The 72089-nt window shown below is 46.6% G+C and overlaps 1 protein-coding gene and 1 long non-coding RNA gene across 2 annotated transcripts; one reads left to right on the forward strand and one right to left on the reverse strand.

The window, feature by feature from the left end:
• Positions 1-20389: 20389 nt before the first annotated feature.
• Positions 20390-22127, reverse strand: LOC125759959 (proteoglycan 4-like). Its single transcript, XM_049419501.1, has 3 exons — positions 21732-22127; positions 20606-20939; positions 20390-20454 (listed from the first exon to the last, which is right to left on the reverse strand). The coding sequence occupies exons 1-3, from the start codon at positions 22125-22127 to the stop codon at positions 20390-20392; spliced, it is 795 nt and encodes a 264-aa protein (XP_049275458.1).
• Positions 22128-34179: 12052 nt separating this feature from the next.
• Positions 34180-38486, forward strand: LOC125759763 (uncharacterized). The gene is made up of 2 exons (XR_007417398.1): positions 34180-34220; positions 38376-38486. It is a non-coding gene; the product is annotated as an uncharacterized LOC125759763 (long non-coding RNA).
• Positions 38487-72089: the final 33603 nt, after the last annotated feature.

Raw genomic sequence — 72089 nt, forward strand, 5'->3', positions numbered from 1 at the left:
CGCTAAACAACAGTAATGATCTATGGTCGGAAATTGGGAACTGTTTTGTAAAGAAAAAGACCGTTCCAATTAAATGCATTCGCGTGGTTTGCGACTTCACGCCAGTGTTAGACATCCCTCAGTCCACAGTATGCACTTTCAGTTGTAGCCTCCTTTTCTTTCATCTATTTCAGTTGAGTATAATTCATATCTTGAGTGCTAAAGAACGCATTCCCTCCATGCTTCTCTTATGATGATGTGCTGTGCCAGAATTGAGAGGTTGGTATAAAAGCCAAGGTCTCTTCATGAATGGAAATGAATTTCTGGAGAGCGGTCGCCAAGAGGTGTGGTTTTTGTTGGCCCAAATGTGTACGTTGTCAAACCTTATGTGATCAATGCAGAGTTTTAAAAGAATCGATTACGTGAAGATTGGTGGCAGCAGTTCTGGCCACGGACAAAACACGTTTTGTTTGCATTGCATCTGCTTTGTTTTGCATATCCTTCTTTCTCTTGAAGGAGTGCTGGCAGATCTGGTTTCCCTCTTGAATTGAGCGCGCATCCTGCTTCATGACCCTCCGCAAAGAGTCTCGATCCGATATCTTCTACGTAACGAAAATTCTGCTGCAGCGGAATTTTCTTTTTGTGCACCATGAGGCAGTCCGTACAAAATCTCGGCCCTGGCTATAACGCCTACCCATAGCCACCTTCAGAGCATAGGATAGTGATCGCATCAAAGTGAAGCACAATTTGGATGCTTAACTTCTATCTCAGGTGGTGTTTGACTGACTGGCACAGCCGTACTCGTTGCTGTCGTCTGTTCAGGCGGGAGTCCATCGCGCCGCCCTTTGCAGCTGTCCGCCTAACGCATGCTACTCCGTTTACACGAGTGCTTGTAGCGCGGGCCACACGATCCGCACGGTACGGATCCAGAGACCGGGCGGGAGAGCGACGAGCGGTGAAAAATGTATCGTGTAACCAACGCAATCGACACCCCAGCCTTTTCTCGTGCATAGCGACAAAGCCTGGCAAACAATGTGTGGCTGCTGTGCTTAGGTTGCACTGTGGTACGCGCCGTTCACCACTGCCGCCATTTGCGATTTCTGACATTCTTACAATGCATGATCGACTCAGCTACACATATTTCGCGTTTAGCTTCGTTACTTTTATATAAGCGCAATTACTAAAAAAAATTATTCAGAGGAATGAAAATGTTCGTGCTGCCCGTCGACGAGGAATGTAAGTGGTGTCGCAAATGCATTTAATTGGAACGATCTTTTTTTTCTTTACAAAACAGTTCCCACTTTCCAACAATAGATCATTACTGCTGTTTAGCGAAGCTCAGAGAAGAAAAAAGACGTGTTACTGTATTTTCTTGTTACTAGAGATGTCCTTTACGCAGTGGCTACCACGCTCTGGAAACACAATGTTTGACATTTTATGCTTTTGTTGTAATAAAAATGATGCAACATGTTTTTTCATAATATCATTCTGCAGTCCTTTGAGAACATTTTGGGGGACTTTGAACAAAATTGAGATTGGGTTTTTTTTATTATAGATTTTTGAATGGAGGAGCACTTTTCTCTTTTTGGTGTTTCGAGCATGAAAATTTACTACTTTGAAAATTATTAGAGAAATAAAAATGCAGAGGTTCATTATTCACATAAAGGCCTATTCATACTGCAAATATGAACAAGCTAAGATGTTCACAGAAGTAGCCATAGCGTCCCAAATTTGACTGATTTTCAAAAACGCAGCGTTTTTCGTGAATTTTTAAAAATACATAATTTACTCAGAATTCCATGAAATGATAAGAGCTATTTCCTCTTTACTTCTACTTCCGCCAAAAAGAAAGATATTTGTAATATATAGCTTGAGTAGCTGCCAGCATGGTTCCGAAGTTACGAAAACGCATTCTTCGTAAAACGGTCGTCGTCAACCGGCGACACTTGTCGAATTTTCCTGTGTTGAAAAAATTTTTTATTTGAAAACGAACTGCGATTTCGTGCTGTGCAATCATATGTGCACAACATACAAAATTATCAGGAAAATCGGAAACATCAAATATACACCCTTTTTCGATCTTTCGTGGAATCGACCACATCACGAAACTTCACATCAAGGCCGGTGACTAGGACGGGCGGCGGCTGAGCACGCCTGGCATAACGGCCACTCCGATAAGACTCAAAAGCGCAAAATGACCCGCCAACCACAACGGGAGACTTGCAGGTGTCACCCAAGCATAGCGTTCTTGCGTAGCCAGCCTGGCGCCCGCGCTCCACTCACTTCGTGCTACAACGGAACTTTCGAGGAATTCAAAACTAGCGTCGCGGCGCGCACGCGGCCGCCGCGGGGCGCACGGCTTTGTCGGCCCGGAGGCGGGCCCGCCAGGCTGCCATTGGCTGCTTTAATTTTGAATCTTCATCGAACCTAGCGCCAATTCCGCCTACAGTTACTGCACCTTTAGGCGGCCGCTGAAATAGCAAAATATTCAAGATGGTGGCGATGGCGTAATTATTTGGAATAATTGAGAAATTGAGAAATTGCTCAATGGGAGATGAAAACATCTCTGTGGGTGCATCTCATAGTAGTGGCCTCAAAGGAAAGAATAGCAGTTGTGACTTGTGACTCGTCGTCGTCGTCTTCCTCTATGATGGTCTTGGCTACGTCCATAATGAGGTTGAACACACGATAGAACAATTTCTTCATTTTGAGTGCTCCAATGGACAGTAGTGGGGTTCGCCCAATTTCAGTGGCACATATCTCCTATTTATATGGCACAACCCTGCTAGGGGAGAAGCTCTGTGGGTGCGGAACGTCTGCAGATCTTGTTCCCGTTGTGCGGAGGTAGATCATTTAGAGCACATGCTCAGGTGATGCCCCTCGTTACTGGGCACCGATCAAGCCAACCAAGCCTAGCGATCAAGCCAACCAATCAGAAGCCCCAAGAACGGGGACCAGCTTTCGTCCGTCCAGAGAGCCCACGATGCGGCGGCCGAGCTTCGCCTGCCCGTCCCAACGTGGTAGGAGCCCAACGCGCGCTAGTCGCCACTCTCAGGACTACTAATAAAGTTTTGCCAACCAACCCTGCTAGGGGTTTTCTATTGAGTAGGTAATTACTGACTATACAACTGTTCGCCAAATTAACGTTCCTTCATATTGCTTGTTACTCTCATGGTCGATTCGACCGCTACTCCACCTGCAGTTTTCGCTCAGCCTTTGTGGCTACTGTTGTTTCCTTTAATTTGAAAGTAAAGGATTTTCATGATTATCTTAATTTTCTGTTGAGTAGATAAGCTTTGTCTGAGTTAGGGATCGCTTAATTATACACAGCTTCTCTGTATAAAACTTCGCACCCTCTGAGGTGTTCTTTTGTCTCGCAACAATAATCGTCATGTGGCTTCTCGCGTTTCCTTCCGTAAAACGTCACGCCATATCCACGAAGTGAATGATGTTAGGGGAGCTTGCTCGGAGATGATCGGGTAACCCTCTATCGTCATATAAAGATGTGACCACGTTGTTGTATATATACACATTATATACACAATGATTATTAATTTACGAGCGGCGACAAGCGACCGCGCTGCTTAGGCTGCGCGAACCCTCGCCGCTGCCGCCGCCTCTGGAGTAGCGGTAGCGAAGTGCAGTGAGTGCGCTCCCGGCGAAGAGAAAGGAAACGCGCCGAGAGCAAGCGCTGTATACGGGCGCGGCCCTCTAGCGGTCGCCTATCTAACGAGAGCACCGCCGAGTGGGCAGTGGAATGTACGGCGCCACCTGAGCGGCGGCGCGCCATCTGGTGAGCACGCTTGAATCACCGGAAAGAGCACAGCTGCGTCTCTAGCGGGAGCAATGAGAACTAGCGACGGAAGCGCAATGATCGAGGCCCGCGTCTTTCAATTTAGGTACACGTTAAAGGAACCCAGGTGGTCGAAGCGTCCGAAACGTCGCACTATGGCGTTAAAGAGAATCATATCGTGGTTTTGTGACGTAAAACCCTAAGAAGTATTATTATTAGGCCGCGATTCATGCAAGGTCACTTGGCACATAAAATATTCTAGGCGTGACGCCACGCCCCCTGGTAATTTTAGTGCTCAGCTCCTAGGTCGTTCCTGCGTTGAGCTTCGTTGTCTATCGGCGTAACAGATGAAACGAGCGCAGTCAATTCTCTTCCGGCTCGGGCGCCACAAACTACACGACGCCGTTCTCTTTTTTTTTTGCTGTTCCTTTTTTTGCTTTTGCTATAATGCGCAAAAAAAAATTCACAGCATATCCACGTGGTGAATGATGATGAGTGGGGCGAAGCTCCCGAGGAAATCATCGGTAAACCGTGAATCTTCTGTATAACGCCCCATCAATCATCATATAAAAAGTGGGAAACACTGTGTGTTTCCCACTCAAACATCAAACTTTTATTTTTCTTAATTAGATGATGCTTGGCTTGCGTTGTCCCTTGATTATCACGGCTTTATGGTCCGTGAAATGAAGAGATAGCGGTTCCTGTACGGGTTGCAACCGGAAATTTGAAAATACCAGGTGTATACACGCCCCCGGATGGTCGTTGGTTTCATATGATCATAGGACGTGCACGTGAAAGCATATTTGGCTGCCATATGTTGTATTAACCACCCATTGTTCTTTTCGGTAATATCGACATCCAGGTCGCCAACTAACACAAGTGGTTTATTCTTGAACTTGTCATAATTACCCGATGCCGTGTCAATCAATGTCTTGATATTCCCACTCGACAAATTGGGTGCAAGGTGCATGGTCATGATGATGCATCCGTCAAAATCGATGGCAGCATATTCACCGTTGTGGCTCTGTGTCGTTGGTAGTAGTTTCAGATCTTGTGCCTTTTCTGTTTGTTTGACGTATACGGTCACACCACCTGCAGGACGCTCTGCATCATCGATGCACGCGACTGAAACGTATCCTTTGATATACGGTCTTTTGGCGTTCCACGTCTCGGTAAGACAGAGAACGTCCACCGCAGTAAGTATGGGGTCCCGTTCCACATCGTCTACGTGGGCATGCAAACATCGGACATTGAGGAGGACAATGGTAAACTCGTTGGTAGAGTCAGCGTCTTCTTGCAGGGCTCAGAGGTACCGCTGCGTCAACGTCGGTAGTCGATGTTAGTCTAGACGTTGAAATTCGTTCAGCATTGCGCGTTACTTCTCAAATGTTGTCTTCGGGCGTCGTTGAAAACACTAGACGTAGTAAAGAAGAAAGAACGCCACACAGGCGAACACGCACGAGAGTCTCACTCGTGAACGTCGTCTTCTTTTCCTACTACATACCAGAACGCGCGCTTCTCACGAACTAGAGGTGGCTACTACAAACAAACAAACCAACTGAGGATGGACAGACCCACGGCATAAGGAGCTTCGCCCCTAAAAACAAAGAACGTTGTTTTTTTTCCGCAGTTTCCCTCGTAATGACATGCCAACTAGCCCAACAGCCTAATCTTGTATGTGCTCACCAATATGTTAGTCGTAAACTTTCAACATGCTTTCCACATTGGGATGGCCGACACCGCAGCCTGTGACCACTGTGGAAACGCAGAAACAATTAGACATATTTTTTGCGACTGCCCACTGTACAGTGCACAGCGACTATCTCTTTGCAACGCGCTGAACAAGTTGGACGACCGACCTTTGTCGGAGGAAAGAATTCTATGCCATCGACAAGACGCAACCTCACAGAAGAAGGCCATGCAAGCGCTACTGCGCTTCTTGCGATCGACCGGCCTTTTTGAACGATTGTAAGAAGAACTTCTTGCCTGTGTGTGTTGTTTTTTACCTTGTGTGTGTACGTGCGTTTTTTTCCTCCTCTTTTTTCCCCTCTCTCTCCCTCTAGACCCTCTTTCTTGCCCCTATTTCCCCTCCCCAGTGCTGGGTAGCAAACCAGATGCTAATATCTGGTTAACCTCCCGGCCATCCTTTTTACATTCTCTCTCTCTTGCAACATGCAGCTCGCACCAGCCGACCGCTTTTTATAACAGACAAGAAAATTTCTGCCCGATGCAGACAGCTAAGCAAGCTTGTCCTTCCAAACATAGAAATATAGAATTTCGCTGGCGCGCGCCGAACGCTGGAGCGAAGAAATAGAAGACGACACTGGACACAAACCGCTCTTGTGATTTTACGCGCATGCTCCGCGTTACCAAATCTTGCGAACATTTAGCGCTCCGCGGACAGCCGGTCGCGCGCTGGCGTGTTCCCTCTAAGAGCGGACCGTACTGTACATTCATCACGTATATGCTGCGTACAGTTACAGATTATATTTATTTTATATTTTTTTTCAAGGAGACGTGTTTCATGTCTGTTTGAAATTCTTAGCCTCAATAGATGCAATGAAAGCGCGCGTTCAGCTGAGCCCACATTTGAATTACGGCGTATCGTAACCTTCCGTAATATTCGCTCCTACATATTCCTATCCTGTGGAGGTAGACAAAAAAAAAACATGGTCGATTCCTCCGTCATAGGAATCCGTGTAACACGAAAGTGCAACGTGTCTTTACAATGGTAGTTGAATGTTCCTTGTATATTCATAAATGAGAGCTTCCACAATGCTAGCGTTTGGCGGCTATAGTACCGTTTTACATGGACGAAAGTACGCTGATCCTAGTGGCACATCTCCATCCCGACGACTAACGTCATTGATCATGATTAAACTTTTTTGGTAGCTGAAGTAGTTAATATAATCTCAGACATTGCGTATAGTGGATCCCACGCAAAAATGGCATGAAAAACTATCAGTCTCCCTTATGAAACTGTCTCAGTCGACTGGAAGGCGAAAGCTATCTTCTTATTCATATTCTTCTAAGTCGATGTACTGAGCCTCACGCCTCCCCCGCATCCCCTGCCGAAAGGTTTCTTCATTAACGTCGTCTTCAGTGCCTCTAGGATCGGATGCATTGCAAGATTTCTGCAACTCGCCTTCTTTTGTACTACCTCCGAGATCAGCTCACCGTTTAGCAAGCAATGATGTCATGTGATGACATGACTATGTGACGAGATGTTATATTACGTCACAGTGACGGCATGATAAGGTCATAAATTTGGGTGATCTGTGACGTCATGGGGACATCGTCGCTTGATGATGATCTTTTGCAAGACACTTGTTCTTCTGGTTTTTCCTTGTAATCTGTTCGTATTCATTTTACGGAAGTCACATCCGTGACGGAAGTTATGTCAGCGATGTTTGGTGGCCTGCGGGATAAAATACTTTCGCATTAAAAAAAATAGGAAGAGCTTCACGCCACAAAATGAAGCCAGAAAAGCAGTGTCTTTACGATGCGTTACACTCGCGTCATAGCACGCGTTCACTGCAGATGAATCTAGGGCAGCGCACATAGTCGACCAACTGGCTGCGCCTCCAAAGACAGAGAAGGATAATAGGCGAATACGACGTCTCAGACGTCATGTGCTTGGCCGACAGCACTGGCTTTGAAAAGAGTGCGCTTGCAAATGATGGTTGCTCGACGTAATACTCTCTCGGCCCCCTAACTTGTGAGACAACGCCCTTAAATGCGAATGTTTCAAAGTCGTGGCACGTAAAATATAGTAGAAAAAAACTGAACGCACCCGCTGCATCTGTATTTCCTCTTTCTGGCGTCGCGTGAGCTTAAAGAAATTCAGGCAGCTTTCCACGAGAGGTGACAAGCCTGAATGACAACGGCGCTAGGCGGCCTTCCTTCTTTCGCTTTATTTTTGCTTTCTTCCTCGATCTCTTTTTTTTTCACTTTCTTCCCTTTTTCTCTCTTCCTCGCTCTCTCTATCTCTCGCTTCCTCTTTCTATCTCTTGCTCTCTCTTTTTCTTTCTCTTTCCACTCGCTCTCTGCTTTCGCTATCTCTCTTTTTTGTCTGTTTCTTTCTATCTCCTTCTCTCTTTCTTCCCGTTCTTTCTCTCTATTTCTGTCTTTCTCTTTATTTCTATCTCTTTATTTCTCTCTTTCTCTCTCTGTGTGTACTCGTCGTCTCGTTCATCCAAGTACAATGCCGGGCAGCTGGAGAGCGCGCGCCAGGCGCACATTGCGTTACACGCGCAAGAAAGGCAGATGCCATTCATGATGGTGACAGCTTATGCGAACGCGTAACGGCATAGCGAAAAGAATACTAGCTCCGTTGGACAAAACCTTTAAAACAAGACACCGTGTGCTACGCGTTCACTGCGTCTGCGTCGTTCGCGCGAGTAACAGCGCAGTAGGGGCGTAAAGGCGGGCGAGACGCGTACTCCACACTGGTACTGCGCGATGGTCTTGCCATGGAGTTTCCTAAAATTAAATAGAGGGGACTCTGGTGCTGCGATCGCTCAGCCGCCATCGGAATGATAGGTAGTACACGGATTTGCCTAGTCTTCGTGCTTGCGGGCTTCGAACGCACTTGTGGCTTTGTTTGTTGTTGTGTTTTGGTTTTCTTTTGGATAAAAGAATGGACCGTTGGGAACTTTGTGACTGGATTTCAATTGGTGAGCCTAAAAAGGTTAAAGTGGTGAAGTGTAACTGCTGACTCTTGCTCAACTTCGTTTTGCGACAGAGTGGATACAGGCGACGCGGAGCCAAACGGAGTCGAAAGAACGAAGTTTAGACAAATCCGTGTACAATTCCCATGCTGGCTGAAGCGCCATGCGTTGCAGCTCCCATAGACACTAGCGCCAGAGTTCCCTCTAGTAAGTATTGTAGGAAACTCTATGGGTCTTGTGAAGCATACCCGCGGTCTACAAATAAAGGCGGGCGTAAGGGTGACGCGCGAGTCGCGTTCGCTTGTTATCATGGCTGGCGAAAATCTGGCTGTCTGTACTCGCTAGGCTGTAGGTTCTTGCGATGCTTTCGCATTTCGAAAACTTCATTGCATACTGCGTACAAGTAACCGCTTCGCCTCACTGCACCATTCCATGTCCCTATGGTTTAAAATAGCCCCTCACATTCACATTCATTCGTTTCAGGCGCGATTGACGCGCGGTTGAAGGGACGCGCGCGTGTTTTTGACGAACGCCATCGCATAATCGCGCCGCCTCGTCTAGCTACTCGGAGTAGAAAAAATTCCACAGCCTATCCACGGGGTGAATGATGATGAGTGGGGCGATGCTCTCGTACGGCAGGATCTTGGCGGCGGCGGCGCGCAGCTCCACGCCCAGTACATCATCAACGACGTGAGATCGGGCCGGTTTATACTAAAGGGTCGATGAGAGTCATGGCGACTTGCAGCTCACTTTAATTTTACATGTACGCTGTCAATTTTTATTGTTTAATCACGCACAGGAGAAATCTCACCAGGCACTACCTTGGAGGTAAACAATGGCTGCTAATGGGGAATGAGAGACATAAGAAGTCGGCTTTTAGCTAACACTTACACTTCTACTTCTACTAACGTTTCCTACTGGCAAATGCCAATGGCTTCTAATGGGGAATGAGAGACAGAAGAAGTCGGCTTTTTAACGCGCACGCTGCGAATTTTTTATTGTTCAACAACGCACAGGAGAAATCTCCCGCCGGCACCCCCTTGGAGGTCAAGATCTGGTACTAGCGTTAAGACTGGTTACGCACTACGACGGGGACGAACGGGCGCCGCTTTAAGGAACTTCGTCCGGGCCCATCCGGCTTACCCCATCCACACCTCTCGCTGTATTTAGCTTAATAATAAAAAATCACAGCATATCCACGGAGTGAATGATGATGAGTGGGCGAAGCTGCGGAGGTTCATCGGTAAACCGTGAATCTTCCGTGAATTCTGCCCAGTACATCATCACCGACGTGAGATCGGGCGCGTTTATACTAAAGGTTCGATGAGTTATGACGACTTGCAGCGCACTTTAATTTTACATGTACGCTGTGAATTTTCATGGTTTAGAAAACCATTGCTTAGAAAACATCTGGCGTCTTTCGTTAAGCAGCTGGCGTCTTTTCGTTTTGCTTTAGAAACATCTGGCGTTCTTTCGTTTTGCTTTTACAAAACATCTGGCGCCTTTTGTTGGTTTATTTCATCAATCAACGGCGTTTTGAACAAAATTTTTATTGTTTATTCACGCACAGGAGAAATCTCACCAGGCACTACCTTGGAGGTAAAGAATGGCTGCTAATGGGAATGAGAGACAGAAGAAGTCGGCTTTTAGCTAACGCTGCGAATTTTTTATTGTTCAACAACGCCGCTGTTGTTATATCTACCTACATCTGTCTTTAACTGATTCGTTACCTATCAAACGAATATTTTGGTGAATGTATGTCTTTCTCAAAGGAGAAGGTATACAGTTGATTTCATTTTTGGAAATAAGATTCGGTGCCTACTGAAAATTGACGTGAAGCAATGTAATATAACGAAAATAATTTTGCCATCCAGATAAGCAAGTTAAAAAAAAACTTTCAGAATGAACTTGTGCTGTTGTTGTGGCTGAACGTAATGAGCATTGAGCTACAGGACCAATATGAACGGCTCCGTCAGCAATCTGCAGGACACAGGCGTCCGGAGCGGTCTGAACTAATTGTTTTGTTTGTTTGCTCCTTTATTAGTCTTACTTTATCAATTTCTGATAGCAAAGTACATAGTGATCTAAATCCGACAGATACCGTTCTGCCAATGCAGAGTGCTCAAAATCATTCTCCTTTTGTCTAAACACATAACTCCTTTCGTTTTCAGTTAATAGGACACATAGTGTCCGCATTACATTTGCAAAAGATTAGGTTCACGGAATGCTTTCATGTACAGAGTATCCTCATCCCCATTTAACCCACGTAAACACAAAAAAGTTGTTTTGCTGAATAATATTAAATTCTCGGCTTATTAAATCACTTACGCCGCGTACTAGCGATGAATATGCGAAATCTGGCTCGTTATTGTAGACGTTACGTTAAAAAACATCAGAAATGACATTCAGGACTTACTCCCAAAACGAGGAGCGCAAAGCTGCCTGTCCACCAGTATCCCTGCACTCAGTCACCCTCACCTCGTCGACATCATTGCAATTACGCACAGAATGGACACATGAGCAGTCGTTTCAATAATGCAAAGCACAAAGGAAATCTGCAAAGCACACGATACATGGCAAGGCTCCTTCAAGCACTGCGGAGTTCCTGGAGTTCACTTTATGCCTTTCTCATGCGGAGAAGCTGCCTAACAGCCGAGTTTGTTTGTGTTGTGATCACGCTATGGGAAGTCGACGCATGATTAGTGCTACTGTAAACAAAAATTTACCCAGCTGGGAGGTCTTCGAAGATGATGCTCCCGCTTAAGTACGGTGACCTCTCCCCAACTCGAACAGATCGGAATTTACCGGAGTATTACGTTCATTCGCTGCCGTTCTCCTCCCGCGGGCGATGGACGGATGAAACGTGCGCCCATTCCTTGATTATACTCTGGTGCTCGTGCAGCAAATACTCCGGCGCATCGCTCAGCGGCTTTCCAGTGGCTCCTGGAGGAGTGACGTAGGCAGCCACTCCATTGGTAAAAATCTTCCCTGTCGCCCGAACCGTAGCGGCATCTCTCACTGACACTTGCTTTCCCACGGTAGAGGTTGGGTGATCGACACCCCTTCGTATATGTTCTGGGAACGGAATGATGACCAGGCTTTGCTGGATAGGACGGTGCATCTGACAAGGAGAAAGGGAGAGAGGGTGGCCTGCGCGGGGGAAGTAGGCCGCCGAGGAGTGAAGAGAGACGTTCAAGCAGCGATCGTCGAATGGTCCTTCTTTATTTCTCTAACAGTTCTAAATATGTAAATAAACGTTTTGTTACAATTTGGAATCCTAGCGTCATCGATTTATTGAAATCGAACCCTTTCATAACAACCAACATGGCACCGGTCAAGCCACCCGACTCGAAGTGCAGCGAGGATTGTGCGAAGCCTTCGGCCGAGTTTGGAAAAAGGAAATCGTTTCGTGCACCTTGTGGACAGTGCAAGCGACTACAAGCGTCAACGAAGGTTGTCATCGACAGCAGCGAGGGAACCTTAATCGCGTGGTGGTGCCGTGCAGCAAACAACACATTGTGATCTCGCGAGTGGCGAACATGCGGACGGTAGCGGGAGCGGCGCAAAACTACTGAGTGAGTAATTAGAGCAGCTACAGGGGCTAGTTGGTGTTGCATCTTGGAAATTCGCGCTTTTTTATCGTACGAGGACGGACTGAGTACACACACAAACACAGAGCGCAGACTAACAACTGTTTTATTTCAAGGCATTTTCCTCACATATATACCCAAGTGAAAGCATCACAAAAACCCGAAGCAAGATAAAATATTCAAATGGGCATGCGCATGACATATGAGTTAGTTTGTTCCTATGAAGTGGATTTCTTTTGAAGAAAGATTAATGGATGGTGCGCTGATACATTCGTCGGCATGTGCCTGTGTCATCGTGTAAGATTCGGTTATAACTCGTTCCATTTTATCGTGTACCTGCGACAAGATTGTGGTTTTCTCGAAAAGCGGCTCACATTTACACTGCGAAACATGTGTTGCTAGATTTCCCGGATGCGTGATTAGTTGACAGTTATTTCGATGTTCTCTTAATCTTGTATTTAAACACCTTTCCGTCTGTCCGACGTATCTCCTACCGCATGTCAAGGGAATGTTGTAAACTACTTCCTTATTGCATTCCACAAACTTTCTAACGTGGTTTATACCGCAATTGTTACTCTGGCTTCTTCCCTTGCAGCCATTAACCCTTCGACACATTCCTATTAGTTTTTCCGGAGCCGAGAAAACCAGTTCGACATTCTGTGCATTTGCAATCTTTTTTAGCTTGTGTGAGACTGTGTGTATGTATGGCAGAACTATTGGTCTTGCTTTTTCGGTAGCGGATCCCTCACTTTTACCATTCTTTTTTCCGTTAATTGTTTTTAACAGCTTTTCAGCCACCGACGCAATCACACAATCAGGAAATTCACTGCACTTCAGCCTTTCCACCTGTATGTTGACGCTCTGCGCTATTTTATGAGGACAGGATTTCTGCACACTTTGCTTTAGACTAGAAAATGCTACGCCCCTTTTGATTAACTTTGAATGCGCAGAACTGTATCTCATGATGGCCTTAGTTCCTTTTGTTAAGTACATCCAACATGTATGATCACAATTAAGAAAAATCTGAAGGTCTAGAAACTTTAAAGAAGACTCAATTGGCATTTCAAACGTTTCAAACTGTTTGTTGAATACGAAGGTGGTGTGTACGCGCAGCGAAAAGGAATCTGTATCGGCTCATGCTTAGATCCTTTGCTGTGCAATCTTTTTATGGCAAAGGGAGACCGACTTTTAATGCCGTTTTTTAATGAGGTGCACGTGAAAGCTTGCTTTAGATACGTGGATGATTTCCTGCTTTGCCTACCATACAAAAGATCGGATTCAGTTAACGTGGAAAAAATCTTGCAGAAGTTCACAGAAGTGTTTCCGGGACTAGAATTCACGTTTGAAATGCCAATTGAGTCTTCTTTAAAGTTTCTAGACCTTCAGATTTTTCTTAATTGTGATCATACATGTTGGATGTACTTAACAAAAGGAACTAAGGCCATCATGAGATACAGTTCTGCGCATTCAAAGTTAATCAAAAGGGGCGTAGCATTTTCTAGTCTAAAGCAAAGTGTGCAGAAATCCTGTCCTCATAAAATAGCGCAGAGCGTCAACATACAGGTGGAAAGGCTGAAGTGCAGTGAATTTCCTGATTGTGTGATTGCGTCGGTGGCTGAAAAGCTGTTAAAAACAATTAACGGAAAAAAGAATGGTAAAAGTGAGGGATCCGCTACCGAAAAAGCAAGACCAATAGTTCTGCCATACATACACACAGTCTCACACAAGCTAAAAAAGATTGCAAATGCACAGAATGTCGAACTGGTTTTCTCGGCTCCGGAAAAACTAATAGGAATGTGTCGAAGGGTTAATGGCTGCAAGGGAAGAAGCCAGAGTAACAATTGCGGTATAAACCACGTTAGAAAATTTGTGGAATGCAATAAGGAAGTAGTTTACAACATTCCTTTGACATGCGGTAGGAGATACGTCGGACAGACGGAAAGGTGTTTAAATACAAGATTAAGAGAACATCGAAATAACTGTCAACTAATCACGCATCCGGGAAATCTAGCAACACATGTTTCGCAGTGTAAATGTGAGCCGCTTTTCGAGAAAACCACAATCTTGTCGCAGGTACACGATAAAATGGAACGAGTTATAACCGAATCTTACATGATGACACAGGCACATGCCGACGAATGTATCAGCGCACCATCCATTAATCTTTCTTCAAAAGAAATCCACTTCATAGGAACAAACTAACTCATATGTCATGCGCATGCCCATTTGAATATTTTATCTTGCTTCGGGTTTTTGTGATGCTTTCACTTGGGTATATATGTGAGGAAAATGCCTTGAAATAAAACAGTTGTTAGTCTGCGCTCTGTGTTTGTGTGTGTACTCAGTCCGTCCTCGTACGATAAAAAAGCGCGAATTTCCAAGATGCAACACCAACTAGCCCCTGTAGCTGCTCTAATTGCAATTATTTCTGGTTCATCGGGCTTTCGTGTTCCTGACCTCCCCCCTCTTCCTCGTGTGTACTTCTTTGTGGAATGCATCGCAGAAGAAAGGGCAAGAACTCGAACTCTGACATATGCATTGAACAACGGTCTGACATCGCCGGTTATTTCAGCAGTGCTAGGAAGAATGGCACCTACGGAAAAAACAGCTCGGAGGCTGTGCAAGATCCTGCGAGCGGAAAGCTGGAGACAGGTACGTTTCTATCGGCAATGCATTGAAGTAACGTGTGCCAACGTATTGGAAAGAGAAGCTTCAAAAATGATGACACGCCATTTTCACAAGATGGCAGAAACTCTTGGGGAGCAAAAGTGGAAAAAGAACTTTTCGACGTTACCTCGGAAAACCAAGAAAAAACGCGAAGACGGACAAGGCCATATTAATCTTTCGGAGTGTCAACTACCGGTGAAGGTGCAATGCACGATCGACAAGGGACCAAAGTTTGCGGTAAAACCCACTGTTAAACCGGCAAAGTTGATCGGAATCGTACACTCGATTGCTAATCGAGTTCCAGAAGGAAAAAGAGAGGCCACAATCTCGGAAAGCATGGACTGCGTCATGCGGTATTCAAAACCAAAAATCGAGGATGTGCTGTTAAAGAAACAGTCAACTATCTCACACACTCCAACTTGAAGTTGCTGCTAACGGACAAGACCGCAAGGTTCGTGGTGATGAAGAAAGATGAATATAAACAAAAGGCGACAGAAGCAATTATGAAGAATTTTGAAGCTTCTGACTACGACGAAAGAAATCTAAAGCAGGTACAAAATTTGGCTGTAAAAACGTGTGAAAGACTTGGCCTCAACAAGCTACGAACGAAAGTAAAAGGAAGTAGTGAACTCACCTTAAACCCGTTTTTCAACATTAAGATGCATAAAGAAAACCGCCCCTTTCGAATGATCGTCGAGGACAAAGGAACATGGCAACGATGTGTGGCTATGTACCTAAAAACGCATCTGTCTGTTCTGCCAATAGAAGACCCATGCATGCTACGTGGATCCGAGGAAGTGATCGCATTCATCAAGGAAAGTGAGCCAATTATGTGTTTTTCTATTGATGTTAAAGATATGTTTTACAATATACCACAACCGGCAGCAATCCAAGCCGTTGAAGAGTGCATAGAGTCGTTTGGTGAAACAGCTTTCGAAAAACAATGTGGAACCAGTGCGCACGGTTTTATTGAACTTCTAAAACTCTATCTGCAATCACTGTTTGTTGAATACGAAGGTGGTGTGTACGCGCAGCGAAAAGGAATCTGTATCGGCTCATGCTTAGCTCCTTTGCTGTGCAATCTTTTTATGGCAAAGGGAGACCGACTTTTAATGCCGTTTTTAATGAGATGCACGTGAAAGCTTGCTTTAGATACGTGGATGATTTCCTGCTTTGCCTACCATACAAAAGATCGGATTCAGTTAACGTGGAAAAAATCTTGCAGAAGTTCACAGAAGTGTTTCCGGGGCTAGAATTCACGTTTGAAATGCCAATTGAGTCTTCTTTAAAGTTTCTAGACCTTCAGATTTTTCTTAATTGTGATCATACATGTTGGGTATACTTAACAAAAGGAACTAAGGCCATCATGAGATACAGTTCTGCGCATTCAAAGTTAATCAAAGGGGCGTAGCATTTTCTAGTCTAAAGCAAAGTGTGCAGAAATCCTGTCCTCATAAAATAGCGCAGAGCGTCAACATACAGGTGGAAAGGCTGAAGTGCAGTGAATTTCCTGATTGTGTGATTGCGTCGGTGGCTGAAAAGCTGTTAAAAACAATTAACGGAAAAAAGAATGGTAAAAGTGAGGGATCCGCTACCGAAAAAGCAAGACCAATAGTTCTGCCATACATACACACAGTCTCACACAAGCTAAAAAAGATTGCAAATGCACAGAATGTCGAACTGGTTTTCTCGGCTCCGGAAAAACTAATACGAATGTGTCGAAGGGTTAATGGCTGCAAGGGAAGAAGCCAGAGTAACAATTGCGGTATAAACCACGTTAGAAAGTTTGTGGAATGCAATAAGGAAGTAGTTTACAACATTCCTTTGACATGCGGTAGGAGATACGTCGGACAGACGGAAAGGTGTTTAAATACAAGATTAAGAGAACATCGAAATAACTGTCAACTAATCACTCATCCGGGAAATCTAGCAACACATGTTTCGCAGTGTAAATGTGAGCCGCTTTTCGAGAAAACCACAATCTTGTCGCAGGTACACGATAAAATGGAACGAGTTATAACCGAATCTTACATGATGACACAGGCACATGCCGACGAATGTATCAGCGCACCATCCATTAATCTTTCTTCAAAAGAAATCCACTTCATAGGAACAAACTAACTCATATGTCATGCGCATGCCCATTTGAATATTTTATCTTGCTTCGGGTTTTTGTGATGCTTTCACTTGGGTATATATGTGAGGAAAATGCCTTGAAATAAAACAGTTGTTAGTCGGCGCTCTGTGTTTGTGTGTGTACTCAGTCCGTCCTCGTACGATAAAAAAGCGCGAATTTCTAAGATACTGAGTGAGCTCTTTTAGGGGCGAAGCTCCTTATGACGTGGGTCTGTCCATCCGTCGTTTGTTTGTTTGTAGTAGCCACCTGTAGTTCATGAGAAGCGCGCGTTCTGGTATGCAGTAGAATAAGAAGGCGACGTTGACGAGTGAGACTGTCGTGCATGTTGGCCTGGGTGGCGTTCTTTCTACGTCTCGTGTTTTCAACTACGCCCGAAGACAACATTTCAGACGTAACGCGCCATGAGGCTCCCCCTTGGCGCGCTTTCTCTTTCGCTCGGAGTCGCCGGATGGAAGACAAGGCTACAGAGGCCCACGCACGAGATAGCCGTTAACTTTGCAGTGGTCGAACTTCTTGGCAAAAGATTGCCGTTCTCTTATGTTTTCTTTACTTGTTGTTGCCTTCTGTAGTTTCCCATCTACCATGTAAGCCTAGCTGGTTTTATACCAAGCTTGTAGACGATGTGGAACGGGACCCCATACTTACTGCGGTGGACGTTCTCTGTCTTACCGAGACGTGGAACGCCAAAATACCGTACATCAAAGGATACGTTCTAGTCGTGTGCATCGATGATGCAGAGCGTCCTGCAGGTGGTGTGGCCGTATACATCAAACAAACAGAAAAGGCACAAGATCTGAAACTACTACCAACGACACAGAGCCACAACGGTGAACATGCTGCCATCGATATTGATGGATGCATCATCATGACCATGTACCTTGCACCCAAGTTGTCGAGTGGGAATATCAAGTCATTCATTGATACGGCATTGTGTAATTATGACAAGTACAAGAATAGACCATTTGTGTTAGTTGGTGACCTGAATGTCGATATTACCGAAAAGAACAATGAGTGGTTATTACAACATATGGCAGCCAAATATGCTCTCATGTGCACGTCCTTTGATCATATGAAACCAACGACCCTCCGAGGGACGTGTATAGACCTGGCATTTTCAAATTTCTAATTGCAACCCGTACAGGAACCGCTATCCCTTCATTTCACGGACCATAAAACGGTGATAATGAAGGCACAACGCAAGCCAAGCATAATCTAATTAGGAAAAATAAAAGTTTGATGTTTGTAATATACACACAGTGTTTCTCACTCGTTATATGATGATTGATGGGGCGTTACACAGAAGATTCACGGTTTACCGATGATTTCCTCCGGAGCTTCGCCCCACTCATCATCATTCACCACGTGGATATGCTGTGATTTTTTTAGGGGCGAAGCTCCTAAAGGCGGCACCCGTTCGTCCCTCGTAGTCGTAGTAGTGCGTAACCAGTCGTAACGCTAGTACCAGATCTTGACCTCCAAGGTGGTGCCGGTGGGAGATTTTTCCTGTGCGTTGTTGAACAATGAAAAATTTGCAGTGTGCGCGTTAACTAAAAGCCGACTTCTTCTGTCTCTCATTCCCCATTAGCAGCCATTGGCATGTTCCAGTAGGAAATGTTAGTAGAAGTAGAAGTGTAAGCGTTAGCTAAAAGCCGACTTCTTCTGTCTCTCATTCCCATTAGCAGCCATTGTTTACCTCCAAGGTAGTGCCTGGTGAGATTTCTCCTGTGCGTCATTAAACAATAAAAATTTTGTTCAAAACGCCGTTGATTGATGAAATAAACCAACGAAAGACGTTAGATGTTTTCTAAAAGCAAAACGAAAAGACGCCAGCTGCTTAACGAAAGACGCCAGATGTTTTCTAAAGCAATGGTTTTCTAAACAATGAAAATTCACAGCGTAGATGTAAAATTAAAGTGAGCTGCAAGTCGTCATAGCTCATCGAACCTTTAGTGTAAACGCGCCCGATCTCACCTCGGTGATGATGTACTGGGCAGAATTCACGGAAGATTCACGGTTTACCGATGAACCTCCGCAGCTTCGCCCACTCATCATCATTCACTCCGTGGATATGCTGTGATTTTTTTAATTATCTGCGTCATTTTTGTCTATAAAAGCTGAAATTGGGTCATGTTATGCTGATAACAGAACAGGTTACAAAGGCTAAGCTAGCATTAGAGGGTGGCAGTAGAAAATCCAGCGGAAATTTCGAAAATGCGTTGTTTGGACAACGTGTTTTTTTGTTAATATGGATAACTGCGGTAAGTTTAAACACACCACTGTAATATTTGGAGCGCAGAGTGTCTCTAGAGTTATGCATTAATAGAAAACATCATAGTTGTGGGTTGATTCAATAAAGAGGTACTAGGTGTTATGACTAGCCCTAATTGGTAAAAAGATATTTTTGGTCTGGTTAGTATAAATAAAGGGTAATTTTTGTCCGCTTTCGATATCAATAAATGCCAGGTCGATGTCTAACATTAGTGTATATAATCTTGATCTTCCATGTAATCTGAACTAATAAAACATGAAAACTGAAATCACTAATAATTTTTATATATTTAGTGAATGGAGCTAGAGAAAGGTGTTTAGTACAGATTTTTAGGCTCATTTTGCCAAGCTGATTATGCCAAGCGACCAAAAACGAAGTGGCTTTCTACCTCCACCTGCTTGCTCGCGTCCAGGCGAGCGCTCATTGTCGCATTTCCCGTTGCTGATAGCGAAGGAGGCACCATCTCGCTGTCGAAGTGCGCAACTGCTCGTTTCGGTAGGACTGTTGTCGGTAAGTGGAGGCATACATGTGAAATGCAGCAGTACGGCCCGTATGTTTGCGAACGTCACCACTGTGGTACTCCACGTGATATTGCCGTCATCTGATAGTTCATTTCGTCGACGCTCATGCGTTTCTGCCTCATAGCGCGTGGTTATGAAATTTTAATAGAAGATTTTGGCGTCTTTTCAGGCGTTTTCTGATTGCAGCGAGGCATTTGGTGTGTGGCGCAAACATCGCGAAGCTTGTGGGGACTGAATCATTCTTGCGATTCTGGTAATGATATTACGCAAAGCTCCATCGATTTTCTTAAATTAGCGGATTTTTCTGACATTCCAAAGGTGGTTGGAAAATGCCGATGATGATGAATGGCGATGATGATGACGCTACAGATTACCCCCCCCCCCTGCAGAAATGAGCCGGGAATGAAAAACGATGGGGCGTATATACAAGAATTTTGCTATCGCGAGACAAGAGGGTCCGTGAGAAATCCAGGTCGTAAACGTGCAAGGGCCTTCGGGAACCGGTAAGTCTCTGGCGGGCGGCTCTTGGAGAGGCGCAGCGAACGAAGAACCGGGCGAAAGTACGCTGCTGTCGTACCCAGGTGGGTCCCACGACGACTTGATGGGGCCTTTCGGTAGCGCACCAGTTGTCGCGAGTGAGCGCGGCTGAGAGAGGTGCCCGCAGATGCAGTTGAGGGCGGTTGCAGACGTCGTTGCAGTCATCGGCGCAGCGTTGACCACTGGGTCATATGACGGGGAGCGCGTCGACGCAAGTGCGTATCGGTCACATGACGACGCACGAAGGGATGCCTCCGCCACCCATGGATACCCTTGAGGGCGATGGCTTCACTGCGTGGCAGCGTTGAAGGGCGGGTGTCAAGCTTCTGCTGTGTTTGGCGTCGAGCGCGGTGGCTTCCTCTACGTAAAGTCGCGTGCGGTAGACATGTGTGGCGGTTGGGTTTCGCTGCCGTTGCGACCAGTGCGCCTGCGTAGCGGTCACTTGTCGGGTGGATGGTGTCCTGCGTCAAGGGCTCCGCAGGAAACCTGTGGTGAAGCTGAGCAGGCGTGGTCTCTGCTGCAGGTTCGGACGGCGAACCTGTGCTTGTGAAAGTCTCTACGGTGGTCGGCTCACGAGGGCTGGTGCGCAGGTCGGCATGCTGGATGTGTGCCTCTGTGGCTGGCGTGACATATGCGGTCAGCTCTGGTGTACGCTGACCAGGCACGTCCTCCTCAGGCGCATCAGTCATAGTCGCAGCGTCTCGGAAGTTCGGCCATCGGTGGTTAGGGGCTGGGAATTCGGCCGCGAGAGACTGCGAGGGCGAGGTTGGTCGCTGCTGGCAAGATGCGCACAGTGTCGAGGTCGATGGAAAAACGTCCACAGCATATCCACGGGGTGAATGATGATGAGTGGGGCGAAGCTCCGGAGGGAATCATCGGTAAACCGTGAATACTCCGAGTTTTCGCCCAGTATATCAAGTAAACACGTGAGAAACACCCTGTATATATTAAACATCAAACTTGCATTGTACTGTTCGTTTACGTGGTCCCTTCATTACAACGGTCCCCCTAGCGTACGTCGCTGCACTAAATCGAACGATTGCCTTCCACCAATGACACGCGCCATATGTGAATCTTCCGTGAATTCTGCTCAGTACATCATCAACGACGTGAGATCGGGCGCGTTTATACTAAAGGGTCGATGAAAGTCATGGCGACTTGCAGCTCACTTTAATTTTACATGTACACTGTGAATTTTTATTGTTCAATCACGCACAGGAAAAATCTCACACAGGCACTACCTTGGAGGTCAAAATCCAGTGCCTATATATACGGGGTGGTCAGTGAACGGTTGTGCAGCGCGAGCAGTCGGTTGTTTCAATCAAGAAACTCGCTAGCAGGCGCTGCCTGCGTCGGCCTCGCGAGGCGAGAGGGGGGGGGTGTCTAGAGCACGCATCTGCAACGCAGCGAGCGCCTCCGCGCCATCTAGGGATCTTTCTGAGAACTAAAGGCGGCTACGACAGCGCCATCTAGTGAACACTCCAAGAACTAAAGGTGGCTACCTACTACTACAACTACATACATCGGGGACGACCGACCCACGCCTTAAGGAGCTTCGCCCCTAAAACGGGTTCGTCGGACATCATCGCTGGCGATGCCTCCGCAATCGGGGGTCGTATAGCGGGCGGGACGATGTCCGTGTCTAGGGAACACTCCAGGGCGTGTGGCGAGGTAGCCATCGTGGAGCCTGACGTGTCATAAGTGTCGTGGGCCATGGGGGTCGGGGAAGACGTGCAGATGGCCAGCACGTCTGAAGGACCATGGGCCGAGGCTGTCGAAAAAACGGACTTCTCAGTGGACTGGCCGATGGCAGCAGGAGCTTCCTGTACCTCGTCGCGCGGGTGGTCAGGCGCGGGAATCGATGCGCTGGTGGCCGGACGTGAGGTCGGAGGAGTCGTAATCAGTGAAGTGTCGTCGTGGTCGAGTGATGGCTGCGGGCCGGCTGGAACCGCACGCTGGGGCATTGGGGAAACCTGGAGCTCGCGGCTCCCCGGAAGCGGGCGGTACGTTTCACCGTAGCAGGCGAGCACCGCAGCGCAGCAGTCGTCGTAGGGCCGCGGGCTGGAGGACGACGCGGCGATAGATGACACTGCTCCACCGGGAGGGCGTTCAACAGGACAGCGTGCATCAGCGGCTGTGCCTTGATGCCATTCTCCGCGAGAATGGCATCGAGCGGCATAAACCACGCTCGGGGGTAGTCCGGGTGAAACGGCGGAACTGGAGGACAGAGTCGCGGAAGCATAGCAGCGGGCCGCTCGGCGAAGGGCATGTTCTCCGGGTCACCAATGTAGCGAGAGAGGTAGACGTGACGGCGGCCAACGTGGCCGTGTCGTTGTCTCGCCACTTTATTTGTAAGGCGATTGCCGAAGTGGTGCGGCGGCGGCTGAAAGCGTCCAAACCGCCAGGAGCGTGGGCACGTTCTTAACTACCTCGCGCCTCGAGCGCTAGGCATAAGCTGCGCGAGAGGCGCGGCGCGGTGGTTGGAAAATGTCGATAGCATGATGATGACGCTACATGCTAAATGTCGTTTCTTCGAAGTGATTGTGGAGGCTGGTGCCTTAGCAGATCGAAGCGATTTCCTTAGTTGTTGGCTGTACCGAATGGTGGTCGCCTCGGACCCCTCTCGCAAAAGTATTCCTGGCTTGATGAGCCAGGTTTGTTCGGAGACTGGGCTGCCCAGACATTTTTGTTCACATTGCGTTGCTCTTTGGCTGTTTGCATCGAAAATGGGCATTCGAACCTGCCGCCTTGTGGAATGTTTTTTTCGTGTCGGGCAAGATGATGTCTTGTCGAACCCCTCTTCCATCTCTGTTGTTTATGATTCTTCGTTATAATCGTTCGCTGGGTGCATTGACGTGAAGCGCATCACTTTGGTAAGGTGCTCTATCAAAAGTCGTCGTTTGCATTAGCGGGCCCATGAAAGGCATCTTGGATATTGTTCAGGCGATGGCGTTCTCTCGCACCCCTCCGCGTCTTAGCCAACGGTGCGCCTTCCCATGAGCGTTCTCGCGTTTTGTGGTCCGAAGCTGGTGCTCGCGCTGAAAACTTTCAGACTTCGTAAATGACGGGGGAAATGCAACTACCTGTTCTGAAATGTTGTCCGCATGAACATCTCGCTGAGTTAAGCCGATGCCTTTGTTGCCGTCGTACTTTAATATCGCAAACAGAAGGGGGACGATTCCATCATGGAAAGATTGGTAGAGGCTGTTCGTTATGATGTGGTTATGTTATGCTTTAACATGGTTCCCATTGCTTTTCTTCAAAATTTCGATTTAAGGTAGAGCGTGCCTTGCGAAAATAATAGATTAGCTGCTTGCAATGACAATATATATTGAGTTTAGAAGCGTAGTTTTAGAACGGCTCAATTCCTAAGCTTTTTTCTGTCTGTGTGCTGAAAGAGAAGACATCGGCATTATTGTCCCTGATGGTTGGCTCCGAAGGCGGTGATCGAATAGTGGTTCCTTGTTCGTGTGTAAGCGGACAGCTTCGCTGCAATAGATAATATGTAGTATTTCACATAGTTTTCATTCTCTGGTTCATGTCAACATTGTAATTGAAGCTTTCGCATAATGTACCTCGTGCCCCAAATCGTCCCCACTGTATGATTACAACTTTACTGACTTGAGTGGACACTTCAATCATAATTTAAGAGAATCCTAATTTGTAGTCTCTGAGCTCGAACAGTGCAGAGCGCGACGTAAAATATCGGAGGCCTTGTCCAGTCAATGGGGACAGTTTCTGAGAAGCTTAACGAGCTAAGATTGTGACATATTTCGAACCCCCCCCCCCGTCATCGCTTATTTCTCGGTACAAGCGAAAGCAATTAGAAATTAGGTCGAATGGCAGTGTCTGCCGGGAACAAAAAAAAGTGCAGAAGGACGATTTGATTGATCTGGAGCTATCGGCTAGGTGATTCCTCCGTTAGCCAGTTCCCTGTAATAATTACCGTTAAGCAAACAGTTTTGCTAATGTTGAAGACACCATATTGGCTAAATTTTGCCCGTGGGCCACCGCGCATACAGGCCGCGACGGCGGCAGAGTGTGTCTGCATATCAATGTAACTTCATGCTGTTTCTGGCTGTTTATCATCCATGTTTCCATCCACCTACAACTGTCTTTAACTTGTGTTTCTTTTAGGAAATGGATGTTTCAGTTCTTCTAGTCTTTCTTTATAGCTCTAGATATTCACCTGTTTTTATATTTGGAAATGAGATTCGGCGTTCACTGAAAAAAGGAGCGAAGTGATGTAATATAATGGAAAGAAGCGTGCCGTCTAGATAAGTTAGATAAAAGAAATTTTCCTGAAAAGCTGGTGCAGTTGTTGTTGCTCAAACGAATTAATAATCATCATGTAGCGCGAAAACACACAACAGACACACAGAACCACAAAACACAGGCGCTTTAGTCATGCTGTAAGGTTATTACAAATGGCTGCGTCAGCAGTGAGCACCAGCTTTGAATTCGCGGCGGTTGAGCGTAATCGTTTTGCTTGTTTACCGCCTTGTTATTAGGGATGGCCGACCACTCTCCCACAGTGATATCAATCACCAAGCACACATGTTGTCCAGATGCAGCTAACCGTTCTCCCAATACAGACGGTTTAGGAAAAAAAATTGGGGAAAGGCGAAGCGTGTATGGAAGGGTGTTTCAGCACTACTGACGTGAAACCTGTGGAGGGCTGAAGTAGAGCACTGCACGGGCCCAGGCGTACCCGAAATCCAAAGCCCGGCCCGGCCCGCGGGTAAAGTAGTTTTGACTGCGGGCCCGGGCCGGGCTCGGGCCTCTGGGCTTAGTGCCGGGCGCCGGTTTGAGGTGGCAGGCTCGGGTCGGGTGGGGCTTGAACTATGCTCTGATCTTAAGGGGGCACTAACGTGAAGCACTGAACCGGTTTAGGCTCATAAAGTGTGTTCTGAGGACACGAATGTCATTATTTCATCATCATAAGTTTATTTAGAGCAGAGAAAACCTAGGTCAAAGTTCCATTTTTAAATTTCGCGCCGAAATCTATGCGTGGGCCGTCACGGATTTCAAACTGTATTGGTCGTATTTTGGCTTCATTCGCTCAGCTAAATTTTTCTGAATCTTGGTATATTAAGTCTATGGCCCCCTCTCAGGCCAATGTACTTCATTTTTGCCGATGAGGAACTACGTAGGCCCCGGTAGACGCCGTCGGATCCTATGACGTCACGGCGCTTGCTGCGCGAATTTCAAGGTGGCATCGCTACCCGCAATTTCTTGTTGCGCGTTTCTGGATCGCCAAGTCTTGTCGCGGCGAGGGTGGTCATTTTGGAATTTTAAAAGGGCAATTTTCTTATAATACTAAAATCGTTTTACTCTTTTGTGTCACTCAGTGGCGTAGCCAGGGGATGGCACACGAGGCCCGTGCCCCCCTACTCGCTCCCCGAAATCTTTTTGGCTTTGGCATGCAGAGCAGAAAATGGGATTCAACCACATCTGCCTGCCCAGCCCCCACTTCGATCAAGGAGGTGCCGCCACCCGAAAAAATTTCTGCCTAAGCCCCTGGTGGCCCTTTAAGTGTGTTACGCATGCGTTGTGCAACATGTATGTTCCACATTTTATCTCGACAAAAAACGCTTTTTTATCTGGGGCAGGCTATTTATAGCAGTTTTCTCAGGGTCAAATACTGAACTACTCTTGCTTCTTGCATTTGGGCTACCTGATTTATCCGAAACGGGCGAGCTAAAAGTAAATAGACCGGGCTCTTATATAGTTAACATATCAATATTATGTGCTTTATTAACTGCATTCGCTATTATTTTATATCCCAAATGTTATTTTCTAATCGCAGTAATAAATGTAAAATAATAAGTTTACACCCCTAACTTATAATCTCAAGAACGATAAAAGAGCTCCAAAGCGGGGAAACGTTCTTGAAAGTTCCAGCCTTGCACTAAAACGCATGCAAGGACTGCGCGGGGTATCGTTACATAGAATCCCTATAAAGACACATTCTTTTTCCGTCACGGCTACCAGTGGTCATGTGACGCGAGATGGACATGCACAGCCTGCTTTGTGTGCCCACATTGTTAACATGTGAGCTTTCGTTTTGTTACGCTATATCAGGGTTCTCGGACGCAACTCCGCAAATGGGCCGCCTTCACGAAAATTTACTCCCTCCAGGACCCCGATAGTGACGAAGGTAGGAGCGGGGATCAGAGAGGGGGGGGGGGGGATAGATTGTACAAAATGTCAGCTCACGTTGCCATTTGAAAGACGACCTTTCCCATATCTCTTATATAGGTCATTTCTGAAGAGAATTTGGCAGAAGGATTCCATCAACATATCGATACCTATCTCCAAAATGACTAAATTCTTTCACGGTTGTATATCAATACATGGTAACTGCAGGGAGTGCCTCACGAAAAATAATGCTTTAGACCTGTCAAACCTGTGTACCTCAGGAATGTACTTATAAAGAAAATAAAAAAAAAATTACAGGATATCCGCGGGTGAATGATGAAGAGCTTGGGCGAAGCTCCTGAAGCAATCATGGTCTCGGGATCCGCTTCTCGTTGAGCCCGTTTCGCAGCGGCGTCCTTGGCGCGCACCGTCTCTGGATCCGCCTGGCTGCCGCCAAGCGAGCGCCAAGCAAGGGAGCCTCTCGGGATGGAGAGGTTGCCGCCAAGCGAGCGCAGCGCCAGGTGGATCTCGAGGCTGTGCGCGCCCGCGAAGCCACCGCCAAGCGCGCGCGGCGCCAGGCGGCAGCCTCTCGAGCTGGCACCTCGGGATCCTGCCGACGAGCACGAGACGCAGCGGCCTTCCGCACCCGGAGCTCCTCGTCGTCCATGGTCTGCCAAGCAGCACGATCCGGCAAGGGCACTCCTCCACGTACGGCGACGATCAAGGAGAATGAGAGATAACGGGCGCAGCAGCCAAACTGAGACCAGCGGCACCTATAACGCCATCTAGCGTGCATTCACCTAACCGCCATATTGCACACATCTCTCTGGGACAGCGCCATCTAGTATATCGTCACACAACAGCAGTTTGCATGCATCTCTATAGGACAGCCCCATCTATTGAATGATACGGGACACGGGACGGCGGGGGAACGCCGGACGGAGTAATGACCGAACAGGTGATGCCATAAGGAGCTTCGCTTTTAAAAAAATGTATGAAAGCCGATGTGCAGGCCTCGAGCCGTTAGCGAGAGGTCCACTGGCCGCATGCAGCCCGAGGCTCACGTGTTTGAGACCCCTGCGCTAAACAGTGCGAGAGCTACATGATATTGCCGCAAGAGCGTTGGAATGTGCAGGAATAGCATAGGTCCACCGTACCGGGTGATGTCCCCCTTACGTCAAACCATATGCATCCAATGAGTAAGCGTCGAGAAGCTTATTCGCGCCTTTATTACCAAACTGGAACAAACCCCGAAAATAGACCGAAATCGCTTCGTTCACCTCCTGCCTGTCGTACCCGCGTAGCGGAATGGCCACCTTCTACCGGGACAACATCCTTAGGAAGGCATACACCATTATATTATGGAAAAAAAGAGCGCGGTACAAACCGGGCATAACATACACTGCTGAAAAATACAAGAAGTAGTCCTCAAAGAGGAGTTTTAAAGATGATATTGAGGAGTAGCACGCTGTTCGGGAACGAGAGAAATAAAGGGATGAGGTGGACAGCTGCTATGTTCATTCTGCAGAGGTCCACAAATAAATCCTAAATTTGCTCTAGTGGTGGAAGATATACAACGACTGCTGACTCCTTCACAATCCGCAAGGCAGATGCACGCCCCTGCGGCTAGCGCAAGGATTGCAAGAAACTTTAGCGCGGCTGGATATGGGATGCAACAGCGCATGGCGTGCTTCAAGCCGGAATCTCTTGATACTATGATTTTTGGGACAATAACATGTTAAAAAATAACTAAAAACTATGCCACAAAACACTGTACTAGCAGTGGTATGATATATGAAAATGATGCTTTGATAAATAGCTTTTTCTTCGTTTGGGCTGCTTATATACGTATTTTTTACGGTACACGTGGTGCATGCGGTTCGTTATAATTTTTTATCTAGGTAAGCGTATTTACAACGAGGGTAATACATATGGCTTTTTTCGTCTATTTCTCTTGCTCTGGCAAGGCGCTACTATGCTGAAGACAGGTGTTATATACTTATCCAGAAGGGTGCACGATTCACGTCGTCGTTAGAGCGTGCATTAAGTTTCAGTGCAGAGTGAAATAAAAAAAAAGTGAAGAGAGCGTACTGTTCTCTGTCTCCACTGTTTTTATTGCGCTCCCTATCAAAACTGAACCCATGCTGCAAATCACTTTCCTTGCTCCAATATATGCTACAAAACGCTCTTGATGATCCCCATTGCATTTGCAGAAAAAATACCCTCGCTGAACTACATGTTTCCACCGTGAGCCTCTTTTTACAAGAAATTACCGTAGGTTAAGGCATAATTCTTAGCGAAGCATGCACCAACAAAGCGTAGCTATTTGCCACTTAATACACCTCGCTGTCGATTGCATGTACGGGCAACACCGCCTAGATTATTGGCTCGGGCCCCTGTCGGGCCCGATCTGCGGTCGGGCCGGGCCGGGCTGGGTAAGCGAAGTATTTCCTCGGTTTTGGGCCGGGCCCGGGCCTCTCTTTGAGTCACCGGGCCGGGCTCGGGCGAATAAACTTCAACGAGAATCATGGCCCGTGCAGTGCTCTAGTGTGAAGCTAATGCTGCTAATGCTGCTAATGCTAATGGGCAATGAGATACAGAAGAAAGATTAGACACAGAGACCCGCAGTCCGCTTTTAGTTAAAGTGCACGCTGCGAATCTTTATTGTTCAACTACCCACAAGAGATTTCTCCCACCGGCACTACATTACAGGTCGACATCCAGTGCCTATAAATACGGTGTGGCCGGTGAACGGTTGTGCAGCGCGAGTAGTCGCTTTTTCAATCAAGAAACTCGCCAGCAGACGCTACCTCCGTCGCCGTTGTCTCTCGCGGGCGAGGGCGCGTTCTCGTTCCTTGGGACACATTCAGTACAATTGAAAGATCCGCCGAAGTATCTAGCCACCATCGCAGTGCCTGCAGAAGAGGCTCGAGCCAGCTGTTCTGGCCTTCTTTTAGATAAAATAAAAATAAAGAAATGCTTCAGCAACCAGGCTATGTGCTTGTCACTTGTCCCGTTAATTGGGTGGCAATCGCCGGGTACATTCCAAGGACCGACGTGTCGGCCCCCTGAAACGCACCACGAAAGCGCGGATAATTTAGAGTAGGTCAATTTAGTGCGCCAGCGATCGCCGGTTGTGGACCAAAGACCGAGTCAGAGCCCAGAGTTAATAACACAAACAATATATATTCTCAGTTAAGGCAGTACAAGCATCACACAAACATGCACACTCGGCTGGTATCAATTACAACTCACAATATAATTTAGATGGCTTGACACACGGGAACAAGACAAGGGATCGCGCCCTGCAAATGCAATCTCATGCATTACAAACTCTTCAAGAACAGTCTAAGTCCTGAATATTCATCAAACTCATCCAGTCCAGAATTCTTGGAACGTAGCTTGAATGCTTCTCTTTAGGAAACGCTCAAGAAAACTCCAGCGCTGATCGTCGTTGTTCCCTTCCGTCGTCGTCCCGAATGTTTTTCTGCCAGGAAATACTCACGCAACACTTCACTGCTCACCCGGCGTCATCACTCGATTCCTCCAGATCGACGTCTGACTGACTGCACTACATTATACAACATGTCTTCCTTGGCCGACGGAACCACACTCAACATAATTTCACCATCTCCGGACCGACTACCTTCCGTCGTCGGTGCACGCTTATACTCGTATCTCCTCCCTCCCGGGTTCGAGAAGCGTCGTGTGGGTTCTCCGATGTGCAGCACAGCCAAAGCTAGGGAAAGAGCCAGAATATTCTCGCCGGTTCCACTCGCGGTGTCGTCGCTCCGCGTTGCAGCATCATCTGTCCCTTCTAGATGTGTCCGGACTTTGCCAGGCGTTTCATCAGAGACTGCCGGGTGGGGTGAGGAGGCACGTTCGCGGCGTTTTCTTAATACTTTTTTTTTGCGTTGCGTGCGCTTGTTCAGCGAACGACTGGCGTCGTGATTTACCGCGGTCGTCCAAAGCGGCCGCGCGCGCGCCTGGTTAACGCGCTCGTTTGTGACAGTGCTCCTCTTGAATGGTCTTATGGCACAAATTCAAAGCACTAAAAAACAGGGACAAACGAAAAAGAGTGGACACGGCGAGCGCTAACTTGAAACTGAAATTTATTACAAGAAAGGAAAAAGGTAAACCCTATTAGATGGCACACATGCGTGCACACTTGCGCAGACTGCTCAGAAAAGTCCAAGAAAAACACAACAAATTCACTTTGTTAAGACGCCAAATTTCAGCAGTAGATTATACTCGCATTCCAACAGACTCAGTGAAGGCTGGCTGACACACGCATCGCCTTTCTCTTTAATATTGCCCACGAAATGCCTGCCACGGATTCTAGTGTTTTTCTTGGGGCTCTAGCTTGTACAATCAAGGTAGCGCCCCCAAAATGAGAACGATAATGGAAGAATATTCCCGCGGTTGTTGACCGTCGAGGCAATTAAACACCCCGTTTTAGAGGTCATATTGTGATTAACAATTGCGTCGAGATTATGGCTGATCTAGCACAACGCTCCAAGTACTGACCAGCTGACCCTGCGATAACACTCTTAGTCGAACACAAAGAAAAATTCTAATTTCTCGCAACGAACAAATTGAATCCAGCGTTGACGTTTATGCTTCTCCAAGGAAGCTTTCGAGAAGCGGTAAATCTTCAATCCAGGTGAATTATTCTAAAAGTTTTCAAAGCACAAGAATTCAAGCTGCTGCATCACGAGAGCGGTGATTGATCGCGGAAGCGCGTTCGGTTAGCAAAAAGTGACCAAGAACGCAAGCAAGCAGCCGCGAAGATCGCCGCTGGCCGGTGTGCCCGAAGCTGCAATCACCCCAGCGACGCGTGCGCCGCCGCTAGGGGCGCTCTCGTCAACGGAAAGTTATAAGCGCAGTATGCCCATATTTCTGTCGATCTCTTTCTTACTCTTTCTTTTCCTGTCTCTTTCCCTTTGTCCTTTTCTTTCCAATTTGCTCTTTTTTGTGTCTCTTTTTTGTGTCTGTTTCTTTCTATCTCCTTCCCTCTGTCTTCCCGTTCTTTCTCTCTAGTTCTATCTTCCTCTTTATTTCTATCTCTTTCTCTCTTTCTCTCTCTATCTGTTTCTCTCTCTATCTCTCTCTTTGTCTATCTCTTTCTCTATCTCTCTCTTTCTCTCTCTCTGTGTGCTCGTCTTCTCGTTCATCCAAGGACAATGCGGGGCAGCTGGAGAGCGCGCGCCAGGCGCACATTGCGTTACACGCGCAAGAAAGGCAGATGACATTCATGATGATGATAGCTTATGCGAACGGCATACCGAAAACAATACCAGCTCCGCTGAAAAAAGCTTTAAAACAAGTCACCGCGTGCTACGCGCCCACTGCGTCTGCGCCGTTTGCGCGAGTAGCAGCGCAGTAGGGGCGTGAAGACGGGTGAGAGCGTACTCCACACCGGTACTATGCTAGCCACCACACCGGTACTGCGCGATGGTCTTGCCAAGCATAGCAGGTCTACAAATAGAGGCGGGTGGGCGGGGGACGTGCGAGTCGCGTTAGTTTGTAATCGTGGCTGGGGCAAGTGTGGCTGCCTGTGCTCGCTAGGCTGTGGGCTATTGCGATGCTTTCGCATTTCGAAAACTCCATTGCATGCTGCGCACAAGTAACCGCTTCGCCTCACAGGTCCATTGCATGTCGCAATTGTTTAAAATAGCCTTTCACATTTACATTCATTCGTAGGAGAGAGAGAGAAAAAAACTTTTATTTTCGAAATCCAAGTCTGGGTCTGAGCTCTAGGGTGAGGCTTTACTTACCTCCCCTGAGATGGTTGGTATATGGGTAAAGAGAGCTGCCCACAAGGAGGTGGTTTCGCCCAGATTCGCAACCCAGGACTCCCATGTAAGTATGATGAAGTGGAGTGAATGGCGTTGTGGCGTAGTGGCCCTTGGGCAGTGCCAGTATGTGTGGGATAGAGTCGGTATGGAACCGCACACTTGGTAATGAGGTGTATTTGGGGCATGTTGTATTTGATACAGTGCGAAGTCATTCGGTAGAGAGTGCGTTTGTGCTTGCCTCAAGAGCGCGGTTTCTTTTCTCGAAAAAGCGTCGGGCGGTCTAGGAAGCTCTCTTCGGGCTATTCGGAGGGATTTTAGGAGGGCCTTTCGTTCCTTATGGCGTTCTGCGCGGTCCACTGTCGGCAGATAAATGTCAGGCCAACCTTGCGAGGTATGTGAACACCAGGGTATTGAGGCCTCAGCGTGCGTCCGGGAGTTGCCCAATGAAGAAGAGTGACCTGGCGTCCTTTCCAGGTGTACTAATATAGCGGGAATATGATGCCCCTAAGTAGTGAGCTCAGCCAGTACGTTTGGAGGGAGTTGGTTCTCGAGGAAAGCCCGTAGGGCTGCCCGTGAGTATGTCCAGACCATGATTTCTTGAGAGGCGTGCTCATGCTGTGTGATGGCTTGCGGTATGGCCAGTATTTCTGCTATTGCCGCGGAAGGAACGTCGTGATGGTGTTTTACAATTATTTGACGACATGGTTCCATTGTTGCTGTGACTGCTTTTGCCAGCTCTAAAGCTGGCATCGGCGTGGTATGAGGTCGTATCACTTTGAAGCTGTCGGCGGCAGCGCGATTGGCGTCTTTCAACATCTCGTTCAATGTACATGTGTTTTAGTATTGGTCTAACGTCGATGTATGGATGTACGTTCCATGGGGGAGCTGGCGGTGGCATAGGAGGCAGATTGGCGGTATTGTGTGCCCCAAGTTCAAGTAAGCGACGGCCCTGGTCAGGGGCTGTCTAACCTTCTTCAAGCATTACTAGTCTTTCGCTCAAGTTGCTGTATATTACTGTCGCATCCACGAAGGCATTTGGTGCATAGCTCGGTACCCCAAGGGTTACGCGCGTGATGCCTCGAAGGAGGTTGTTGAGTTTGCGGAGTTGGGTCGCGGTGAGGTGCTTGTATGGAAAGCCGTGCATAATCTTGGTGTATGCTAAGGCTTCTGTGATGCGCCGGAGCTCAGCTCCTTTGAAACCATTATTCTTGTTCGCTATTCGTTTGAGCATATGCGTGATCTGACTGATCTGTTGAGTTCGTTGCATCCATATGTCTGATCTGCCATCCTGCTGCCAATAAAATCCCAAAATACGTATGTGTTGTTTTCTTGGTATCGTTTGTCCATGCACGTGAAGCTGCATGAGGTGCCGTCTTTCTTCTTCTACTCTGGTATGGTCATTCAGGACGACTATGTATTCGCATTTTCCAGGGGAGCACTGAAGTCCAAGACTAGCGAGGTACTGCGCAACGGTGTTTATTCCTTACTGTAATGTGTGTTCCTGCTCGCAAGCGTTACTTGTCGTGCACCAAAGCGTGATATCATCCGCATAGATGATATGCCTAAGCCCTGGAATTGAGTTTAGTTCGGTTTGAAGATCTTTCAGTGCAACATTAGTGTTGGAGAAAGTATGGCCCCTTGGGGCGTTCCTCGTCTTAGCGCATGATTCGTCGTAGTGAAATTATTCTTAGCTATTTTATATTGTCGGTCGCTGAGAAAGCAGCGGATGTAGTCTGCGAAGCACCAGCCTGGTTGAGTGTCATACACCTTCTCCAATAGAGCCGCGTGTTTGGTGTTGACGAATGCTTTATGTTTATCAAGGCCAACAAGGGGACGTGTTTGAACTCTGCTACTCCTTTCGTAGAAGGTTTTAAGGTGGAACCGCATGGCGCGACTTCAGGCGCGATTGACGCGCGCTTGGAAGGACGTGCGCGTTTTTTTTTGGTCGAACGCCATCTAAATATTGCGCCGTTGGGTCCCCCATGGAGCAGAGTTTTGGGTGAAGACGACTGTTTGGTTTCTTTTGATGCCGCCAGACGACGCTGACCTCCATGCATCTCGGCGAAACTTTTAGGGGCGAAGCTCCTTAAAGCGGCACCCGTTCGTCCCTCGTAGTGCGTAACCAGTCGTAACGCTAGTACCAGATCTTGACCTCCAAGGTGGTGCCGGTGGGACATTTCTCCTGTGCGTTGTTGAACAATAAAAAATTCGCAGCGTGGCCGTTAACTAAAAGCCGAATTCTTCTGTCTCTCATTCCCCATTAGCAGCCATTGGCATGTTCCAGTAGGAAACGTTAGTAGAAGTAGATGTGTAAGTGTTAGCTAAAAGCCGACTTCTTCTGTCTCTCATTCCCATTACCAGCCATTGTTTACCTCCAAGGTAGTGCCTGGTGAGATTTCTCCTGTGCCTGATTAGACAATAAAAAATTTGTTCAAAACGCCGTTGATTGATGAAATAAACCAACGAAAGACGCCAGATGTTTTCTAAAAGCAAAACGAAAAGACGCCAGATGTTTTCTAAAGCAACGGTTTTCTAAACAATGAATATTCACAGCGTACATGCAAAATAAAGTGAGCTGCAAGCCGTCATAACTCTCATCGAACCTTTAGTATAATCGCGCCCGATCTCACGTCGGTGATGATGTACTGGGCAGAATTCACGGACGATTCACGGTTTACCGATGAACCTCCGCAGCTTCGCCCACTCATCATCATTCACTCCGTGGATATCCTGTGATTTCTTTTTTGAAGCTGGCGTGCGCATCTGACGAAAATCTAAGAACCCGACAAACGCGGTGCGAACACACCCCTGCTGTCTACCCCTGCTTTCTTTCCATGCTGGTGCGCTTGCGACCACGGCAACGCCGGCGTTCTCTGCGCGTCGCGTCTTTCGCTTGCGAAGAACGCGCCATGCGGTTCCGCCTTGAAGCCTCCCCCGTATTTTCTTCCCGTTCTCCGTCTTCGATCGCGCTGTTGTTATATTCACTTACCTCTGTCTTTAACTGATGCATGGTATATCATGGTGAATGTATATCTTTCTTTGAGGAGGAGGTATTTGATATATTTCATTATTGGAAATAAGATTCGGCGCCTACTGAATATTGACGGGAAGCAATGTAATATAACTCGGACAATTTTGCCATCCAGATAAGCAAGCTAAAAAGACTTTCAGAATTAACTTGTGCTGTTTTTGTGGCTGAACGTAATGAGCATTGAGCTATAGGGCTGACATGAACGACTTCGTCAGCAATGCGCCTGATACAGGTGTCCGGAACAGTCCGAAATAATTTTGTTAGTTTGCTCCTTTGTTAGGCTTACTTTACCATTTTCTTATAGCATAGTACATAGTGATCTAAATCCGACAGACACCGTTCTGCCAATGGAGAGTGCTCAAAATCATTCTCCTTTTGTCTAAACTGTAGTGGGAAAGAGAGACAGCATCGAGTAGGAGTGGAAGAAGACCAAGACGAAGAGCCGATCGAGAGCGCGCGTTGCAGTGTTTGACACCGCTGAACGCAGGCCTTTGGTTTTGTTAATAAACCCCCTTATAATTCTGCGTTTCTGCGGCGGCAGAAACGTGCCACATGTCCTGCATAGCCGCAAGAATAGCAGATAGGGCGGTTGTCTGCGGTGCGCCACGGGTCAGGACACGTAGCGACGGGTCGGCCGAACGGAACTGGTGATGACTGAACAGGCACCGGCGAGGGAGAATAAGTTGGCTGACGGGGCGCTCTGGCTGCGACGACCTGTGCGTACGTCAAGGGCGCAGCCTCCAGAGGTGGTAAACGAGGGAAAGGCAAAGCGTCAGTTACCTCTTCTTGGATAGCTTGTCGTATAGCTGGGGCCAGATGATGTGTCTGTGCTGGTTCGGGCGTGCTTGATAAAATGGAGAGCTGCCGAGCGACCTCCTCACGCACAAACTGTTTTATCTGAGCCAACATGGAATTCTGGTCTCTGAGAGTCAAAGCTGCGATCGAGTCACGATGTTCCAGAGAGCGTCGTGTCTGGGCGCGTTGCTTGCGCAACTCGTCGAAACTCTGGCACAAACTGACCAGTTCGGCTACGGTTTGTGGGTCCTTGGCTAACAACATCTGGAATGCGTCATCGGCTATTCCCTTGAGAATCTGCTTGATCTTGTCTGCTTTGAGCATCGATGGGTTCACACGCTTGCACAAGTCGACAACGTCCTCAATGTAGCTGGTGAAGTTCTCTCCTGCCTGTTGAGCGCGCTCACGAAGTCGCTGTTACGCGCGGAGCTTTCGTACAGCGGGGCGGTCGAAGACTTCTGAAAAGGCCGTCTTGAACGAAGCCCAGCTGGTAATATCAGCTTCGTGATTCCGCAACCAGAGACTAGCGACGCCGGCCAAGTAAAAGCTAATATAAGTCAGCTTAGCCGCATCGTCCCGCTTGTTCGCTGCGCTCACCTTGTGGTATGTAGCCAACCACTCCTCAACGTCTTGGTCGTCAGTGCCGCTGAAGATCGGCGGGTGACGCAGTGGCAACACGCCGGGACATGCAGTGGCTGGAATCTGGGAGGTACCTTGGTTGGTGGATTCTTCCGGCATTGCTGACGCTGGAGGTAAGGTGCGGCTTCGTAGATCCAGCTTCGAAGGGTGCCCAGCACCTCCACCAAATTATAAGGGGGTTTATTAACAAAACCAAAGGCCTGCGTTCAGCGGTGTCAAACACTGCAACGCGCGCTCTCGATCGGCTCTTCGTCTTGGTCTTCTTCCACTCCTACTCGATGCTGTCTCGCGGTCTCTCTTTCCCACTACAACACAAATAACTCCGTTCGTTTTCAGTTAATAGAACACATAGTACTCTTAATAGTGTCCGCATTAGAGTGCATTTGCAAAAGATTAGATTCATATCCTCATCCCTATTCAACAAACGTAAACACGAAAAAGTTGTTTTGCTGAATAATAATAAATTCTCGGCCTATTTAATAACTTATGCCGCGTACTACCGACGATTATGCGAAATATGGCTCGTAATTGTAGACGTTACGTTAAAAAAGATCAGCGATGACATTCCGGGTTTACTCCTACAACGAGAAGCGCAAAGCTGCCTGTCTACCAGTATCCCCGCACTCAGTCATTCTCACCGTCGACATCATTGCAATTATGTTCAGAAGGGACACATGGGTAGTCGTGTCAATAATGGAAAGCACAAAGGAAATCTGGAAAGCACACGATACATGACAAGGCTCCTTCAAGCAATACGGAGTTCCTGGTGTTCACGGCATGCCTTTCTCATGCGGAGAAGCTGCCTAGCAGCTGAGTTCGTTTGTGTTGTGATCACGCTATGGGAAGTCGACGCATGATTAGTGCTACTGTAAACAAAAGTTTACCCAGCTGGGAGGTCTTGGGAGATGATGCTCCCGCTTAAGTACGGTGACCTCTCCCCAACTCGAACAGATCGGAATTTACCGGAGTATATACGCTCATTCGCTGCCGTTCTCCTCCCGTGGGCTATGGACGGAGGAAATGGGCGCCCATTCCCTGATTATACTCCGGTGCTCATGGAGCAAGTACTCCGGCGCATCGCTCAGCGGCTTTCCATTGGCTCCTGGAGGAATGACGTGGGCAGCCACTCCATTTGTAAAGATCTTCATACCGCCCGAACCATCGCGGCATCTCTCACCGACACTTGCTTTCCCATGGTAGAGGTTGGGTGATCGACAACCCTACGTATATATCTGGGAACGGAATGATGACCAGGCTTTGCTGGATAGGACGGTGCAGCTCACAAGGGGAGAGGGAGAGAGGGTGGCCTGCGCGGGGGAAGTCGGCCGCCGAGGAGTGAAGAGAGACGTTCAAGCAGCGATCGACGAAAGATCCTTCTTTATTTCTCTAACAGTTCTAAATATGTAAATAAACGTTTTGTTACAATTTGGAAACCTAGCGTCTTCGATTTATTGAAATCTAACCCTTTTATAACAACCAATATGGCACAGCTCAAGCCACCCGACTCGAAGTGCAGCGAGGATTGTGCGAAGCCTTCGGCCACGTTTGGAAAAAAAATCGTTTCGTGCACCTTGTGGACATTGCAAGCGACTACAAGCGTCAACGAATTTTGTCATCAACAGCAGCGAATACCGGGAACATTAATCACGTGGTGGTGCCGTGCAGCAAACAACACGTTGTGATCTCGCGAGTGGCGTACAAGCGCATAGTCGCGGGTGCGGCCCAAAACTACTGAGTGAGCTCTTTTAGGGGCGAAGCTCCTTAAGGCGGCACCCGTTCGTCCCTCGTAGTCGTCGTCATCGTAGTAGTCCGTAACATGTCTTACGCTTTGACCTCCAAGGTGGTGCCGGTGGGAGATTTCTCCTGTGCGTTGTTGAACAATAAAAAATTCGCAGCGTGCGCGTTAACTAAAAGCCGAATTCTTCTGTCTCTCATTCCCCATTAGCAGCCATTGGCATGTTCCAGTAGCAAACGTTAGTAGAAGTAGAAGTGTAAGTGTTAGCTAAAAGCCGACTTCTTCTGTCTCTCATTCCCATTAGCAGCCATTGTTTACCTCCAAGGTAGTGCCTGGTGAGATTTCTCCTGTGCGTGATTAAACAATAAAAATTTTGTTCAAAACGCCGTTGATTGATGAAATAAACCAACGAAAGACGCCAGATGTTTTGTAAAAGCAGAACGAAAGAACGCCAGATGTTTTTCTTAAAGTGTAGTAGTAGTAGTTGTATGTAGCCACCTCGCCCTATCGTCAACGGGCGAGGTGGACCGGCAACGGCGCGAGGACCCTGCCGTACGAGAGTTAAATCACACTAAAAGACATACTTTGCGGGCGATACACTCTAGTGAGCTTTCAACTTTTCGTCTTAATGTACATGGTAAAGAAATTATTTCTACGAAAAACGCAAGGCACACCTTGAGCAATATATTTGGTTTTGGGACGCTAAATGGAACCATGAGGCGATGCGAAGCCGGAGCACTTGCACGATCGCGTTCCGTTGGCTTTCGTTGGGCATGCTACCGACCTCGCGTCGTGGAACGCGCGTTCTGTCTTCCCTCTAGCCTCGCCTTTAATTCGCACAGGGCGAGCGGGGAATGCGGTCGCTCTTGGCGCTCTTTCGCTCGGGAGCGGACTTCTTCCTTGCATTTCACCGATCACAAGTGATAATGAAGGGACCACGTAAACCAACAGTACAATAAAAGTTGGATGTTTAATATATACACGATGTTTCACACTCTTTATATTATGTACCGGGCGCATTTCACGGAAGAGTTTCACGGTTTACAGATGATTCCCTCCGTAGCTTCGCCCCACTCATCATCATTCACCCCGTGGATATGCTGTGATTTTTTAGGGGCGAAGCTCCTTAAGGCGGCACCCGTTCGTCCCTCGTAGTCGTAGTCGTAGTGCGTAACCAGTCTTACGCTTTGACCTCCAAGGTGGTGCCGGTGGGAGATTTTTCTTGTGCGTTGTTGAACAATAAAAAATTCGCAGCGTGCGCGTTAACTAAAAGCCGAATTCTTCTGTCTCAATCCGCATTAGCAGCCATTGGCATGTTCTAGTAGAAAACGTTAGTAGAAGTAGAAGTGTAAGTGTTAGTTAAAGCCGACTTCTTCTGTCTCTCATTCCCAATAGCAGCCATTGTTTACCTCCAAGGTAGTGCCTGGTAAGATTTCTCCTGTGCGTGATTAAACAATAAAAATTTTGTTCAAAACGACGTTGATTGATGAAATAAACCAACGAAAGACGCCAGATGTTTTGTAAAAGCAAAACGAAAGAACGCCAGATGTTTCTAAAGCAAAACGAAAAGACGCCAGCTGCTTAACGAAAGACGCCAGATGTTTTCTAAAGCAATGGTTTTCTAAACAATGAAAATTCACAGCGTACATGTAAAATTAAAGTGAGCTGCAAGTCGTCATAACTCATCGAACGTTTAGTATAAACGCGCCCGATCTCACGTCGGTGATGATGTACTGGGCAGAATTCACAGAAGATTCACGGTTTACCGATGAACCTCCGCAGCTTCGCCCACTCATCATAATTCACTCCGTGGATATGCTGTGATTTTTTTTTAATTATTTGCGTCATTTTTGTCGATAAGTGCTAAAATTGGGTAAGGTTATGCTGATAGCTAAACAGATTACCAAGACTAGGCTAGCATTAGAGGCTGACAGTAGAAAATTGAGCCGAAATTTCGAAAATGCGTTGTTTGGACAACGTGTTTTTTTTTAATATGGATAACTGCGGTAAGTTTAAACACACCACAGTAACTCTAAAAATATACATTAATTGAAAACACCATAGTTGTGGGTTGATTCAATAAAGAGTTATTAACAGGAATGTGCGAATATCAAATTTTTCGAATACGAATCGAATACGAATATCCACCTTCGAATATCGAATCGAATATCGAATATCAAAGGAAAAATGCTTCCACAGTAACGATATTTTATTTAACATGTAGCTATTTGAAGAAAAAGAACTAGGGGTGTACGAATATGAAATTTTTCGAATACGAATCGAATACGAATATCCACCTTTGAATATCGAATCGAATATCGAATATCAAAGGAAAAATACATCCACAGTAACGATATTTTATTTACCATGTAGCTATTTGAAGAAAAAAAACATTAACAGCCTGACTGGCAACACAACACAACATACAATGCTATCTCCAGAACACAATGTCCAGGCTAGCACAATGCACATCACAACACAAGCAAATGTGACGGCACAATGAAAGTAATGACTACATGTTATCATCAAGAAATATGAGTTGATCCACATGATCAGGCAGCAGGCGCTCCCTTGTAACAGAGACACCCCCCCCCCCTCTGCCACTGAAAAGGCACGCTCGCTTGGAACAGAAGTGGCTGGTATAGGAAGTTACATGGAGCCAAGCTTTGCCAGACTGGGGTACCTGAAGGTGCCTACAGTCCGCCACCAGTCACGTGGGACACTGTCCTTCTTCAGAAGTGGTCACGCACTGTGAACGAGTGGAAGTGCGGCACGTTACGGCCGCATAATATTGAAAATGTACGGTTACATGATCGCCAACAGCGCTGCATGTCGGAGATGCACAAGAAATAAATGATACGAATTGGGGCGCTCGTCGCAGGCAGATATCGTGCCTCCGTGTACTTACGATGTTTATCGCTCCTCTCGGCAACGTTTTTAGCGATACGAACGCAGCAGAAATGTGGAAGACGAGTTATTTTATGCATGATAATCGAATCGCATATTCGAATTTTTCGGAATACACGATTTTCGAATCGAATATGAATATATCAAATGTGATATTCGACGAATATTCGAAACTTTCGAATATTCGCACACCTATAGTTATTAAAGGCCAACTCCGGCGATTTATGGCCATGTCAAAGTAATGGTGTTTGTATGTTCCTGAGACGCTCCTGTTACGGGCCCGATAGCAAAAATACTCGGCTAATTGGAGAATAATTTTAAGTAAGCAAAAAAGCGCTACACCGAAAGCGAAACCCAACCAAGTGTACTGTCTACGTATGACGTAGACGTTGTTACGAACGAACCGGAAGTCGTGCAAGGCATGCCGGTCACGCCGGCGCGGAGTACTGTGACAGCCGGGACGACCAGCGAAGCACCGGCCAAACCAACGCTGTCTGTCGCCTTGTGCACAGCAGACGCTCGCTGTAGCGGCCGAAGCGCCGAAGTTAGCGGTGCCCTCGGCTCCGTCACTTCCGCCGCGTTCCCAATACTGACGTCACAGACGCAATGTTGCCAATAATTGTGGGAAGCCAGGAGGGCGTTTGCAGACAATCTTTAAAATTCATTTGCAAACAATCTGCGCATGTATCAAGCCTGTAATTTGGCATAAATGACGGAAACGTGCAAAGGAACGTACACAGCGAATTTCATTGAGATCCATCGTTCTCGAAAAATCGCCGGAGTTGTCCTTTAAGTGTTATAAGTAAACATAATTGGTAAAAAGACATTTTTGGTCTGGTTAGTAAGTTTTGTCCGCTTTCCATATTAATAAACGCAAGGTCGATGTCTATTATAAGTGTAAATAATCTTGATCTTTCATGTAAACTGAACTAATAGAACATGAAAACTGAAATCAGTATTAATTTTTTATATATTTAGCGAATGGAGCTAGAGAAAGGTGTTTGGTACAGATTTTTAGGCTCAATTTGGCGAAAAAATTATTTTACATTGTAAGTGGTCTCCGAGATGTCAATATAGAAAGGTAATGGGCACCTCGGAGAATGTGGTCCGTCCATAACAAGAAAGGGAGAGAGGGATGACGAGACCAGTTTGTGGGTGACGGGGAACGCAAAAGGAATTCACGGGTTGCTTGGCACTAAAACGGGTTGTGGGACGTTTGACGTTTCCTTGGAAAGAGGTTATTGTCTGTCGACCCCCCTTCCATGTTTGGGATTATTGTAGTAGTAATGGTTCGAGGTTAAAAAAAACGCTTATTTCTGCGATGCATTAAAGAGCATGGCTCAGCGTCGTTGGGGCGAGGGGAAGGAAATGGTACATAAAGGAAAATGAAGGAGAAAGAGTGGGCACCTTCTTGAGAAATTAGCCGTCTTTTCGGTGTTGCTGAGGGGGGAGGGTACGATTGCGCTGCGGCTTTTATTTTTCTCTTTTCCGCCCTGCTGCCAAGGCCGTGTATGTAGTTTTTTTTTGGGGGGGGGGGGAGTTTATCTCCCCGACCAGACAGTTAAAACTGTCAAGACGTTCACATTCAAGTAGAGTGTCTTTGTGAATAAAACATTTCTCTCTATCTCTCTCTGACGAACAGTGCCAACACCTCCTAGACAGCTTTCAAGCCTGCGCGTCACGTGATGTGACGTCGACGACGTCACATCGCGCCGGCCTACATCGGCTGCGAGAGCTTGCCGCGCGCGCGCTCCTCACGCGAACTACTGCCTCTGACCGCTCAGAAGAGATCGCCAGGTCAACATGATTTATCAGGGTAACGAGAAATAATGAATATCATGAATGGAATAACATATATTTATTTATCGCAAGCAGGCGCCGTCTGCATAAATATCACAGTGTACACTGTTCTCGGCCCAGATAGACGGCGGCCAGCAAAAGATATTTCACTTCATACTGAAGATGTGCCAAAAGTACAGAATACAGATGTTGCCATAAAAAGTGCGCAGCATAAACGGGTGAATGAATGGCAGAGAAAACAAGTTATTGCACTTATTAGAGGCAGACATAGTACATCATATCACAGATAACTATCTGTTCTTTTGTCAAAGCAGGCACAGTTCGCATCTCAATAAAATGAAAGAAAACAAAATATAACACATTGTTGCACCAAAAACATTCCCAAACTTTGGAACATGAAGAGCATAATCCCATTTAAATTGTAGGTTAGAGGAAAATATTGCATTCATTTATTACAGTAGTAGTAACACACAAGACATCATATTGTAAATTCAAGCACTTGTCAAAACGTCGCAATACATAAAACACACTGGTGACTGAAGTGTGAACCATAGCACGATAAATAAGTCACACAAAGAAAACTAATTGTACTGCTGCTACAGGTGCAAGCATGTCCTAGAAAACAAAAGTCACACAAAAATCCCAAAACACAAATCACATTGCACACCAATATATCTCTACAGAAAGCGCACAAGAAAAGCATACATAGCTGTGAGCCACAGCAGGCACTGAGACAGCTCAGTGAGCAAATGAGCACAACACGTTGACATGCCAAGAACACTTAAAAAGAGATTTTAAAGCTATGTAGTGTCATTTAAATACAAAACAAACCGAAAACAAGGCTCGTTGCACAACAGACAGAAGTATGACAAGGAAATCAAGTCGGGACTGTGAAATAAAATGACCTCAGTGCAGTTTCACACGAATAAATGTGGAGAGCGCTTCACCTGGAAAAATCACTTTTCCAGAAAGATTTGGGCCTTTCTGTTTTTTGCCTTCTGTTCCTTCCCAATGCGTAAGAGATCGTTCCTCTGCTTGCACAAGTTGTTAAGCATGATGTTTGCTGCGCAGTTTGCTACTAGCGTGACGAGGAAATCATAGGTGTGTCCATTTTCACACGTATTTATGTCCTCAAGCCTCGGCAGACATTGCAGTGTCAATTGCCGAACGACATTCTTTTGGTTCGGGCCATGGAGAAACTGGGTGAAGTTACTTTGCGCCATAAGCTTTCTAACTACAACCTCCGTGTACATAACTATTGTAATCGCAAGGGCAGATGGAAATTTGAGGCCACCTCGATCAAGTTGTGTGATTAAAGAATGGGTGTCCTCTTCTGTTTCGGCCTCATTTCTAGTAATGACCAAGTGCCCTTGGCAGCTTTTGCACTTGAGAACTTTCATCGCCGCGTGTGCGCAATACCCACCAACATAACCAATCACTGGCATTTGAGCTCTGAGCTCATCGAGGTCAGCATCGCTGACGTGAACAGTAAAAGAGCTGCCCGCATCACTGGCACGGTCTATTTCTTCAATGCCTCTGAGGTCATCGCTGCTCATCCTTGGAAGGGCATTTTGGAGGCGAATCCTGCCCTCTGTTTCGCAAAGCTGACGAACAGATATGTGGTACTGCCCGCCAGCCATCTGCCTGTATTGTCCGAAACGACTCTCAAGGAGATCCGTTTGGACTTTGCCTGGTAGGATGTACTTGAAGTGAAGCTCACTAATGCAGTACTTTACCAATGCCAAAAGGGATTGAGCAGAGAGCCGCAGGGCACTCAATGTCTCCTGGGTAAGTACTCCAGTGTCGTGCCTATAAAATTCCCACACGTCGAGCCATGTGATAAAAGCACTGAGAAAGCTTGCCTTTGGGTCATCTGTCTGGTTTGACATGGGCTCTTCATAAACATTACGGTGATGGAATCCTTTACTAGGTGTCTTTACATTGACAATACTCCACCAGCGAAGAATGATTTTGATGAAGTCTGCTGTCGCTGCCGCATGTTGAAAATCGACTTCGCCAGTGCGAGCAGTCAGGGCTTCGGCTACGTGTGGATTCAAAACCTGCAGCACCAGTTTCACATCCTGCCGTTCCAAGTTGCTCAGATTAAGAGCTTTTGATGTCAAGCCATACCCAGACTTTAGAAGAAGAGATGACTCCTCTTTATCCAAATCTCTCAAATGCTTAAATGAGGCCGTCATTTTGCATTCGGGACGAACATCATTGTTCGAAAGCTCAAAGCGTGGGTAGAAAAAGCAAGTTCCATAATTTTTTTTGGTTGAGCCAGTTATTCCTTACGCATTTAAACAGATGCACAGCATCTACCACGTAAAATAATGGTCGAGCTGGGTCTGCCGGATGCGGGTAAACATGGCTAAGCTTTGCTTTTGACAGAAACATCTTCATTGCCTTCCTGTTGAGTGAGTTATTGTCGCAGACAACGGCTATGACCCTGTATCCAATCTCTTCTAAGCGCAAGATCACCTTTTTCAGCATGGCATGAAGGTCATCACCCTGTAAGGTTTTAACCGGAAGAATGTGCGTCACCTCCTTGAACGAGCTCAGTAGACTTTGTATCATAAATACATGCACCGAGGTGGCTACTTCATTCGAATTGACTGCTGCACCACATATGTTCCCACCCTTGTAATCTCAACAAGGCTTGATATGAATCTCGTCAAGCATCAGCGTCACAGTGTGTTCATGTGGCTGCAGGTGTTTGAATCTCTGGGAAACATACTGAAGGAAAGTGGCATCAGATGAATCGATTTTTGGGCACATTTGAATAGACGAGCACACATTTCTAATAGTGCTTGGATGCGGCAAGGTTAGTACACTCGTTCTTCTTAGAAACTTGTACGCATGTGGTGATATTGTATGCAAGATGCATGCAAACACCATTACCTGTGCGCTGTAGTGAATACGCTTTGCAGAAAGCAGTAGCAGCTGCTCCTTCATGAACTTTACCACCTCTTTCTTGTCTTCAGTAATGCTACCTTCCAATTTGTCGAGAAGGGATTGTATTTCAAGCGACAGGTGGCGACAACTGCAGCGCTCCTCAGACAGCATGCAAAGGTTGTTCAAAATTTCCAACAAGGAACTTACTTTTTGAACTGAGTCAGGTACAACAGTGCTACCAAGGTTCTTGATTTGTGATCCTTGATAGCAGGCAATGACTTCGAGGTTTTCAAACACTGTCAATGACGCATTCAACCAAGGTTCACGAAAGTCGATGATGTTCAAAAACATCGAGCACTCTTCTTTATGAATCACAGTCCACTTTGGCGACATTGAGACTACTTGCAGGCGAGCCTTTAGTTCTTCGAGGGACAAAAAATGGTCTCTTTCCTGTTCCGCTTCGTATGACGCCAGTGATTCTTCAACAGCATGGGCGAGTTGGGAAGCTTCTTTTCGGCTGCTCTTGGCATCAGGTGTTTCTCTCGTGTTGTGGTCTGATACTGAAATGTAGGACGGGCAGCCGGGAAATATCGTTGGCACAGATCCAGGACGTAACCGCGGTACTGGCAGTGCGACTTCGATAACTCTTCCTGTCCTTGGATCCGTGTACGATGTCGTCCGCTCGATGCATGAAGCGTCGAAATGATCCGCGCACACCTGCACAAACGAACAAACGTTTCATGAACATCTGAGAAGACACTTTTTAAAAGAACTAAGTGCGCTCCCACGGACGACCCCCAGGCGACTATGTGTGAACAAAGAGTCGCCGGCCATCCTTGCTACGAACGTGATCTTGTGGCCGATTCTCATCGACTCTGTGTCAGCGCTTAGCAAGGAACAGCGGCTACACGGTCCCATATTTCATATCACATTGCTTCTACCTGTACAATCAACGAGGATCTGGGACAAGAGATCACAAATCCTTACCTTAGTGCACGACGTGGGCACGAAATCCTTCCTAGGAATGGCGCGTAGCCGCTTGTTGAGAGCGTCGCCGTCTTTAGGGAAGGAAAACACTTGTATCTTCTTTCCCGTCCTGTAGTTTCCGGTACATTCCGGCACAGAACACTTATTAGGCATTGTCGTATCACTAGAACATCACGCACGGAAAAGAAATTGCCGCAAAACAACAGCGGCAAACGACAAACGTGACATGAACCGACCCACGCTGCGCTCGCTGCCGCTGCGGCTTCCCCGAGTGTCGGCCGGGCGGGAATGACGTCAGATCGCTGGGCGCAGGCCTGAAAAGCTGTCTAGGAGGTGTTGACAGTGCTCGAAGACGGGACACAGTTTGGACCTGGACAATGCAACCACTCTGGCCCGTGAACAAAACAGGGAAAAACGAAATTCCCCGAATCCTGGTGCACATATCGTGACGCCTCGGCGTGCAACACCATCCGTGGCCTTCTGCCGGACGTTTGCAAGGACCTACGTTTCGAGTAGACTAGTCGAGATTCCCTCATTTCTGTCAGTATGTACTGAAGATGCAATTGTCATAGGTGGCGTAATGTTTGCACCTTTTATTGTTAATTTGTGTTGTTAAGTGGGAGTACTTTTGTTTACTTTGTGCTCGAGGCTGTACCTTTGAAAGCTATACATGCTCATGCAATAACTATTTTAAAAATGTCCGTTACGAAAAGTGTCATGACAGAGCGCGGGCAGCAAATTAAGAAAGAAAGCTGCAACGCCGACTTGCCCCGAAGCCTGCTTTGCAAAGCAGAATACAGGTACGCTTTTCTTATGGAGCGTCCGGAATCATACAAACTGGAAGCGCCTAATATGCGGGAAGTTGGACGATAAGCACATATTGAAATGCAACTGTACTAATCAGTAATAATACTTTCTAAAATTAGTAAGTTAATCGGGAGAGGCATTCTTGTTACTTTCATGGAGAGTACCGAAATTCACTCATTTTATTGAAAAACAAATTGTTTGGAAGATTGAGCAGAAGTAGAGGTATTGAATTAGAAATGTATGGAAAAGTTTGGCGCGTTTTGCACTTTGTTTGCGGGGCGGAGGTATGTTATTATCACAGAGCGGCTGGCTGATATCATAGTACATGGGATGTGCTTCTTGATGTTGACTTCTTTGTGATATTGTGTTCTTTGTGTTGTCTGTTTAATTAGTGCTGCTCTGTCAAACTTTGTCCTTAATTTTAGTATTGACTATGCTGTAAGAACCTGGGTGTTCTCATGGACTGGCACTCTGTATGGTAATAAATGAGTATCTGGGGCTTAAGGGTCCTCAGTTTTCGTGTTTGTGGTATGATTTACAGTTCTCATGTACTACATTTTTGCAAAATTATGCAGGACGAAATCAGCTGAATCCTCGCGTCGTCAATGGATCTGATGGATGGTCCGTCGTGGATGGTTTCCGGCGACTGCGCTTCCTTCGTTTCTTGTGCATTCTTTTGCGGAATTCTGGGCTTCATTTCGACACGCTGCCCTTAAAACTTGAGTGCTGTTGATTTCACGTGGTCCAACTTCTGCTTTGTTTTTTGGTGGCTTTTTTCATCTTTGTTTCTTCCATTGCTTTCCCAAATGCTGGATCATGAAGCGAAAACTGCAGCTTTTTGTGAGTAAATGAAATAATAAGAGTTGAAGTGTTCTCTTGAATTTCATCTGCTAGAGCTCTGTGGAAAAAAAAGTACACAGTGACTCTGCAGTGTTTTGAACAGAACTCCTTCGTGCAACCAACGCGTGACATGATCAGCATAGAGTAAAGTAACTGTAACAGCGGAGCAAACAGAAAAATATTCCCGATGCATCTCACTGAAATTCCATCCGGATGGAGTAAGGAACTTCGTGAAATACTCCGGAGGTTCCACAAAAAAACTCTGGATAAGAGGAGTGAAAGAACAGCGAAAAATAGTCCGAAGATGCCACGCAAGAACTCCGGTCAGCCGGAGCGAAAGAGCAGCAAAAAAAAAATACTCCGGAGGTGCCGCGCAATAACTCCGCCCAGCCGGAGTGAAAGAGCAGCAAAAGTACTCCGGAGGCGCCAAGCAATAACTCCGGCCAGCCGGAGTAAATGCTTTACTCCAGAAGTCCGGAGTACAAAAAACTCCTAATGAAAGGGTCGTTAGAGGGCAAGCATTTTACTCCCACTTGGGAGTAATTTTTTTATAGTTCACGAAGAAAGGCGTGAACATGAAGGTGGAGTGTACTTAATTTTATTTCTGTCAATCAATTCGTGTAGCCCATTGCTCAATCGTTCAGTGCTATGAAACGTTGGTCTATCGAAACGAAGGTACCACGGCTTCGCCGCCAAACAATGTAGCCGGTGTCAGAGAGCCTCGCTGGCAAAACTTCATGCTGCACTCATGTCTTAAACGTGGTAAGCGAATGCTCTGCAACACTTTCCATGCTTCGAACATGGATCGCTTACCGATGGACACGCGCCGTGGTGGTTTAATGGGTATCTGCTGACCGATAGTCCGATAAAATCCCGGCCGCGTCGGTCGCATTTCAGTGGAAACGGAATGCTAGAGGCACGGGTGCTTAGAATTAATTGGCTACCCAAGTGGTCGAATTTCTGGAGCCCTCCATTACGGCCTCTTTCAAAATCCCTTCGTAGTTTTGGGACTAAAACTCCCACAGTGTAGAGCTGTGCGCAGCCGCTCTAAGAGGAATGACGCCGCCGCCGCCGCGCTATAATTGCGGCGCGCCGCCGTTTGTCTTTTCTTGGAATATGAACGGGAAATGTGGACATAAAATACAACACATCCTTGGGGAGCTCTTCTCGATGTACCCATGTAATGGACGGTTCACTTCAGCCGCCGCTGATTGACGGGAGCTCGACGAGCAGCGCGCCCTCTGTTTTTTTTTCAGTTCCTTTTTTATCATTTTGAGGTCACGAAGCTTTCACAACTGCCGACACAAATGAGAGGAACAGAATGAGTTTCAACCTTGCGCTTCACCTATGGAGAAAAAAAAATTAGGAGGGAACGCGCCTAGCGCCCACAAGCCAACCTCCTATGAAGCCGCTATGTCCTCGGGAAAGACAAGAAAGACATGACAGCACCCGCCCCGTCATGTATTTCTGTGTGCTTGTGTTTAAAGTTTAGCGCTGAATTCTTTCCACAAGGAAAATATGCGTCACCAACTAGCCCCACAACGTGTTTTGTTAAAGGGGTACTGGCACAAAATTTCACCGCCGAGATAGGCTGCGGCATCAATTCCCGTGAACATGCGTATATGATCTGCGAAATATCAACAGTGAATACGGCTTGGAAGGTATTTTGAATGCATTTTGAAGTCTGCGTGAGCGATCGACACCCTCAGGCTAGTGATACCCTCAAAGGTGACCCTTCATGACCTCCTACTTCCCTCACGTGACCACGCTGTAACACGTCATGATGACGTCATAGCCCCCATTTTTCTTGCCGCGTTCGCGAACCGCGCGGAAGTGTTACAGTCCTGTGTGCTGACGTGATCGAGCGCTGCACCCACTAGGTGGTGATAGTTGCAACCGGAAGCTTGTCGTTTTTGAAACCAAAACTGACACTGGTCGGTAATGAGGAGCCGATAATTAATTATCTGTGGCGCGCTGCAGCAAACGATGTGCCGAGGTATGACTGACAGCCCCCAGTAACACACTGCAGCAAAAAAACGCGAGGCCAAACTTTTTGTGTCAGTACCCGTTTAACTGAACCCCTCGGGTTCATGTCAGAATTTCCATCACGTTCCTTTTTCGTTTCCTTTTTGTGGTGGACACATGCGGAAAAAATGACGAGCGCGCACGCCTAGCGCCCACAAGCCAACCTTCTCCGAAGCCGCTAACTCCTTGTGCTCCATGCTCTGGTCACAATTCCTAGCATGCTCTTATTTCATTCTTTACGGCTGAGCTACAGTGAACTCTTCTAATTCACTGTAGCTGGGAAGTTATTCTCGATGTGTCCCCTTAGTGGACTGTCCATTTCCGCAGCCGCTGACTGACTGGAGTTCGGCGAGAAGCGCGCCCCCTGTTTCGTCTTCCTCTTTCGTAAGGTCATTTTGACGTCACAAAGCTTTTGACAGCTGTTGACACAAAGGAAAGGGACGGAACTGTCCACCGCGGTGGAGCTGTGGTTATGGTGCTCGGCTGCTGAGCAGAAGGTCGCGCGTTCTATCACGACCGTTGCGGTCGCATTTCGACGGAAGCGAAATGCTAGAGGTCCGGGTACTTTGCGATGTCAGTGCGCGCTAAGGAATGCCAGATGATCCAAATTTCTGGAGCTCTCCTCTACGCGTCTCTCATAGTCATATCGTAATTCTGGAACGTGAAACCCCAGATATTATTATTCAAGGACGTAATCCGCTTCAACGCAGCGAACGCAGCCCCCAGAGATCCGCTTTTGGCCGCACATCTCGGAGGCCGTCCATTAACTTTAATCGCACTAGCCATCAAATTAGGTTTAATGCGGCCGTCCGTCTAACGCACCTGTGAAGGTCGGTACGCATTCAGTGCATCGTTCTCAAACACCTGGGACACATTCATATGCAAGTTCAGACTTGACAATTTCCTCTTTCTGTAGATTTCGTCCACTTTATTGTTACGGTTGGAAGGTACTGGCGGGGGTGGTGCGTCGACGTGGTCAAGAGCGAAGTGACATCACGGCTGAGCGCTTTTTCGAGTATCTGAATGCTCTCTGGGGAAATGGACTGTGGATGTCTCCTTTAGATGGACACACCGAGAATAGCTCTCCGGAAATTGCATCTTTCTCTCCGTCATAATATTATAATAATATCTGGGATTTAACGTCCCAAAACCACAATATAATTGCTAGAAACGCCGTAGTGGAGGGCTCCGGAAATTTCAACCACCTGGGGTTCTTTAACGTGCGCCTAAATGCATGTACACGGGCCTCAAAAATTTTCGCCTCCATCAAAAATGCAGCCGCCGCGGCCGGGATTCGATCCCGCGACCTTCAGGTCAGCAGTTGAGCGCCATAACCACCAGACCACCATGGCGGCCTTTCTCTTCTTCAGAAGTCTCACGAGCATTGCCTGACCTCAACTCCGCGGCGTCCCCCAGCCATAAAGGCGACAACGCAATTCGCTGTATAGCATATTCGTGGAGCCATGGACCTAGTACATTCGGCATAGATAAATAAAATTGATTAGTAATGTATATCATTGCGTGAGTACACTTTTAAATGCGAAGTATCTCTTGCTCGGGGGTATGTAACACGGCGTGGTGATCCGCACGCAGCGTTGTGGTCCGCACTCACACTACGCATGCGCGACTCTTCTCCTTCCCTCTCTCGAAGAGCTGCGCGTTTTCTCTCCACTTCTCTGCCAGTACCTGCTTGCGCTCTCCTGCGTTCTCGCTTCTGCTGTCACGGCGGATACGCTACTCTCCTCCTCTTGTCTCCTCTCCTTCAAATGGCAGAGTGCTGCGCGCGTTCAGTCGAGCGCTTGCCTCGGTTGGCTCCTCTGAAATGCGGGCTCGACATGCCGAAATTCTCTCCTGCGCAGCGCCGCGATGAGGGCCAGCGCACGCGCGTGCCCTCCCCCTCTTTCTGCTCTCCCACGCTGGCTCTCGCTCGCGCGCCTGTCGACGTTCCCCGCACACCCTGTGACAAATAACGGCCAGGCTAGAGGCAAGACACGACGCGCGTAGATTCGCGTTCCACGACGCGAGGTTGGTAGCATGCCCAGCGAACGCCAACGGAACGCGATCGTGCAAGTGCTCCGGCTTCGCATCGCCTCATGGTCCACTTTAGCGGGAGATGGTGTATTTTTTTTTTACTTTTGTTTTTACAAGGGTGAATGGATAAAAAAGTCACAGTTTCATCGCAAGGGCGAAGCAATGAATGCGATAGCAACAAATTGTAGTGTTACTCGAAGTGAGGCTGGCAGCTAACTGTTTTGTGTCCGATCTCGCGTAACTACAAAACGCTGGTGTAAGAGAACACGGCCGCTCCAGGGTGCGATGCTCTCCGCATAGTCACTTCGCGCTCAGAGCGCAGCACGCAGAAACGTATACGACCCGCCGGCGCTGTGATGGCTTTCGAGATAGCGCGCGTGCTAGCGATCGCGACCGCGCCCTTAGATTCAAAGTTCAATGTTGCTCCTCTCGCGACACAATCCCCCCCCCCCCTCTCGTCTTCGCGTCGTTTAAGGCTCGTTAAGGGACTACACACGCGCTAGCCGCACACCCACTCCGCACGTGGCGGGACAGTTGCCGCCCGCAACGAAGGGCGAAAAAGCGGAACGACGCCAAATTGTCGCACACGCGGTACCCGCATGAGCGGCTCTGGGGCGCATTCTGGTTGGACGACGTGACGAGGGTTGAGGCTGGTCACCGTTCCGCGAAGTTACAGTTTGCGAGATCGGCAACCATTAGCAACAGCAGACGACGCTGTCATTTTCTTGAACATGGGGGTTTAAGTCGCTACGTTTATGACGAAAACGATGGATTTGCATTCTCAGGTCGTGTTTTTCGGCCGCATGCGGTGCGTCGCCGCTGTGATCTGTGTTCGAGGGATTCTACGCGCACCAATTTTTTGTTGTTGTTATCATTGTTGTTACCGCATACACCTCGTATCGCTCGGTTGCATTCGGCGCGACGGCGATATTTTATTTATGCTGTCGACAGCCTGCAGGAATGTGGGCGCAAACGCGTACAAACACATTTGTATAACAATGAAGAAAAGGCCTACAGCGGCAGCGGCATTGCACTCTCTGATGCGGCGATGTTATCTACAAACAGCCAAAGAAGTTCCGGCCTTGCAAGTTCAATTGTTGTAGATATATAGGTTGTATGGTAGTACATAGATTGACTGCTCAGTGCTGTTTATGATTGAGCGCGGGTGTGTATGATAGCGCGCGGTTTGCTGACGTACTTTTTACTTTGCTGTTTACCAATTCCTGTTTGATCTTTAAAATGTCAGTGAGCTCTATACATGAAAATTTATTGTATTTTAAGTTTCAGCAAAGACGAAAATGTTTGTTGGCTGTTGTAATGCGATTCATTGCAACATGCATTCAAAGCTATGTGAGTAGTCGATAGTGCCTTATGAGAGATGCTAGGTTATGAGATATTTTCAAAATCATGCAAATATGAAGCATATATAATGTTTGTTTAGATTGGTCACAAGGCACCGGCTGAAAACACAAAATTTCTGCTTTTCTTGTTGGTGTTAAAAATGCCACCACAAACAGCTGTTGTATATACTCATCTGACGGTTTCACTTTTTCTTTGGTACAACCCAGTCATTGCTGCATTCATGTTGCTAACCTCATCTTCTTGTCACTCTGACGATATATGGATCATGACATACCCCGACTGTCTAAGCCTCAGTGAGGAGAATACATGGTAGCACTGAGGGCACATAGTCAGGATTTTATTTGGGAGGGAAGGGTCAGCAAACATGCTGGACCTCTCCACTCACTTGGATGTCTTATGGATAATGCCTGACAAATTGTAGCTGTTCCAGCTCCCTCACTCCCCCCCCCCCCCCCCCTTGAGCTCATGGCAGGAGAAAATCTTATGTTTGGCTGTGTTCACAACGCCGAATGGTTGGCATGTTTGGATAAAATGCCCTTTTTGGACCCCAATCCATGAAATTTCTTCATTAAAGAATTTTTGTGCTGCAGCTATGGTAGCAGTTCTTTTTAAATATTATTCTATATCTCGGTCTCTTCTGGGAAGCCTTCAGAGGTACCCTTAAATCAATGCATTTCCCTGTGTCGAACTATTATTCTGCTGGCTGGCATGGACTAGTGCCAAATGCAGTAAAATAGGGGCTTCATCTAAATATAAGACCTCCATGATCTGTTGTGATGTGCACAATGCCTCCTTCTAAAGCACATTTCTAGCTAGCAATGTATTTGGGGCATAATCGTTTCAGTAAATTCAAATCATTTATCACTCTTGAAATTTATGAATTCTAGAGGTTTCTGCAAAAGAACCTTGCTGCAAATGTGATTGAGCTGAAATCTGTAGGCTTTTGGAAGCATCAAAACGTGTTCATTCCTCACTGGTCAGAAGGAACACTTCTGTTCACTTTAACTCCAGCTACATAAATGAGAACAACCACAACATAGTGCAATACTCTGGGCAAGACCATGTTATTGGCCCAAGGCATGGCATTGGCTTTAACTAGGCGGCACGCATGACAATTTGTGATGTCTTCTTCTTTGGCTGCCAAGTTAATCAGCAATTTATATTAGAGTATGTTTTTCAATATCTGCCATGTTATCCTGATTTAGGAGTGGTGTGAAACTGCCTGCGGAATTTCGGCACTTTGTTTTCCAGTACGTATGTTGTATGTTTTTCCATTGCTTATGTGGATGTAATGTGTGCCTTCACACTTTACGTTCACACCCTCATGATGCCGAATAACAACATTCAAGTGAATACCGAAATGCATGTGGGTTGCAGCAGCGTTGTACGCCTTGCCCTATTAAGCACAAGCTGTGTGCATATAGCTTCTTCCCAATGACAGCTGCCTGAACTTGTTATGGCATGTGGAGTTGAGATGGGGCATTGGCATGCCAATGTTTTTATCATACATGAGGTACAAAATCAAACATCAGCCATACTTTACTATCCCATTGAACCAATTCTTTCCTTCAGCTGTGGTAGTTGTAATGTGAGAAATATAAATACAGTGGGTACGTCAATAATGGTTTTCCATATGGCTCCTGTAATAGTGAAGCATCATCAGCGAAAGTGGCCCATAAGTCCTGCTAGCACCCCACAAAAATGATTATTTGATAATCACATTACTTTCTTGATAAGTGAAATACTCTATCCCTTGGTGTTCTTATTTTACTATCAAATACGACTTCGGCAAAACCACCTTATTTCTTCTTGTTATAGTGGTAATGTACAGTGCAACATATAATTCATGCATGTATTGAGGACCGAGGTTTACAAGTGCACAGAGGGCAGTAATGACTACAAAACAAGGCCTAGGTGGCTGACCATCTGCCACCACATTTCATTTAAGGAATGTATCGTACAGCAATAAAGTGGTGAAAAGGTCAACACAGGCTAGAAAAATATGGAAAATGCATACAATGACGTACACAGCTGGCCAGTTAATGCATTTTATTTCAAACAAAACCGAGATAATCAACTGAATAAACTTTCCAATGGGTTCAATCTTGTCATGCATGAAAGGGTTTGCCTTCTAGTATAGCTGCTTAAATGGATGATGAAATGAAAGCTCATATGGTGCAACAGACTAGCTGCGATGGAACATTTAGCCACACGTGCTGTCATACTAATTGCAACATATTTTGCCCTTACAACTCACTCTGACTCAGACTCACCAAACCTTTTCTGCACCGTATTCACTCGGACTCAGACTCACTTATTTTTCCCAACCGAACTCATTCGAACTCAGATTAACAAAAACTTTACTGACCCGGATTCACTGAGACTCATGTCTCGATACGAGTCTGAGTGAGTCGACTCATGAGTTTGCCGACCTGTGGTGTCCGCACAACTTTTTCATCCTCTAATGAAAGACGATAATGCTGGCATTGTAGAAGGTTGTTTATTAGCAACATGCACAGGACATAGCATAGGGTAAACAAGGAAACATTCAGGCCGTTCTTGGGTTTTAATACAGGCCCACAGGTAGTTCCTGGGTACTGCTTTAAAAAATTAACAATACGTTTCGTGCAAATGTGATACTGTGACCATGTTCAACAGCTAGCTAGTCACAAGTAGAATGAGAATAGCCCTATCAGCACTATAAAAAACAATTTAAGAAGTGTGTTGTTGTAAAGGCAGAGCAGCCGAGCCAGTGTGTTGAACATGAATTGATTATGCATTCACACATACTATACAAATCCACACATCATCGGTAATACTTTGTTCCGTCTCATAATGTTTACCCTCGTACATGTACAGCCAAAGAGTAGGTTTTAATCACCTCCGAAATTATTCAGTTTGGATTGGTGTGATCACGCACACATACACTCACAGACGTACATACATAGTGATTATACCGCCCTACCACCCCCTCATTTCCTGAAAATAACATACCAGCTACATCCCTGGCACAAGGTTTTCATTAACGTAGCCTGACAAATCAGCCATTGTAACTTATTGCACGGAAAGCAACCTTGAATGGGTCTTAATTCTTCATTCAGGATGGCAATGTGAACATCATACACGTGCTGTAATGTATGAGTACGTATGAGTCAACATGTAAGCTGCTTTCTTCACAACCTATTAGCCTGTGCATTGTTTATAGCAGCACCAGGGTGTCGCACCAAACCCCAACCAAAAACTGTACCCAAACTAATCTTGAGCGAGACCGAACCCAAATCAGTCTTCTCGGGAACATGCCTGAACTCAAATGAAAAAACATCTGTTATCAGTTTAGAGCAATGTGTTTAAATGTAGGACATCAAACCGAACCAGTACCAGAACTGAACACATAACCGAAATTATGTTCTTGCAAAAGTGTCTGCAACCACATCGTAATTTGCAATACCAGTTACTGGTTCGCATCAAAGTGGTTCAATATAGGTGTAAGCAACAGCATATGTTTTTGTTGTCCAGTGATTCAACTTGAAGCGGCAGGCAAATCAATTGCGGTGTGTTTCGTACACCGAGTGAGCAGAATGAAGAAAGAACCGAGTCTTTACTAGAGACAGAAGGTGCCTTGGTCGCGTGACAATATAGACTGCCGGCTGACAATCCCTCGGACACGCAGTGAGCGCTCCACTGCTGTAGCAGAACGATGCTACTTGGTGCACAAATAAAGACATGCCCACCATCGGAAAGTGTTGACCCACAGGTCGGTCGAAATAGAGCACGGAGCGAATACGGCAGCACTCATACTTCGGTCTCCCAAGGTGTCCAGGGCTGAGTGACTTGAATGCGTCATTTAATTGACAGTGCATCAAAGCATAGTGATTGAGCCAGCCCTAAAGAAACTAAAGTCTTGCAGGGAGCAACAAAATGTGGTACTGTGGGGTAGCAAGCCTGCTCTGCAACTGTTATGAAGGGATTGGTATTGGAGAAGTGAACACAAGGATCTCTGCACATTTTGAAAGAACTTCATAGTATGGGACGTACTGAAGTAGGACTCAATAACATGTTTCAATGGATTTCGTTGCCTGGGGGTATAGCGCGCAATAAGGTGGCTGACAGGCTTGCTTGGAATGCCTTAGAACTTAAGGCAACAAAGAAAGCTTCCAAAAATCCCCGTCTTCTAAGAGACTGTCATGAAGTGTTTCTATTTTTTATGGCTGACACATCACCAGCCATGTATGATAAAAGGGCTAAGCGGGGCAAAGGCCTTCCTGCTACAACACATCAGAGTGGGGTCAGCGTGTGCATCAGCATGGCTGCACGAGATCAGACTTGCCACTACACCATTGTGTCTAATTTACAAGATCTATGGGGATATGAAACATTATTTGTTGAAATGCAATGAACCTAAAGATTGAAATGTTTGCTTGATGCAACATAGTGCTTAGGATTGCCACATGACTGAACGAATGTAACTTCTCTAGCTGCTACTGCTGTAGGCAAAACTGCAGTCTCAGTGTAACACATGAGACAGTCTCTGCCAATTATTCATCTGTTCTCAGAGTTGTTCAAGGCAGTGGGTCGTATAAATTCACATCGAAGTGGTAAAATGGGCAAGCCAAGCAAAGTAGAGGCTGAAGTGTACCGCCAGAGTATTGAGTAGAGCCTTCCACCGATGGCAGGCGGTCTAAGCATCAGTATACTTGCACACCATTGTTTAATTTCCACAGCAGAAGTATCGTCCATGAAGGGAGTTGTAGGTTCTGAGAATGGCAGTGTTAGTGCTTTCTGGGGTAGTTAGAGAAAGCAGCACATATTTACATGGACACGTAGTACAGAGGTGATTGTCTCAAATATAAAAACAAGAAGCTTAATGAGGGAGAGCTGTTGAGGAGGGATAAGCTAGTGGACAAGTCGGAAAAGCGCTATGTTCACAAACCCAAGAATCCTTGCGACAACATGCCTGCAAGGTTATTTCGGGACAACACACAGGCCAATGAAACTTCAGAGCGTCTTTATGGAATTCGGCTAGGAGTATTCGGCAACAGCACGAAGGACACCCTCCTAGCAGATGATGTCCTCGTATTGTCAGCTTGCCTGCAGCAAAATGCGACGTCTTTATGCTGGCCAGCAGAGGTGAAGCACGTGATAACCGCACGAAGTCGAACATGGTGTGTTCGAAAATGTCAAGAAAAGGACTACAATGTCATCAATGTAGCACAACCAAGTATTTGCACTTGTAGCCATGAAGGATTTCACTAATAATCCATTCAAAAAAATAACCGGGGTGTTGCACAACGCAAACAGTGTGACGCCAAACTTATGCAGTCCAATCAGGAGTGACGACAGCAATCTGCGGACAACCAGTGTCGACCATCAAAACTTCCCAATAACCATAACAGAAATCTGAAGATGATAAACACAGGTGATGCGCGTAATTCTTTTGTCCCGTGTGCACTACGTGTCTTCACAGCAAAAAAAAAACGGACCTGAAGGTCTTGCGAAGGGACGTGTGCAGTGGTCATGGTGGCTGGCAAGGCATGTGTCGGCATCGCAGCTCAGTCACGATACAGGCTGTTGAGGAGGCCAAGTAGCAATGGAGTGCATGTAAGTAGCCCAGCGATAAGTGGCTGTTCATGCTTCATCTCATTAAATCCTGATTGACAAACTGCTATTCTAAGAATTGCAAAAAAAAGCATTGCAAGAGAAGACCTTGAAATTGACAAGCCAATATCAAAAAAGTGTGTAGCATGTATTTCCTTCAAAGCGATTATGTTGAAGGCTACCATATACTACAACTGTTGTGGTGCCATGCTGACAGTCTTCGAAGATTACGCTTCTTGCCTGGCGCCTATCTCAACAGAAGCCTCGCAAGGCAGCAACAGCTAGGAACCCACCATTGCGTTCTCAACCTAATAAACGAAAAGCCAAAGGAGGAGAGTCATTGTGTGACATTTCAAGCACACAAGGAGACTACACTAATGAGTGCACTAGAAGTGTTTCCACACATGCCACAAGCAGTCAGTGAGTCGGCAATGAGTGAGTTGTTGTTTCATTGTTAGCAAGACTGCATGCTCAAACTTCCTGCTACCTCTCACACTGCACAACATTGTTCAGCAAGTAGCAATGAAAAAAATGTGACCACCTTCAGTAAGGACAATAATTATGGCTTGATGCAGAATATCGTTGGGGGTTCCCACAAAGAAAAAATCACACCATCTCCCGCTAAGGGGACCATGAGGCAATGCGAAGCAGTGTTGCGGCATGTAGAGCCTGCGTTTCAGAGGTGGAGTGGTGAGGGGGAAAGGGGAGAGGGGGGAATGGAGAGGGGGAGGGGAGAGGTGGTGTGGACAGGGGGATGGGAGAGGGGGGAAGGTGGATGGGGAGATAGGGGAAAGGGGGAGGGGAGATGGGAGGGGAGAGGGGGAAATGGGAGGAAAGATGGGAGGGGAGAGGAGGAGTGGATAAGGGGAAAGGACAGGGGATGGGAAAGGGAAGAGGGAGAGGGAAAGGAAGGGGAGAGGGGAGTGGAGAGGGGAAGTGGGAAAGGCTTGCGCATGCGCAGTAACGATGGTTACGCCGCACACCACCACCAACCACCACCACCACCGGATTCAACTCCGCTATAAGATGCTTCACATCTAAAAGAAGGCAGCTCTCCGCTTGCATTAGATTCTAAGCCATGAAATGAGCGCTGAAGCTACCCTGAAGATATAATAGACTGCATCATTTGGCACTTAGCATTGCCCATGCTGCTGATCGTTATCAGTTTTGAGCAGCAAGCAAAACAACATCACTAGAAGCTGATGAGGCTGCGATAAAACTCGAGCGGTCATAAGACCAAAAGGCAAACACGTTTATTGAATTAAAAGACAGACGGAACAACAGTGCATCCTGAATCTAGTATTATGTGCTGATATTCAAGATGTAAAAACAGCACAACAGACAAGGACTGATGAATATAACAGACACAAACAGCGCTCTTTTTACATTCATTATGTCATACCAACACACCCAAGTTTCCCCTCTACTCATCTTTAATTTGGGACGACCACACAGACAATATTTTGCTCGTATTAATTCACACATGTAGAAAAAGATGGAGTAATAAACACATGCAGGCAAGCACTGCAAAAGAAGAAGTTGTTGGAGCAATGAAAGGCAGTCGGTCCGGTTCCTTCGTGGATCGTTGGTTTTCTTTACATTTTGGAGCCGAAAATCCTCGCGCGGACACATTTCTCTGATCGCACGGCTCGAAGAGACCTTCTACACGTCTGTGTCGCGCTTCGAGCGCCAAGGACCGACCACGGATCGTTTGTGATCGGCGTTGACCCCAGAGCTCGACATCTGATAGGTTAGATTGCCTCAAGACCAAGCGCTCAGCTCGACGAGCACAGAATGTGGAGCTTCTACAGGAAGCACGGTCTCTACTGACGGATCCTGCTGCGGACGAGGCCAAGCTGACAAGTATTTATGACCATCTATCGGGTACCAACAGCGAGCTCTCGAAGCTTACTGATGCACTCGAAGAGCACCACGCCGACGATGAGCTCGAAGCAGACTATCTAACTGTGTCAGAGTACGACGACCAAACCATCAGCATGCTTTCAGAGGTTCGCTGCAATATCACTGTTTTTGGGATGCGCGGAGAGTACAGCGACGGCTGCTCCCCAGAATGCAAAACCGACAGCTCCTGATGCTCTGACCAGAATTGGCCCAAAGCTGGTGAACCTTGACTTGCCAACATTTAGAGGCGATATTCACGAGTGGTCAGCTTTCTGGGAGCAGTTTGAGCAGACTGTTCAACGCCTTATCGCCGACGATGTTTTTCTACCTACAACATTACCTTGCGGGTGAAGCAGCAGCAGCGATTTCTGAGTTACCCACTTCCAAAGCCTGTAACACAGACGCCGTGGATCTACTCAAACAATAGTTTGGAGATTGGAGAAGAATAGTACAAAACCAGCGCTTCGCAATCTCTCTCATGTCTCAGAGAAAAACAGCAAAGTGTACCTGCAGACCTTTTGCGCCTTTGTCATAAAAATGACAGATCACGATACGTCCGAGGGATACCCGATGGAGGCAGTCAGCAATCTTTCGTCACGGAAGATCTCGTGGTGAAACTAAATTTGCGGGTACTGGGAGAGACACGGGTTGCATTCAACACGTTTGGCAGCGCATCACCAACTTCTGCGGAAAAACGAAAGGTTGTTGATGTTCCCCTGCGCAGCCAGTACTTACCGACATCCACATCGTTCAGGCAATCGTCGTCCCAGTTATATGTCACGACATTCCTGCGCTTACAGCTGCCACTTCATGCAGAAGTTGCATCTCGAAGGCAAAATTATTGCTGACGAAAAGAATTTTCTTAATCAGCTTGTTGATTGGAGCTGACCACCTTTGGAAAATTGCTGCTGGAGATGTAATAAGGAGCACAGAAATTCCAGAATTGTCGCAATCAACACGCCGTGTGGATGGTCACTGCAAGGACCCAGTCATCCAGGTGACTGCAGCGCTAACCTCGTGGTCTGTGTTCTGCGAGTCGAAACGATCAGCGACAATCACACAATCGCACATATTCCCCAGTCATTTCAGCAACTTGAAGCAGCGGGCATCACAGATTCTGGCGAATCACCCTTACACAAGTTCACTGCACGCTTCCAAGAAACTGTTAGCAAGAAAAACAACAGATACACTGTGGCGTTGCCATGGAAGGAAGATGAGAAACCGCTAATTAGAAGCAACTGGGAAACTGTGTTCTCACGTCTACAAAGACTAACACGGAGGTTATCTATGAAGGAAGGATTGTTGCAGCGATATGACAGTCATCCGGCAATATCTGGAGTTAGGTCACGCTGAAGCAGTGCCTCAGGATATTCCTATGGATCAAGATCGAGTGATTTCCACACCATTGAGAGACTCAACGACAGCATCGAGATTTCCAGGACATTCAGAACGTCTTGAAGAGCTGTGAATTTGGTGCGCCTTGTTGGGATGGTCGGAAGAGACTCTTGCGATCACTCAAGTGTGCACGCTGTTGTTGTTCGAGACAGGGTAGAAACATGGCGCCAGGCCACGACCACTGTGGGAGCCGAGCCGGCCCGTAGCCGGAGCTGCAACGTGACACCGAAGTGAACCCCCTGTGGTGAGCACGGATGTGCGCATAGGCGTATCTACCGGGATGCAAGGGGGGCGCTAGCCCCTCCGCTGAGAAATGTTGGGGGGGCGGAGCCACCCCCACTTTCGACAGTGGTTATTGTCGGCTGTAGACTGGGAAACTAACTAGTCAGGCAAAATGTTATTTGAACGCAGCAATAACGTAATTTTGTAATAAAATTTGTCCTACGATTCTGCTGTGACGACAGTCCTCCGTGTTTCATGACCACGCACTGTAGGCTGCCTGAGGTGCGGACTGTCTATTCCACGCTTGTGCGTCTTGCACTCGCGCATTGCATAGGAGGCTATCGCTCAGCAGGGGTTCTACAACATTAGAGTAAGCTGTCATGATTTTATTAACACGAAAGTGTTTTATGCCGGGGTCCACCACGGCTCCACTGACGTATTTCCCTCACGGATTTGACGTTGTAAAATATAAAGGCTAACAGTGGGCAAAGAAAAAACACCAGAAGAAAATGTTGCGTCACCGGGAATCAAACTTACGATCCCTCGCTCCGCAGCGCGCAGCGCGAAACGATTCGGCCACGGACGGCAAATTCTTCGCAATGCAAACGGCGAGCTATTTATATACACCATTTGCCGGTGGCTCTACTCAGAGATCTGTGTTACAGCGTGTTTTTGTTATCACTAGCGAGATGGCGCGAAGGGCTCGAAGAGCGCGCTTGAAAGGTCGTCGCCGTTGCGACGAGCGCCCGCATCTACAGCGCGTGGGCGCTTGTGCGTGCGCTTATCTCGTGACCGCGGTGGTTTGTACGTCTCGCGTTGAGAGCACGAAGCTCACTTGGCTCACTGCAGCGGCCGCTTTTGCGAAAGGAGCGTCGTGCTCATGCAGATATAAGTTACAAATGTGACAGTTCGCTCTCATCCTGTGTATGTTCGTTCCGTGCGTCCTTTCTGCTTGAGCTGCTCGCCGTTTCGAGTTTCGAGTTTCGAGCTGCTTGCCGTTCTTCGCGTGACATTACAACTTGTTGCTGTAGCATTCATTGCTTCGCCCTTGGGGCGAAAGAATGCGCAACAAACGCTCAACTACGTCTGTGAAGATACGTTTCACTTTCGTGTTATACCGATTCCGATGACAGAAGAATCAGTCATGTTTTTTTTTGTTCTGCCTGGCCAAAAATTTAAGTAATCCGCGACGCAAATATGGGCAGGAACCAGTAAACGTTTTATAGCCCGAGCAAACGCTCTCCTTTTTCAGGAAATTCATTTTCTATCTTTGAAAACGAATAGCATCGCCACTGCTTCATATTCAAGCTGCTGTGAGTTGATGAGTGTGCAGAAGTGTCCAGTATTTTAGTTGTGCCTAGCGTCAGGACAGCTAAAATAGATTCCCACTTTAGTCTCCGATTAGCCTGCTTCACTTGGCTTTTGAAATGGTAGCCTGCAGTGATCGTGGTGGCTTGTAACAAGGCAGCGGACTCGAGCCCATTGAGAAGCTTAGCTTTCAAGTTTCCCCCGTTACTTGATCTGCCTCACCGGGGAGATAATCAGCGTCCACGGTTTTCTGGACTATAAGAAGGCTGCCTACCTGCAAAGGATTGTGTATTTTGAATTGTGTTTATTCACAACAAGGTTGCGAGGATGTCTCGTCCTAATAATGTTTATTTCTCTCTCTACCTATTTGTCAGCAACGATGAGTTCACAGAGAGTTGTATACGTGCATAAACAGCTCAACATCATTATTCTACAACTGAAATATATATTGTACATGTATGGATCCATCTTGCCTGCTGCCATAGGTAGCCGCTGCCAATGTGATTGGCGGGCAGCCTTCTTAAATTGCGTTCAAAAAGCGACACTGTCTGGCTATTCCAAAAAAAGAGTCATTGTTCAGCACAGCAATATGCTGGTCATTGTGCACACTTCATTTTAACACCGCGAGTTTTGCAGACTTGTGACGTCGCGGAACACGGAGGCGATTTTATGGCACATTGAAAATATTTGACGAATAGCGAAGAACAAATGACAAACAATACGCCGTATTGAAAATAGTTCATTATTAATATATTTTACGCAGTCATGCGTACGTGGTAATTACGCGGTGGATCACTTACGCGTCATTTGTTGCGTCGTTTTACGAGCAGGTGCTGTGTCCATGACCCATAAAATTTCTAGCAATCATTAACAGCTAACGACCTATACGGAAGGAAACAATGCGGGCTAGTTTAACGTTATAATCGCTCACAGTTTTTCAAGGAAAATTTGAGCTTGCACAGTTTACGTAGGCTATTTACTTGGCGGAACCGGAGGGGAGGAGTACAGGGCCACTTCACCGCTTTTTCGTCCACCCCCCCAAGCTGGGAAAAGTAGGAGGGCAAGGAACGACACCTATTATATAAATTCGTAGTCATTTATAATCTTACTACTATACATAACCAGCTCAATGTGGTTTGCTTAAGTATTAATCGACTGAATTTGGTCTTCTTAAGAAAGACTTTATATTAGAGGGCTCTAAGAGGGAAAAAATGGCACTCGGCTTATCCTGAAGACTTCTGCGAAGTACCTTGCTTTTTCAGCCACATGTTTTGTTTAATAAGTGAGAATTGAAGGTACTAGAGTCATAACGCGTTCTTCATACTCATCGTATCTACAACGCCATACTAAGTCTGGGAAGTTTGCTGATGCAATGCTCAGATGTCAGGGTAAATGTGGGTGTACTTTTTAAACTTCACGGTAATATTTCCAAAATGTTATTAACCACTGCCTTAAGGTCGCGATATAGGGCGGCTCAGCCTGCACAACCTGTTTGTGCAGATTCTTCCTTAATTTAAAACAAACAGTTTTGAAAAGCAAGTCAACTGATCTGCTCTATGAATATAAAAAATCACCTCAAATCAGATATGTTGTGAAATCGCATATATATATATATATATAATATACGGCGGACAGAGTGAGCGACGCCAGCCCCCCCACTCGCGAACGAGTTGGTACGCCACTGGATGTGCGACTGTGCACGGACCCCAGGGGGAAGGCAGAAGAGGGACGGCTGTGCAACTGAAGAGACGCCGTATTCTTGTCTCTCCAGGAGTTTTCTTTACTTTATCTAAATAAATGTTGTTCTGTTAAAGTAACCGTTCTTCTTGCCAGTCTTTCCCCAACGTCTCCCGAATCATTGTTTTACATCTAACACAAGTCATATATACGCAAGGTGCTGGGAAAGTCAAACTCGAAAGTGAACAAACTGAAATTGTACTGTTGGCAGAAGATGATTTTTTTTAATTCAAGACCACTGACCTGCACGTACACAAACACTAAACGTTCATCTCTGGCTTCTCCACAGCGAACCAACGACTACGAAACTCGAAGTGCTCAGGCTATTCGACGTGACAGCAAGAAGCTGCGATACTGTCAAAAGCTGGTAGATCACCAGTGGATCCGGTGAAAGAAGGAGCACCTATTACGGGCACTTCACCTTTGCCCAGCATATCTTAGTAGCAGTCTGGTCAAGGCGATTTGGTGATCAAAGAGCTTGGCATTTTGACAGGTGGTCCTTAGGGCGAATCAGACATTTACCCTGGTCAAGATGGCATAATTCGAGCCCGCCGAGTGAAAGCCCAAGAAAGCAAGTTTTTAAGAATACGTGCACACAAATTCTATAAGCTCGAGGTATGCAGCGCTACTGGGGGCGGGATTATGTAGAAAAAGATGAAGTAATGAATGCGTGCAGGTGAGCACTGCAAAAGAAGGAGAAGTTGGAACAATGAACGGCTATCGGTCTGGTTCCTTCGTGGATCGATAGTTTCCTTTACAAGACATCAACTCAATGGGAAGGTTCTCCTTGCCTGGGTCAAAGAATTCGTAGCAGCAGTGAAGTCGAGTGGATTTATAGTAGTGCATATAGTGACCAACAAGTACTTTGCAAACAAAACAGCATTTCAGCTGCAAAGTTGTTGATTGTCCACAACTGTGAGTCAGCCATGGGACGACAGAGTCAATTTTTTTAGTTTTGACCCTTGACACATTCTAAGGTCCAGAAGGACAAAACAGCAGATGTTACTAGAAATTTTGATGCTGAAGCAGGTCTATCTGTCGAATCTCCAGTAGATGAATTTCCTTCGAGCCACACAAGTATTCTCACCACAAGTGATTGCAGCATCTGCAAGCTAGCTCCCATAGCAACTCAGCCGCATGCACCTTCGAGGAAGCAGTCTCTACAACTGGCTTTATTAAGAAAATAAAACCGTTAAACATTTACGATAACTTGGAGCGGGTGTGACTGCTAGATACCTATTTCACAACAGCAAGGTTGCTCAGGCTGGAAAATGAGCTGTTTCATGAAGAACATCCAAGAGTGTTTGCTTATATCATGAGAGGATGGCTTCTTGGACGAAGCATTTCATGTTTTATTACGCACTATCATATTTATGGTGCAGATGACACATTACCTCCTAAGCAGGGGTGTCGGTTTGTCTTGACAAGAAAATTCAATAACAATTCAAGTGATGCCGTCTTCGGGGGACTGAGCTCCATGTGTAAAGGCAATGATGCACCTCATGCCAGTGGTGTAACGGCCCATGACCACACTGTCAAGAAAAGCAGAGCTTTGATGCAGTTCCACACATCAGATGTCAAGAATGCCGAATAGCAAAGTGGATGTACTTAGGAGGTACTTGATGAACTGAATTTCTCAAAGGAACAGCAATGCAATGTCTCACCATCACGAACATACTATGACTTGCAGCGCATTAGCGATTATCTCTTGAAGCTCATCAGCAAGTATGGGTGTGTTGCCTGGCTGCTTTCAACTACCATAAAAAATAACGTTTCGTTGGAACTTGTGAAATACTAAGACAGGAGTGGCCTTCAGTACCTGAAACCTAGAATTCTGGCTTCGTGCACTCCTAAACAATTTTGTAAGTTTTTCACGCCATAGTGTTGAGATGCACGTGATGCAGAAAATGCAATGTCGGTGTCAGCAGTGCTATCCATTGGCGAAAAAAATCTCAATGGATGCAAAGAATAAATATGAGGGGTTGAATAGCTATCGAACCCAAGCGTTCTGTGTGGCAGTAAAGTATTTCACAACAGAGCCACGCCAATGCTTGAAACTGCTTTGGAAAAAGAGCCAACAAAATTGTCATCTTGGGTGAGGAGTCAGAATGACAGATGTAATAATGCGTGGTAGAAGCATAGAACTGTTGCAGGCATCACACTGTCAACTTTGTAACCAGTGGGTAGTTTAGATGTGCTAGACCATTACAAAGCGCACAGCTATAATTTATCATCATCAACAACAGCCACAGCATCAAAAAATGCGGCTATGTAGGAGTGCGTTTTGCTTTACAGACACGTAGTAAGTACTCCACAGCTGTAATTGCAGTTGACACCCTAGGAGAGTTAAAACGGCTTATATTCCACAACGTGCACAGACGTTTTATCCTTCACAGCATGGTTCAAGTGTCCACTGAAAAATGAAGCGTGGCAAGCCAATGAGAAGGCAATGTGCCTTCTCATGCTATCGTACTGCACACTAAAAGTTGAAGTCTAAGCATTATCCAAGTGTTTTGCAGCAAGGCTGTATGTAAGTCAGCCACCCGCAACTTTACGAACACTTGCATACTGAACAGAAAATTATCAAATGGCCTTACATTCAAATTTTAAATAAAGCGGCTGTGGCTTCCCAGACTGAGTGCAAACGGCAGCTAACGCGCCAGGCAAATTGGTTGACATGACTGCAACTCTGAGAGTAATAACAAATGTGGGCTTATTCTAACATCGCGAACAGTTACCTAGTCAACAGAAAGCCTTAATAGAACTTTTTGTTGGGCTAGTTGGTACATGCTTACTGAAAAACCAAAAAGACGCGACTTTTTTTCCTTGATGGTACGCGTCTTTTTGGTTTTTCAGTAAACAGAAAGCCCCTAGCAGGTATGTGCCACAGAAATCGGGCAAACCGCACTACTCTCTACTGGTCCACTAAACATACTAAAAATAAACAGAAAAAAGCAAATAAATACACTAGCAAACAAATAACCGCGTACATAAATGAACATATATAAATAACCTGCACAGTGCACTTCTTGCTGACACGAAATGAAGTGGAATTGCATTAAAGGAGCATATGCTGAATTTAAAAGATAGAATAAATGTATAAATGAACAAATGTGGAAGCATGGGCACAAGAGAGAAGTCAAGAGATTGGACAGTTATCTCTCACGCAGACTACCACACGCACCTGATTGACATGTATCGCCTCTTGCCTGTGAACGCTTAGATAAGTATTTGTGTCTACGTTCTTTATGGCTGCTGTACAATTTTTCAGTTGGTAGCGGTGTTTGTGGTGCCCTGACTACTCTCTTCTCTTTATGTTTGCATGCCAGTCTTTTTAAATGGCCGCAAAACCGCCTCTCGATTACAAAATCGAGCGCGTTATTCTCACGTGGCGTCGCCTGTTTGGCGCACTTCCTGGCGCCACAGCAGTGATTCAGGTGACATCATTAAGGTACGCACTCTCGATTGTTCCGTTTACAAGAAATATCAGTTGTGAATTGTCTCCCACACTGCTTTACCATGCAGTCGCCCACGCTTCCTTTGTTGTGTCGAGTGGCTATATGTCGTGTGCAATCAACTGATATCCCTCCATTTCGCGCGTTTCGAACTGCGCTTGTGGAGATAACAGAATGTAGCTGACAGGCGCGAAATCCTGATAGGCTCAATGCTTAGTGCTGACATTCTATACAATGACATGCGTGCTGCATACGCGTGTTTCATAAAACACGCGTATACACCGGCTTTATGAAAAAAACATGTGGCGAGTAGATATCGCCTGGAAGAAGGGTAGTGAAGGCGAGAACGAAACCAAGGAAAAATGCGTCGAATTATTTCATTCTTCTAACGGACGAACCCCTTACAATGGAGACGATGCAGCTCTCCAGAAAAAAGGCGAGCCCTCTTCCACAGTTTTTGTATATTTTCTTATTGCGATAACTGCTATATGAACACTCTAGACATTTTTTCATCGTCACGAGACTGACGTAATGGCCGCGTCGCGATGAAAGCTCGTTTTCCCAGCGTGGATGGAGCCTCATCATCTCTGCAGGCATTTCATAAAGTTGTTCTCTTTCTCTCTCTCACCGTACTGTTTCGTATCAATTCCAAATCGACAACATCGCCGCGCATCGCATGTTGTACCTACCCGCGTCTAAAAGCTCGCGAGCGCTGGCGAGGAACACTGCTGAAGCAGATATGAAATAAGCTGGCCTTCTCTGTCGCATCGAGGGCGCATGCGATAACATCAACCTGCATGCAAGGACTGCCGTCAATTGCTGTTCAACCAGAAACGAAACGCCCTGCCCGTCTTTCGCTGGGCGATGGAGCATGAAGGGACGCCGGGGTAATGGGGAGCTGAGTGGCTCGAGGAGCAACTGTGAACCTTGACTATAAGGGCGCGGCCGCTATGTTGGCAGACATCAACTAACGGCTGGTATACCCTTCTACCCTCTGTGATTTCACCGCTTCCTGCTGTGTCCACTGATACGAGAAACTACACGAAAACTGCTTCTCTCCCGGGAGCCACCGTATTCCCATGCACCAGCGTTTCGCAGAGTTATGCGAGATCGGACCAAAAAGTGTTAGCTGCTAACCTTTGTTCGTATAACATTACATGCTGCGGTAGCATTCACAGCTTCGCCTTTCCGTGAAACAGATTTTTTCCAAAATTAAAGGGACAAAATTCCTCCCCGCCATCTATTGAATCTACGCCTCCCCCCCCCCCCCTCTCCCTGCTCCACGCGACCGCCGATCCGCTGAACCCCGCGCCGTTCACACGCGGTCCGGCGGAGGTGGAAACACCGGCGCACCGCCGCCGGCGATTTTGCGCCCGGCGCACAGGTCTACGACAATGATTATTAGCCGAATGCACGTACGCCTGCAAATTTTATAGATCACGGAAACATGCAGCAGTCATCGGCGTGCGCACCGCTGTGTTTTGATTCGCGATGCTTTGTAACCGAATGTTTCAAATCGAAATCGATGCATGAAGGCTTCCGATCAGTTAGTAAACATAACCGGCACACTATTTTTCCTGCATACGCACATGTAGTGTTTTCTTTTTGTAGCACCGCATTGGATGAGCCTGGTAAAAGCGACTGAAGCAAAGAAAACTTCCCATGAACGTTCTGTGGTGGTTACAACCTAAGATAGAAATAGTCATTCCAATAGCACACTGTTACTGCTGACTTAAACCTCTATAAAAAAGTCGTGCGAGATGGTTTCATTCCAAGAGTGTGGCCATTCTCTCTGGTAATGCAGCTGCTATATGTTTTACAAAGTTATTTTCTCGTTTCCTTCTAAGTTTCTCGTTTGGCTGATCAGTGCTCATCTCAGAATCTGTGGGAAGGCTTGCCGGACGCAAAGGCTTCCTATCCAGAACCAGCGACACAGTTGTATATGGATACCACAAAATCAGCTATGCACATCATCCTGCTTGATACACTTGAAGATAAGTAACAACTTAGATAAAAGACATAAACCTTCAGTCGTGGTCGTCCAGGTCGTTTTACACCATCTAGTGTGAGTATTATACGTTTTGTAAACGAGGTGAAGGAATGACATGACTCCCCAGGGTATCGAAGAGGGTTGTTTGACATAGGAAGTGTGCAGATTACGCGAACGAGGCGGCTCCATTAGCAACGATCGCAGTCCTTGAATTAATGTCTCTGAGTAGAAGTGCGAGTACTCGAAGTAGTTTACGTTATTCTTAAACTACCTTACCACTGTCCCATAGTAGTGGGGCCATTAGAGGTCACTAGAACCTTGCTTCCATGTTGAAGAAGTTACTCCAAAACGCTCCCGCGTTTAGAGGGGCCCTCACAAGGTCTGGGAATTTTAACGCGATAGCGTTATAGAGCTCGTTTCGCAGAAATTCCGGCGACGGTGTCGATGGTTGTGAGCAAAAAATCATCATCTTGTCCGTGACCGAGAAGTCGAAAGATGTGCAAATAAAACAGAATTCGCCAGATACTAC

The sequence above is a fragment of the Rhipicephalus sanguineus genome, chromosome 9 (genome assembly GCF_013339695.2).
Source record: "Rhipicephalus sanguineus isolate Rsan-2018 chromosome 9, BIME_Rsan_1.4, whole genome shotgun sequence".
Lineage (NCBI taxonomy): Eukaryota > Metazoa > Arthropoda > Arachnida > Ixodida > Ixodidae > Rhipicephalus > Rhipicephalus sanguineus.

Coding starts and splice junctions, on each gene's coding strand:
- LOC125759959 (XM_049419501.1), bottom strand. CDS start 22,127: ATGCCCCAGCGTGCGGTTCCAGCCGGCCCGCAGCCATCACTCGACCAC. Junction 20,940..21,731: donor CGATGATGTCCGACGAACCC/GTTTTAGGGGCG, acceptor GCATCTTGCCAG/CAGCGACCAACCTCGCCCTC. Junction 20,455..20,605: donor GGACACCATCCACCCGACAA/GTGACCGCTACG, acceptor GCTGCCACGCAG/TGAAGCCATCGCCCTCAAGG.